General features: G+C 58.2%; 3 protein-coding genes across 8 annotated transcripts in view; all 3 read right to left on the bottom strand.

Moving 5' to 3' along the window:
- Positions 1 to 20921: 20921 nt before the first annotated feature.
- Positions 20922 to 43797, bottom strand: LOC311158018 (Krueppel-like factor 5; the record flags this gene model as incomplete). The annotated part of the gene is made up of 5 exons (XM_084213119.1): positions 20922 to 21100; positions 24752 to 24811; positions 27495 to 28398; positions 32422 to 32469; positions 43654 to 43797. 5 exons carry the CDS (start codon positions 43795 to 43797, stop codon positions 20922 to 20924), a joined length of 1335 nt encoding a protein of 444 aa, XP_084069245.1.
- A 7371-nt stretch (positions 43798 to 51168) lies between these two features.
- Positions 51169 to 56629, bottom strand: KLF8 (KLF transcription factor 8). 6 transcript variants are annotated; one of them, XM_084213296.1, is made up of 5 exons: positions 56550 to 56629; positions 53098 to 53644; positions 52375 to 52501; positions 52135 to 52268; positions 51169 to 51974 (listed from the first exon to the last, which is right to left on the bottom strand). In XM_084213296.1, exons 1-5 carry the CDS (start codon positions 56574 to 56576, stop codon positions 51793 to 51795), a joined length of 1017 nt encoding a protein of 338 aa, XP_084069422.1. In that variant the 5' UTR covers positions 56577 to 56629; the 3' UTR covers positions 51169 to 51792. The 6 variants fall into 6 exon arrangements, with proteins under 6 accessions (XP_084069422.1, XP_084069421.1, XP_084069423.1 ...); XM_084213295.1 differs by having other exon boundaries at positions 52135 to 52271; XM_084213297.1 differs by lacking the exon at positions 56550 to 56629 and adding an exon at positions 54487 to 54563 and having other exon boundaries at positions 52135 to 52271.
- A 3290-nt stretch (positions 56630 to 59919) lies between these two features.
- The window catches only part of LOC311158122 (ras-related GTP-binding protein A), an 11024-nt gene continuing 2361 nt past the window's right edge, over positions 59920 to 68582 (bottom strand). The window contains exons 3-10 of the mRNA XM_084213285.1: positions 68044 to 68143; positions 66929 to 66995; positions 66093 to 66315; positions 65572 to 65667; positions 64710 to 64832; positions 62414 to 62505; positions 61483 to 61598; positions 59920 to 60395 (exon numbers count right to left, since the gene is read on the bottom strand). Coding sequence (XP_084069411.1) covers positions 60298 to 60395; positions 61483 to 61598; positions 62414 to 62505; positions 64710 to 64832; positions 65572 to 65667; positions 66093 to 66315; positions 66929 to 66995; positions 68044 to 68143 — 915 coding nt within the window. The 3' untranslated portion in view covers positions 59920 to 60297. The remainder of the gene's footprint in view (positions 60396 to 61482; positions 61599 to 62413; positions 62506 to 64709; positions 64833 to 65571; positions 65668 to 66092; positions 66316 to 66928; positions 66996 to 68043; positions 68144 to 68582) is intronic.

The raw sequence follows: 68582 nt of genomic DNA on the forward strand, positions 1-68582 counted from the left end.
GCTGGAATAAAACCCAATTTCTCCTTCTTTTTTTGACATTTCGGGACAAAACCTCCCTGCAAGCAGCACATTTGCAGCCTCTCCGCTCACGGCAGCGCTGGGAGAGGGGACAGGAATCCCTGGGCTCTGGCAGCTCTCGGCCACAGGATCCCGGGATGCTCCAGGGAGGTTCCAGGGATCCCGGGATGCTCCAGGGACGTTCCAGGGATCCCGGGATGCTCCAGGGAGGTTCCAGGGATCCCGGGATGCTCCCGCCCGGCCCGGCAGGGGTTAAATCCCTGGGGATGCTCTGCCAGCCAAGCGCGATAATGACCGTGCTCAGGGAGCCCTGATGGCCGGCAGCGGGGATTGGAAATGGATTAGATTTTATTTTAAACCGGCAGGAAAGGCTGGAGCAGCCCCAGGGAGGGGGGGACACGGGCGCGTGGAACAGGAAAAGGAATTCTGATCTTCCCGGGGATCCCCCTGGATAAAGATCTCTGTTTCCAAACAGCTCCACCGGAGCCAAACCTCAGCCTGCCCCTTATCTCTTATCTCTGTTTTAGGGCTGCCTGGGGAGTCCTGTCTCTTCTCCAGGCTCCAGGAATCTCCGGCTGCCAGCAGGAAAATCCATCCCTCGAAAGGAAAAGTTGGGGCTGGGGCTCAGGGGGAGCAATTTTGGGTTCGGGGCATTTTATCCCCCTCAAGGATGTTCCTCCCTGGCTCCTGGAATCAGCCCAAGGCTGCAGGGCGGGAAGGGGATGGAGGTGACAGAGGAAAAATTGGGGTTGTTTGGGTCCTTCTCTGCTCTGGAGCCAGGCTGGGAGAGCTGGGGTGCTCACCTGGAGAGGAGAAGCTCCAGGGAGAGCTCAGAGCCCTGCCAGGGCCTGAAGGGGCTACAGGAGAGCTGCAGAGGGACTGGGGACAAGGATGGAGGGACAGGACACAGGGAATGGCTCCCACTGCCAGAGGGCAGGGCTGGATGGGAGATTGGGAATTGGGAATTGTTCCTGGGAGGGTGGGGAGAGGCTGGGATGGAATTCCCAGAGCAGCTGTGGCTGCCCCTGGATCCCTGGCAGTGCCCAAGGCCAGGCTGGACACTGGGACACCCTGGGACAGTGGGAGGTGTCCCTGCCAGGGCAGGGGAGGGATGGGATGAAGTTTAAGATCCCTTTCCACCCAAAGCATTCCAGGATCCCTGTCCACGGTGCCACCTGAGCCACAGCTAGGGCAGGAACGGCTTGGGAGGGAACCCCTGGAATGTTCCAGCACCTTGGAACTGTTCATTCTCATGTCCAAAGAGAGATCAGACTCGTTGCTGGGGCAGCCAGGAGGAGGAAAGGATCCCTGCTCTGCTGTAACACGTGCGGGGATTTCATCGATCCCAATGTTCTCCCAGAGGGAGCCTGCAGCCTGAGCTACAGCAAACAAAGCCATTTTTAACTCCTCTGCAATTAGTTTGATTTATGTCTCTTTTCCAATTACTGGGAGATGAACATCAGGGTCAATGGATTTTCTGGGAACTCTAAATCAGGGCAGAACTTTGTGGTGAAGGGAAAAACCTGGATGTGATCCAGATGGGCAGGAAAAGGCTCCGAGGTGGGGAAGGAGAACCCGCTGAGCCCAAACTGTGACCATGGAAATGGACAGGGAGCAGAAATTTCCAGAATATTCCCAAGTTCTCAGCAGCACCTGCAGGCAGGGGGGGAAGCCCAGCAGGGGCAGGGTCCCCGTGGCTCCAGCAGCTCTGGGAATGATGGATGGAGCTCATCAGGAAAGGGGAGAGAGGGATTTGTTGTGTGCATGGAAGGGACCGGATCACTTCATTCCTGCTTTATTAACACCCAGAAACTCCACTGGGACTTTGCCTACGTAAGGAAAACTTATTATGGGTTATAATGAACCCCCATCAGCTCCCTGCTGAAATCTGCAGGGAAATGAAACTGTTCTGGTAGCTTTCCCAAGGTTTTTCAGTAGTGCTCAGCAGCCCTGTTTTCCTGGGATTTGCCTCACCAGGCCAAGGCCAAAGCTTCCCTCTGCTTCTCCAGAGGGTTTCCTGCTCTTCCCTCATTCCTGCTGTCCCCATTTCCCTGTGGAAAAGGCCTCACTGGGGCACCAGACCTTGGAGCCCCCTCCCAAAGCTGCTCCTCAGGGGTTTCCCTGCTGGAAAATCCCTGCAGAGGGAAGAGGAGCTGAGGAGGGACAGATCCCCCAGATCCTGGTGGCACCTGATCATTTTCCTCCTTCATGCTGCATAATCCTGCAGCAATTCCACATCTCCCACAGGAAAAAAACCCAGGAAAATCAGGATGAGGAGGTGCAGAGGGATCTGGCTGCCATTAAAATGCAGGAACAGCCCCACTGCAGAGTAATTAAATAACGCTTGCTCAGAAGATGAGGAAGCATTTCTGGAGCAGCCGTGGAAAACTTGCCAGGAAGTTTTCAGCACCAGAAATCAGCTCAGGGGGAAGCTCCCAAGGAGGAAACTCCTCCCACGAGCCAAAGAAATCAAAATCCAGGCAGAAGTGATAAAGAACTCTCTGTTTGGCAGCAAAACTGGGACCAGGAGTCTGGAGCAGCTCCCAAAAAAATCCCATCAATCTCTGGATTATCCCTGAAACCACGGGACTCAAAGATGAAGAAAAGATGGAATTTCAGTCTCCTGGGAAATGAAAATCATTTTTATTGAGGTTTTTTTGTTTTGGTTTTTTTTGGTTGTTTTTTGTTTGTTTAGTTGGGGTTTTTTTTGTTTGGTTGGGTTTTTTTAAAGATAAAAGAGGAAATCTCCCAACACTTTGCAAAACAAACCCAGGAGGAAAATGTAGGAACAGGGAATGTCTGAGCTGGGGTGCTGAAGGAGGAGCCCTGAGTGTGCCAGGGAAGGATCCAGAGCCAAGATCCAGCGGGAAGCTGCCCTGGCAAGGGCACGGAGCAGATGGTGGGAGCAGGAACAGGAGAGAAGCCCCATGGAGAATCCTCTGGGCAGGAGGGAAAAGGCACAGAGGGGATTTTAAGGGGAAAAAAAAGGTTGGGGTTTATTTCAGGAGTGACCCAGACAGGGACAAAGCTGATATTCCAGAGATTGGGATGAACCTGGCAGATGGAACCACAGACTCTCAGCCCCTGGGGAGCACAGCTGGGACACCTGGAGAGGATGGATTTGGGATTGGGGTGTCTGGAGATGTGGGGCAGCCATGGGGCCATGTGGGCCGTGCCACCATGCAGGGCAGTGGGACAGGGCACAAGAATTTGGGATGAAAGAGCCAAAAGTGTCACCCCAAAAGGTCTTTGGGAAAGTCACGGCGTGGGAAGGACACAAGGAATTGCCAGAACACTGAGCCCAGCTGGGAGCTTTATCAGGAGAGATAAAATTCCTCTATTAAATCCTTTATCAGCTCCATAGGTGCCCTTCAGAGCAGACAAACCTCGGGGACATTCATCATCCATGGAAAGCATTCCCTACAAGGATTCCAGAGCTCTGCTGTGCCCTGCTCTGTCACACTGGGGACAGTGGAAGGATCTGCAGGGAGCACTGGGAATATTTGGGCTCCAAGAGATGGGATCAATCTCCCCATGGGGCAGAGGTGGAATGTCATGGGGTCATGGAGTGGTTTGGGCTGGGAGGGGCTCTGGAGCTCGTCCCCTGCCATGGCAGGGACACCTCCCACTGTCCCAGGGTGTCCCAGTGTCCAGCCTGGCCTTGGGCACTGCCAGGGATCCAGGGGCAGCCACAGCTGTGCCAGGGCCTGCCCACCCCGCCAGGAACAATTCCCAATTCCCAATCTCCCATCCATCCCTGCCCTCAGCAGTGGGAGCCATTCCCTCTGTCCTGTCCCTCCATCCTTGTCCCCAGTCCCTCTGCAGCTCTCCTGGAGCCCCTTCAGGCCCTGGCAGGGCTCTGGGGTGTCCTGTGGAGACAGGATGAGAGTGCTGAGATTGTTCAGCCTGGAGAAGAGGAGGATCCATGGACCTCCAGGAAATACCCACAACAGCCAGGGAAAAACCTCCCGTGGCTGCTGCTCTGCATCCTTGTTCGTAAGGAGGGCTTGAGCAGGGCAGGTGTCACATTCACATTCTCTGAAAAAATTCCTTTGCCCAGGATTTTCTCCTGGGAAGCTGAGGAGCCTCAGAGGAAAAGGAAAACAATTCTTATCTCATTTGCTTCTCCTGTGTTGTGCTCATGTGGGATGTGTTTGGAGATTGTTCACCCACAGGTGATTGTTCCATTGCATTCTGCTGGGAGCTGTTTTCACTCTTTGCCCACTCAGGGCCAAGCTGTGTCAGGGCTCTGGAGAGAGTCAGGAGTTTTCATTATTATCTTTTTAGCATTCAGTCTGTATCCTTTCTGTATTCTTTAGTACAGTTTAGTATAGCATTCTTTAATATAATATAGTATCATAAAGTAATAAATTAGCCTTCTGAGCACATGGAGTCAGATTCATCATGGGACAGGGACAGCCCAGGGCACCTCTTTGGGACAGCAGGGACAGAGGGACAGCTGGGATGGAGCTGGGAAGGGAAGGGAAGGGAAGGGAAGGGAAGGGAAGGGAAGGGAAGGGAAGGGAAGGGAAGGGAAGGGAAGGGAAGGGAAGGGAAGGGAAGGGAAGGGAAGGGAAGGGAAGGGAAGGGAAGGGAAGGGAAGGGAAGGGAAGGGAAGGGAAGGGAAGGGAAGGGAAGGGAAGGGAAGGGGGAAGGTCGTTCCCTCCTGCTGCTCCCTGTCGAGCTGCCGTCTCAGATTTCACGCTCCCCGAAGCCGCAGACAAGCAGCTCCCGGCAGCGGCTGGGGACAGGAGCTGCACATCCCCGAGCTCCTGAGCAGCATTCCCGGCTCCGTGCTGGCTGAGGAGGGCAGCAGGGGTGGCACAGAGAGACCCAAGTGCTGAAGGAGGGGGAGATGTGGGAGAGGATCCGTGGGTGACGCCTCTGCACCCCCTGAGCAGGGGAATGGGGAAGGTGTGGGACCAGCCTGGAATCTCTCCCTTTCCCAGTAAACACGAGTTAGGGATGAGGTGTTGACACAATCCCACATCCCAGAGATCCTGTCCCTGCTTCCCAGCACCGACAGCTGTGCCCGAGGCAGAATTCCCCTTCCAGCCGCGGGAGGAGGCTCTGGCTGTGCTCAGGAATAACTCAGCTGTCCCCAGGCTGCCCCAAACCCTCCCTTTCCATCCCCTGCTCCCACAAACCCTGAGAGGAGCCCTGAGGGAGCTGGGGGTGCCCAGCCTGGAGAAAAGGAGACTCAGGGCTGCCCTCATCACTCTCACAGCTCCTGAAAGGTGCCTGTGCTCAGCTGGGCTGGGCTCTGTCTGCAGGCACTGACAGAACCAGAGCACACAGCCTGAGCTGCACCGAGGGAAACACAGGCTGGAGAGCAGGAGAAAGTTTTTTACAGAAAGGTGATAAAGTTCTGGAATGTTCTGCCCGGGGAGGTGGTGGAGTGCCCATCCCTGGGTGTGTTTAACAAAGCCTGGATGTGGCACTGGGGGCCAGGGCTTGGGTGAGGGGTTGGGGCTGGGCTGGACTCAATGACCTTGGAGGTCTCTTCCAACCTGGTCATTCTGGGAATTCTGTGAGGGCCCAGAGAGTGCTGGCAGCAGGACAGGGCTCCCTGGAGGGGCTCCCTGGGGGATGTGTCCAGCTGGACCAGCACATTTTCCACATCATCCTGGTGGAAGAAGAGGTCAGACACCTGGAACAGTTTGTGTGTGAGCAGGGAGGGATTTCCCAGCGCCTCTGGAACTGTCTGAGAGCAGCTCCATGCTCCTCAGCTTTCCCCAGGAGGACGGAGCGTGTTCCTGTGGAATCCTGCTCTTCTTGTCCAGCCCCTGTGATTGCTGTTCCCAAATTAACAGATCCAGATCCATCATTTTCCCTCCCTTTTTTGGGCATTGAGCCATCAGTCCTGGGAAGATTTTGCACGAGGAGCAGTTCTGGGTGGAGAGGAGCTTCCCAAGGAGAGCAAAGCCCGGATAGCGGCTCCTGCCCTGATGGATGGCCTCTGCCTGCCCAGGGAATGCATTATCCCGGGCTGGGAACAATTCCTGACCTTCTTTGGGATCATGGAAAAGGAAAAGTCCTTTCTGGGGGCTGTGCCAAGTGTCAGTGAGCAAAGGAGTTCAGGCACAGGGATTTCCATCACCCTGCTCAGAGCCAGCCCCGCTGATTCCAGGTGGGATCAGGGACATTCTGCTCTTCCCCATCTCCTTCCAGACCGGGATTTGTCTCCATTTTCCCAGACCCAGCTCCCTGCACAGCCTGGGAGTGAGCATGGAATGAGCTCGGCTGCTCCTGCAGGGTGGAGCCCAATTTTGGGGAGGTGTGGCCTCCTGCACATCCCAAATTCCAGGATGAAATTCCCACAGCTGGGCAGCAAAGAGGCTTTTGGTGTTGTGGCTGTCTCCAGGCAGGAGCCATCCCAGGATTGCACAGGATGATGTGTTCCCTGCTGCTCTGGGAGGGAGCAGACACTGATTTTCCAGGCAGGAACGCTCCTCTGGTGGCACTGAAAGATTGATGGGATGGATTCAATCATTTGCTCCGTTGGACACTGTGGGATCCACGTTCAAATCCATCCTGGAGCTGCTCCTCCTCACACTCCAGCACCCCCCAGCCCATCCATAAAGCAGCAGCTCATCCAAAATGCACCTGGGGCCGGGATCAGGGGCGTCCCTGACTGCCAGAGCTGCATTTTACCCTTCCCAATGTTCTCCTGTCTGCTGCTCCTCTCTTTCCCTGGGAGGGGACTGTGCTCCAAGGAATGCACTGGGAGCCCCAAAATGATGGATTTGTGTGTGGGGAGCACTCCCTGTGCCCAGACATCCACAAAACAGTAAAACCTCCCTGTTCTGGAGCCCAAAAATCCAATTTCTGCCATGGAAATGTCAGCAGACTTTCCCTCTGTCTGGCTCTGAGGATCTTTTTGGGGGATGGTAAACTGGGGTGGGTTTGTTGAAGGATGAGGCTGAGCTTCTGCAGGAATTGGCTCAGGCTGCCCTGTCCCTTCAGCCTGGGACACCCACGGCCCCTGGTGATCCCAGAATCCCAGAATCCCGGAATGGTGAGGGCTGGGAGAGCCCTTAGAGCCCATCCCCCCAGGGGCAGGGACCTTCCCCTTCCACAGCCACAGTCAGGGATGGCTCCAGCCTGAGGGGGAATCTGGGCAGGGCTGCTTTAAACCAGAGGGAAAACTCTGGGATTTCTCAGTCCACAAACACCTGACACATCCTGTCCCCTAAAAATGGGAAGCTCTAATCACAGCCCAGCACCCAACAGGGATTTTTGTGGATTTAATAACTCCAGGAAACACCAATTAAGCCCAGGCTGTGCCCACACCTCTCCTGGATTTCTGACAGCTTTGGGAACGTTCCAAGCCTTTCCCTCAACAAATATTGTCTCATTTATCCTGGGATCACCTTTCCTACAGCCAATATTCCTCCAATTCATCATCCTATCTCCCACATCCTGCTCAAATCAGCGCTGTTCCCAGCAGAGCTGGTTGGGAATTCCCAGATTCCCCTCGGGAGCCATCTGCAGGGATGAAGGCACAGCCAGGGGTGTGGTGGTGTCTGAGGGTCCCCAGGACGAGGTGAGAGATGAGAATCTTGACTCCATGTTTCAGAAGGCTGATTTATTATTATATCTTATTATGTGATGTTATGTGATGTTATGTTTTATTATATTATGTTATAATTTATTATATTATAACATATCATATTATATTTAAATGAGATAGTAAAACTACACTAAAGATATAGAAAGGCTAGCAAAGAAAGGAATGAATTATAAAATCCTGTGGCTGCTCACAGCCTCGACACAGCTGGACCACGATTGGTCATCAAGTGAAAACAATCCACATGAGACCAACCAAAGTTGCACCTGTCAGTAAACCATCCCCAGACCAATTCCACAGCCATCAGGCAGTTATTGCTTACGTTTCTTTTCTGAGGCTTCTCTGCTCCTCAGGAGAAAAATCCTGGCACAAGGAATTTCATTAAATATCACAGTGACACAGGGGCACTTCCCAAAGGAGAACGGCAGCGTCGGGATCAGCAGCAGGGCTGGGAGTGGGAGGGATCTGCAGTGATGGATGGATGGATGGATGGATGGATGGATGGATGGATGGATGGATGGATGGATGGATGGATGGATGGATGGATGGATGGATGGATGGATGGATGGATGGAGGGATGGATGGATGGATGGATGGATGGATGGATGGATGGATGGATGGATGGATGGATGGAGGGATGGATGATGGATGGATGATGGATGGATGGATGGATGATGGATGGATGGATGGATGGATGGATGGATGGATGGATGGATGGATGGATGGATGGATGGATGGATGGAGGGATGGATGGATGGATGGATGGATGAGGCTGCCCCTCCTCGGGCAGCTCCCTCTGCTCACTGCAGCACAGCCGGGAAGGTGCTGCCAGGGCTGCCCCCAGCTTGGGATGGCACTGTCACTGCTCCTTGGGATGGCACTGTCACTGCTCCTTGGGATGGCACTGTCCCCTCTCCCACTGGCCTGGGATCCCACAGCATCTCGAGTGCTGTGTCCAGTTCTGGCCCCTCAGTTTCGGAAGGACATTGAGATGCTTGAGCACGTCCAGAGGAGACAACAAGGCTGGAGAGGGGGTGGGAACACAAACCCTGTGAGGAATGTTTGAAGGAGCTGGGGCTGTTTAGCCTGGAGAAGAGGAGGCTCAGAGGTGCCCTTGTTGCTCCCCACACCTTCCTGAGGGAGGCTGCAGACAGCTGGGGTCGATCTCTTCCACTGGGCAGCACTGACAGAACCAGAGGACTCAGTCTGCAGCTGAGGCACTGAAGGTACAGGTTGAATATTAGGAAAAAAAAATCACTGAAAGAATAATAAAGCCCTGGAATGCTCTTCCCAGGGAGGTGGTGGAATCACCATCTCTGGATGTGTTTATAAAAAGCCTGGACATGGCACTGGTGCTATGGTCTGGTTGAGGTGTGAGGGCATGGGTTGGACTCGATGATCTCAGAGGTCTCTTCCAACCTCAACCTCATCATTCTGTGACTCTGTGATCTGGGATGGCACTGCCATCATTCCCACTGCTTTGGGAGTGCAGTGTCAGCTCTCCCACCGGTTTGGGAAGGCACTGTCCTTGTTCCCACCAGCTTGGAATGGCACTGTCACCACTCCTACTAGATTTGGGATGGCACTGTCACCCCTCCCACCCGCTTGGGATGGCATTGTCACTGCTCCCACCGGTTTGGGAAGCCACTGCCATTGTCCCCACCCCTTGGGAAGGCACTGTCACCTCTCCCAGCGGCTCCATCCCCATCATCCTCGGCTGGCTCCTCCCTGCTCCCCGGCCCCATCCCATGTCCCGGACACAGGGACAGGGCTCCGGGATGGCAGAGCCACCCCAGCGGGTGCCAGCCGGACCCTGTCCCCTCCCAGCCCCAGTGAGAGTGAGCCCCGACTGCCGCGCGATCCAATCATTTGTTAATTAATGCCACCGGCAGCATCCCGGACCGCACAAACAAGGCAGCTCCGTTGGGGACCCAAACCCTGCTCGGATGGGGCTGGAGCGCTCTGCTTACACAGAAACCTCCTCTCGCTGAGGCTGAGTGCTGCCTCCTCCTGGGCAGTTAATTAGCGCTGGTTAATTGGGCTGCTCGGGGCGGTTTCTGGCGGGATGCCCGCGGAGCTGCAGATGGGCACAGAGCCCCGCCCGGGCTGCAGAGGCTCTGCTCCCGCGTCCCCCCAGCCAGCACGGACGGGATTTTCCCGTTTTTTCCCCGTATTTTCTGCGCACTCTGCAGGTTCTGGGTGATAAATTCCCGGGGAGCGGCAGCGGCTGGGACTCGGTGTCGGGAGGGGGAAGGTTCCAGCTGCTCTGGGGAGCTGCACCAGTGCTGGGGTGGCGCCAGGAGCCTCTGAGGCCGGATCCTGGAATGGTTTGGGTGGGAAGGGAAGGAAAGCTCATCCCATCCCACCCCTGCCATGGCAGGGACACCTCCCACTGTCCCAGGGTGTCCCAGTGTCCAGCCTGGCCTGGGGCACTGCCAGGGATCCAGGGGCAGCCCCAGCTGCTCTGGGAATTCCATCCCAGCCCCTCCCCACCCTGCCAGGGAACAATTCCCAATTCCCAATCTCCCATCCAGCCCTGCCCTCTGGCAGTGGGAGCCATTCCCTGTGTCCTGTCCCTCCATCCCTTGTCCCCAGTCCCTCTCCAGCTCTCCTGGAGCCCCTTCAGGCCCTGTCAGGGCTCTGAGCTCTCCCTGGAGCTTCTCCTCTCCAGGTGAGCACCCCCAGCTCTCCCAGCCCTGCAGCAGCTCCGTGGCCTCCCCTGGATTTACTCCAGCAGCTCCATGGAATTTTTATGTTTTATCCCAGGCTGGTTTGGGTTGGAAGGGACCTTAAAGCTCATCCAGTCCCACCCCCTTCCATGGGCAGATTCACCCTCCACTGTCCCAGGCTGCTCCAAGCCCCATCCAAGCTGGTCTTGGGCACTCCCAGGGGTGTGGATCCCTCTCCCTCTCCATCTGGAGCAGAGCTCCAGGGAGCAGGGCTCCCACTCAGCCAGCCCAGGGGTGTCTGGGATCAGCAGGACAAGAGGAAGGAAGCAGTGGCTCTGACCCCACAGCTCCTGTTCCTGGGGCAGGGAGTGATGGATGGCCTGGAGAGGGGGAAGCAGGAGGAGCAGGAAGGATGGAGCTGATTTCCATCCCCCTGTGGAGCTGGCAGGAGCTGGGATGCTGGAGGTGGGAGGTGATTTATTGATTGATTGATGTGTTTGTTTATTTATTTATTCATTTATTGCTCTCTGCCTCTGCACAAATCCAAAAATAAATCAAAACCAAGCCAAGAGTGGGAGCAGATCAAGGCTGGGGGAGCAGCAGGAGCCAGGGAAGGTTGGGATGGAAACCCTCCTGTGGGGTAGGGACAGGGAAAATTGGGATGGAAATCCTCCTGTGGGGTAGGGACAGGGAAAATTGGGATGGAAACCCTCCTGTGGGGCTGGCACAGGAAGGTTGGGATGGAAACCTTCCTGTGGGGCTGGCACAGGAAGGTTGGGATGCCATCCCTGCTGTGGGGCTGGCATTTCCCAGCCCAGGATGCAAAGGTCACCACAGCTGCTGCTGCCCCTCCTGCTGGGATGAAGGGTTGGGAAGGCTTTGATCTCCAACCCTGCAGCCTCCAGTGCCTCCTCTCCCCAGTGCCAACCTCTCAGGGAGAAGCTGGAGCTGCTCAGTGCCTCTAAGGGACCTCATAAAACCATGGCATTATTGAAGCTGGAAAAGGCCTCTGGGATCATCGAGTTCAGCCTCTCCTCCAGCACTGCCAAGGCCACCCTGTCCCCAAGTGCCACATCCATGCTGATTAAGTTCCCAGGATCCTGCCAATTCTGGGAACAGGACAGCTCTGTCCCTACACTGAGAAAAACTTACTGTGCTGGGGAGGCTGGAAATTCCAGTTCTACACCCCAAAAAAACCCAACCCCAAAACACCCTGGGGGGCTGCAGAGGGTGTGCAGGCAGCAGTGTGAATCCTGGGAAGAGGCAGCCTCTATTCCAGCTGCTGGAGCTGCCCCTGGAGGCAGGAAAGGAGAGGCACAGGGGGTGATGCCTCTGGAATCTGGGGGTGGAGATCCAGAGTGGAGGATATTTTAGCTTGGTGCTGATGGAAGATTTTCTGGCAGTCAGGAGGAGCTTGGAGCAGTCCCAGCCCCTTCCCAGGAATGCTGAGAGCTCCTCCAGGGTCGGGGCTGGAGCTCTGCCCCTCTCTGGTTGTGCTAATTAATGTCAGCAAGGAGGGAGAACACAGATATTAGCACTTAATGGTGATTAATGGGGCTAATAGGATTCTGTCAGGTTTGTTTGTCGCTGGGGCTTCCCGAGCCTGACAAATCCAATAAAAATTCCCAAATAAAAACCAGATTGCTTTAATATTTCAGTGTTAGTGAAAACCAGCAGGGGAGAGTTCCTGCCACTGGGAATTTGTTGGAGCTCATCCCCTGCACTCCAGGGATTGGGGTTTTTCATCCATCCAAGATTCCGTGGGTGGGAGCAGAGTTTGTGTCCCTGGGGTGGGAAGGACAAGGGGCACCTGTCTCCAAAATTTCCTCCTTCCTTAAAATCTGGGAAGGTCAGAGATTGGTTTGGGATGGGAGGGATTAAGGATCATCCCGTTCCACCCCCCTGCTCTGAATTTGGGATTGTGGGATGGAGGTGATGGTTACAACCCCCTCCCCACCCCGGAGCTCTTCTCCAAGGAAAATCGGGAATCGGGCTCCATTCCCCTGCCAGCGCAGTGTGAAAGGTCCGAGAGCCGCAGCAGCTGGGCCGGATTATCCCGGGGTCAGTGGCCGAGCTCTGCGGCCGAGGGCGGGGCTGCCTACAGCGGGGACACCCCGAGGAGCAGCGCCACGGAATGGTGCATCCCGAGGAATCCTGTCCCCGCTCCGCACGGATCGGGGCAGTCACAGCAGGGCCAGCCAGGGGAAGGCTCCTCCCAGCGCTGAGCGAGGTCACAAATCCTCCTGGCCCAAAAATCCCGGAGCCGCGAGCACCGCGAAGAGCCACAGCGGCCACACGCGGTCCTGGCACGGCAGCTCCGGGATGTTCGGCACTGCGGGGAAACAGGGACATCCCCCGGGGCTCTGGGACAGACAAACTCCTGATAACGGCGTGGGAGAGGCCAAAATTCTGCTGAGCCTGGGCGGGTAAAGCTCAGCCTGGGCAGGACGCGGCTCCGGCCGAGCGCGGGCTCTGCTGCCCCGAGAGATGCAGGAGAGACGGGATGGGGCTGGGAGAGATGGAGCTGGGAGAAACACGGGGTGGAGCCAGAGGAGTTCCAGGACAGCAAAGGATCCGGGATGAAGGTCTGGCTCACCCCCTGCGCTGGGTGGAGGTGTGGGAAGGAGGAATTGTCCCCCTCGGATGCTTCGGCTCCTCCCGAGCCGCCAGAGAGTCGCCGAATCGCTTTTAGGAGAAAATAAATTGTAGAATCCCGGATTTTTGGGGGTTAGAAGCGACCTCAAAAAGGCCATGGGCAAGGACACCTCCCACTAGACCGGGCTGCTCAGAGCCTCTGTCCTGGGTGAGGGAGGTGACATCCCCCAGGAACAAGGCGTGCTCCCAGAGCTCACGGCCCTGGAGCGGGGATGTCCCTGGATCGGGATGTCCCCGGATCAGGGATGTCCCCGCATTCCCGGTGTCCCCAGCCGCGCTCCGGGCGGGCAGGACGATTCCCGGGGGCTGGGGCCCGGAGCAGCGGGAGGGACCGGCACGGACCCGGATCGGCGGCGCCGCTGGAAAAATCCCATTGATCCCCCGAGCCGTGAGTGGCGAGGTCCCAGCCGAACTGGGGGGCACTGGGAGGCGATGGGAGCCTCCACAGACACCCCTGAGGGTGCTCGGGCGGGGCTGAAGCGCCCCGCAGCCCTGAGCTCTGCTCCAGGAGATCCTCCAGGGAGCAGGGAGGATGCTCCCGGCGGGAATTCAGCCCTTCTCACAGAAACCCTTCGCTCTCCCCACCCTTGCCACTCACGGTGTGCTCAGAAGGTGACCAGGGTGACACGAGTGGTTGGACTGTCCCCTGCTGGCCCCGCAGGGACCCTCGGCGACCATCCAGGTCTCCACGTGCCCCTCCCGGTGTTTGTAGGAACACCAACACCCCCCACCCCCGTGTCCTGCGCCTCCTGATCCCCCCAGCTCGGGATCTGTCCCCATCTTTGTGGGGCCTGGGACAGATTGGAGCTTCACTGGGACAATTCTCCATCTGGCTTAGAGCCTCACGCTCTCCCTGCTGCCAGAAAGGGAATTTTTCACGGAAATTTTACCCACTTTGCTTGTGCCCATCCCTGTGTCTCTCCAGCCCACCCACGGTGGGCTCGGGGCAGAGCAGCCACACCCCGGTGTCCCCCCAGCAGCAGTTTGGGGTCCCCATTGTCTCCAAGGGGGTCATGGGGACACCAGGACACCCCCGTGGGTGGGGGTGCTCAGGGAGGCAGGGGTGGATAAATCCCAGGGGCCCCCCGATGCCTGAGCTGGGGGGACTGGGGTGGCAATGTGGCAAGGAGAGAGCACACAGGAGCACCGGGATGAGCCAAAAAGGGCCCTGGGATGAGCCAGAAAGGGACTGGCAGGGCAGAGAGCCAGCTCTCCCTCCGCGGGGCCCCTGCTCGCACGGGCCAGGTAAGGCCGGGTCTCCTTGGTGACGGATTAGGGGATTAGAGGGCTCAGGTGAGGCTCAGGTGAGCCCTCCGCACGCGATCCGGGACTGCGGGAACGGCCCCGGGCACGATTCCCGCCCGGCCCGCTCCGGGAAGGCTCCGAACCCAGGAGTAACCGGGCCCCACCGGGAGGAGGAAGGGTTTGTCCCAGTGCTGGGGACACATTTGGGGCCAGATCCTGGCGCTTTGGGGCATCCCTGCGTTTCTCCGCCTCCAGGGAGAGGAAAGAAATTCTGGGAGTGGGAAAAAAGGAGTTTTACCCTGGGACAGTGGCTGGTCTGGAGGAGGGCTGGGATTTGGGATCCTCAGCTCTGCAGCTGCAGGTGGGGGAGGCCCCTCCAGGAGCCAGGGAAGGGTCTGGATGTGGAGATTCCCTGTCCTGGCTCCCACGGCTGCCTCTGCAGGTGGAGCTGGAACAGAACAGAGTGGGGATACAGAAGGGTTGGAGATACAGAGTGGAAAAGTCATGGGGAAAAGGAGGATTCTCCCCAGAGGTGACAAAAAAAAACCAAAAAAAAACCCAGGGAAAGCTTGAATAGACCATTGGCAGGAGACAAAGGACAAAGCCCTGCAAGGGGTGGGGACACCGAAAACCCCCATGGGGGTGGCGGGGGGTCTGCTCTTGGGCTGGGAATGCCGGGTGTGTCCCCAAGGGATGGGAATGCCGGGTGTCCCCATGGAATGGGAATGCCGGGTGTCCCCAGGGAATGGGAATGCCAGGTGTCCCCATGGGCTGGGAATGCCGGGTGTGTCCCCAGGGAATGGGAATGCCGGGTGTCCCCATGGGATGGGAATGCCAGGTGTCCCCAGGGAATGGGAATGCCGGGTGTCCCCAAGGGCTGGGAATGCCGGGTGTCCCTAAGGGATGGGAATGCCGGGTGTCCCCGTGGAATGGGAATGCCAGGTGTCCCCAAGGGCTGGGAATGCCGGGTGTCCCCATGGGCTGGGAATGCCGGGTGTCCCCATGGGCTGGGAATGCCGGGTGTGTCCCCATGGGCTGGGAATGCCGGGTGTGTCCCCAGGGAATGGGAATGCCGGGTGTCCCCAAGGAATGGGAATGCCGGGTGTCCCCAAGGAATGGGAATGCCGGGTGTGTCCCCAAGGAATGGGAATGCCGGGTGTGTCCCCGTGGAATGGGAATGCCGGGTGTCCCCAAGGGCTGGGAATGCCGGGTGTCCCCAGGGAATGGGAATGCCGGGTGTCCCCATGGGATGGGAATGCCAGGTGTCCCCAGGGAATGGGAATGCCGGGTGTCCCCAAGGGCTGGGAATGCCGGGTGTCCCTAAGGGATGGGAATGCCGGGTGTCCCCGTGGAATGGGAATGCCGGGTGTCCCCAAGGGCTGGGAATGCCGGGTGTCCCCATGGGCTGGGAATGCCGGGTGTCCCCATGGGCTGGGAATGCCGGGTGTGTCCCCATGGGCTGGGAATGCCGGGTGTGTCCCCATGGGCTGGGAATGCCGGGTGTGTCCCCAGGGAATGGGAATGCCGGGTGTCCCCAAGGAATGGGAATGCCGGGTGTCCCCAAGGAATGGGAATGCCGGGTGTCCCTAAGGAATGGGAATGCCGGGTGTCCCCAAGGGCTGGGAATGCCGGGTGTGTCCCCAAGGAATGGGAATGCCGGGTGTGTCCCCATGGAATGGGAATGACGGGTGTCCCCATGGAATGGGAATGCGGGGTGTCCCCATGGGCTGGGAATGCGGGGTGTCCCCAAGGGATGGGAATGCCGGGTGTGTCCCCAAGGGATGGGAATGCCGGGTGTGTCCCCAAGGGATGGGAATGCCGGGTGTCCCGGTGGCCGGAGCTCTCCCGGCCGCGCTGTTTGCCGTGTGTTATTTGAGCATTCATCTTGTTCAAGCACCACTTTAGCGCCGCAGGACTGGCCGTATCTCGCAAAAAAGAACCGAGAGCCTTCCTCCCCCCGCCCCTCACTTTCCCCGGGGCTAGATTACCCCAAATAAACACTCGCTTCGGGTAATCGTTAACTTTAATGGCTCGGCTGCAGCGGGAGGCTCGAGGGGTTGATGGCCCTCGGGATACGGGAGATAAGGGCAGGGTTTGAAGGGCAGCGCTCGTGGCCGCTGTCACGGGAACATTCTGTGCCACCTTCCCCAAAATCCACCCTGCTGGAGCTCTCCCCGGTGTTTTCCGGCGGGTGTTGGGAGCCAGGATTTGTCCCGCAGGCGGCAGCCCGGGGGTGGCTTTGCCGCAGCCACACGCGTGTCCCGATGCCACCATCCTCTGCCGAGCTCCGGGACAGCCGCAGAACCCGCCCGGCCGCTCCTTCCCGCTGTAATTGTGTTTTCCCGAGCCAATAAATAACTTTACAGTCCGGGCCGTGGGCACATCAAACAGAACAGCCCACAGCTGCCGGGGGAGACGTCGGGACAGCAAAGTTCAAAATTAAAGCCACCCTCAAAGTCACTGCCAGGCTGGAGGGGCATCTTCTCCAGGGCCCTTCCAGATCCCCAGGGAAACTGAGCTGGGTTTTGTCCCCCCACGTCCCAGCGGACCTTGGGCACAGGGTGACACTGAGCAGGACCCTCACTGTCCCGTGGGACCTTCCAGCTTCTCACTCTGCAATCACCCGGGGAGCAGAGGAAGGACAGAGCCTCCCCCAGGGGGTTTCCCATCCCCACCCTCCTTCCTTGTGTTTTCCTGGACACGGTGTGGTGCCATCAGCATCCCTTCCTTCTGAAGTGCAAGAAGAAAGACGGGACGAGTCTCCCATCGGTGCTGTCACCTCCCGGCCGTGCCCTGTGAGACCGAGTGCCTCCTCCAGGCTTCCCGCAGGATTTTACCCCTCCCTCTCCCTCCTGCTCCCCTTCCTGTCCTTGACCAGCGGGATCTTGGCATTCCCGGAGCTTTAACAGCCCGGCAGGAACAGTCTGTGCACCGGCCCGGCTTTTACAGCCCTCGCTTCACCATCACACAAACAAGGCGGGGAAGGGGACGGTGACAGGGGGACACTGCAGGGAGGGACAGCCATGGAGTGGGAAAGGGAGCAGGGCTGTTTAAAAGGGATCCTGCTCTGCTGAGACCCTGCTGAGGGGTGAGCCTGAACTTCCATCTGAGCCCTGTCCCAGCTTTGGCACTGCTCAAAGAGGAGGTTCCAGGGAGGAGCTGGCCCAGAGGGACCTCAGCCAGGTGTGACACCTCTGCAGTGGGGCCCTCTCTGGGGTTTTCCCACTTTGGGAGGACACTTCAGGCTCTCAAGCATTCAGCCACCCTCTAAACCTCCCTGACATCCCCGTTATTCACTGTCCTGGTGACTTCTCCAGGAACAGCCCAGTGGCACAGCAGTGTCCCCAAGAACAGGTCACAGAATGTTCAGGTGCCTTGTCCCTGGCTTGTCCCTGGCTTGTCCCTCTCCCCCTCCTAGTTCTGCTCCAGCTCCTTCCAGGATCTGTGGATGCCCCATTTTCCTCCTCAGGATAAAGAATGGGAGCACATAAAGGTGAGGGGATCAAAAACAAGGGTTGTGTCCCCCCTGTCCCTTCTCACGGCACTGGGACAGGGACAACTCCAGGCTCACACCCTCCATGGACCCTTCCCTGCCTGGACATCCATTTCCCCAACAAAAAAAGCTTTATTCCCCCTTTCCTTATGCCTGGAAAGGCAGGGGGTGAAGGCAAGAAAAGCTCTTGGAGCAGGAAGGACCAGAAGCCAGACCAGGTCTGCAGGTGATAAAATTTTATTACAAAATAGGAGATGGATCAATATTCCTGGGGGAGTTTGGTGGGGGAGAGGGGTGCTGTAACCAACACAGCATCCCAGGAAAAGAAATTTTCTCCCCCCCACCATTTTCCAGGTCCCAATTTCTTCCCCATTGTGTTCATCTTGGATAATGAAGGATCACCTGGGAGAACCCACGAAGTCACACAGCACTTTCGGCCTATTTACAGCAATTTTCTCCCTGTTACCAAACAGAGATGAGGCAGCCACATTCCAGCGTTTGATCCACTCCTTCCAAAGTGGTGGACATTTCCAAAATGGCCCAGGGGACTGGGGATGGAGGGACCTTCATTTGTCACGAATGTCACATGGCCCCAGCCACGTGGCTCCACCACTCCCCTTTCCCCAGCTTCCTCCCCAAAAACAGCTGCCCTTAGCCACTAATACAAACCCAGAGCTGTCCACTCTGTCCACAGAAAAATGCAGGAACAAAAGCTGAGGATTTGCTGTGGTTTTCATTTTTAAAAACAAAAAATCGTTGCATAGAGAAGCATTTGCATGTGAGTTTGCATACAGAGCAGTGCGTGGGTGCCAAAAACTTCTGCCCCTCATCAGATAGAAAAAATAATATATATATATTTATATATTTACACACACAGAGTCCAGGGGAGGACAAATAGAGGCTGTAGGGAAAAATATTCCCAAGATTAGCAGGAAAATTATGTCCAATTCCCCTCGGATTTTAAGCTGCCTGTTGGTGGGTTTGGCTTTGTACTGGGTTTTAGCAAACTGGTTTTGGGCTCCATCAGCATCACAGGGTGGGGAAGGAGGGGAATTAGGGATGGGAAGAGGAGGTTTCCTTCTCCAAAGGCAGAGGGGGTACACAGACCCCTCTGAGAGGGCCACGGGTGGGGCTGATGGTGACACATGTGGGGACCTGTGCCTTGAGGTCTGGCTCCTGCCCTGGGGAGGTCCAACCACAAGAGATGCCCCAAAAAACCATCTTGGAGCGTGGAGGTTGGTACTGAGTGCTGGAAAACTGTTGCCCCTGTTGGGAAAGCCATCCAGCAATTCCATGGCCTTTCCCCCCTGCATTCCCACCCTCCCTGCTGGCACAGGAGGCTCCTGGCTGAGGAGCCACAGGGAAGCGTCGCCACAGAGCTGGAGCAGCATCCGTCCCAAAGCCAACACACACCACGGACCCCGAATCCTTCCTGCCCTCCTCTGCTGTCAAACAGACCCATGGGATTGGTTTTGTTTATCCAAGGAAAAGGCCAAGCAGGAACCCAGCAGTGGCTCTGGCAGCAGCAGAGAGGAGTGGCCTCCAAATTCCAACTGACCATGCCATGGCCCAGCCTGGTCCCTCATCTCACACATCAATCAGGAGTCACCCGAATTTATCCATGGAGAAACAAGAGAGGAGGAGGGTGGGGAACAATCAATGTTCTCCTGGACACAGCAGACCCATTATTTGGTCCTCATTTATTTACAACACTCACAGCTGGTCTTGGAACTGGCTCTTGTTGTGCCCAAATTTAACCCCTGGAAGGCTTTGGAGAACAGGGATGTGCATCCCACGGGATGGGGGAAGGAACTTAGGGAGCCAGAGGAGGTGAACCTGTGAGGTAGTCATGTGATTCCACTCTGAACAGCAGGATTTATTGGAATTTGTTTCCAAGATGCTTTTTTCCCTGGGTTTTTTTTCTTCCCCATCTGCTGGAATGGCAACAGCACAGGCCTGGTGGGACCAGCAGCCACCGAGTCCTTGTGGGATTCTGGAGAAGGGCAACACTGGTGGATTCTGGGACACCAGACCTTCAGCAGTGGCTCTTCTGCTGTCCCCCAGGTGGCTTCAAACCCACGCTGGTCCTCCCAGAGACACCTGGAGTTTAAATTCCTCTTGGAAGCAGAAATGCTAAGGACACAACCATAAAAACCTGGCCAGGCAGGGCAGGTGCTCACAGTCCCAAGCTGGCTGCCAGGAATGGGCTCAGTGGGACACAGGTGACACTTCTGTCACCTGGTTTTGTGCTGCCCCTTGTTTGAAAGGTGAGTTTGTCACAGGTCTGTTCTTCTGTGCCCCCACAGAGACTGGGATTGTCACCGCCAACAGTCCTGGGCACGGCTCCTGTTCTGGCACGGCACTGGTGTCACAGCCATGGTGACATGGTCACACCATGGGGAACAGCATCACACCCATGGTCACACCATGGGGAAGAGTGGCACATCCATGGTCACACCATGGGGGACAGCGTCACATCCATGGTCACACCATGGGGGACAGTGCCACATCCATGGTCACACCATGGGGGACAGTGTCACATCCGTGGTCACACCATGGGGGACAGTGTCACGTCCATGGTCACACGCTGGCACTGGTGCCACATCCATGGTCATACCACAGAGGACAGTGCCACATCCATGGTCACACCATGGGGGACAGTGCCACATCCATGGTCACACCATGGGGGACAGGTGCCATATCCATGGTCACACCATGGGAAAAGTGTCACATCCACAGCTATGCCATGGGACAGGTGCCACATCCGTGACCACACCACGGCACCAGTGCCACACCCATGGTCACACCATGGGACATGGTGCCACATCTATGGTCACACAGTGTCCCATCCATGGCTATGCCATGGGACTGTCCTAGAGAGTCCAAGTGAGAGCTGTCACAGCCAAGCTGTCACATCCTCCTGGGCCTCACCGAAGGGGCAAAACCCATCCCAAAGGGCCTTGAGACACGAAGTCACTCCTGAGTGATGAATAAATAGCAGGATTGCCAGAAGAAAGCCCTTGGGCATCCAGGCTCCAGCACCCCAGTGCCACCAGGAGCCTCATCAGGAGCTCAGTCTGCAGTCAGGGCTGGTTTGAGGTGAGCTGGGGGGTTCCAGTCTGGTAAAACCAGACAGCGTCGGGGCCGGGCTGGCAGGGCTCTCCTGCCGCCTCGGCGACGGTGGCGCGGGGCTGTTCCTATGTACAGGTCCTTCCCTGGGAGAAGGGAAGAGCTCGAGCTGCTCTCGGAGAAGCGGGAAGGGAGGCAGCTCCTAATTCTGGTGCCTCTTCATGTGCAGGGCCAGGTGGTCGGAGCGGGAGAAGCAGCGGCCGCACGCCAGGCACTTGAAGGGCTTGGCCCCCGTGTGCTTGCGGTAGTGCCGCGTCAGCTCGTCCGAGCGGGCGAAGCGCCAGTCGCAGCCTTCCCACGTGCACTTGTAGGGCTTCTCACCTGCCCGGGGACAGCACAGGTCACACGTGTGCCCAGACCCCAAAAGCCCCCCTGGCCTCTGGAGATCCCCCCGTCAGCGGCACTGCCAGGGCTCCCCAGCGTGCACAGCCCGGGGCCGCTGAGGGAGCGCGGGCTGAGCTGCACCACACGGGTCTTGTCCCTCTTCACCCCCTGCCCAGCCTCCCAAAAACACCCCCGAGCCTCTGGGAGACACCCAATTTCCTTGGCACTGCCGGGGCTGCACACAGCCCAGCGCCACCGAGGCACTGAGCTGCACCAACCAGGTCCTGCCCTTCTTCACCCCCTCCCACTTTGCCTTCTGGTGCTCTTCAAATTCCCGCTGGATTTTGGAGCATTTCTGGCAAAAAACAACTTGTGAATTAGGTTGGTTTTTTTTAAATAAAAAGCCAGAAATTCCTAAGGAAGCTGTGAGTGGTGGGAGGCACCAGGAGGAAGACAGGGCTCTAAATCTAAATCTCAATCCAAAAAAATCTAAACTTTTTTGAAACCGCCATCCAATGTTGGTGGCTGCCCAATCCCTGGAAGTGCTCAAGGCCAGGTCGGATGAGGTTTGGAGCAACCTGGTCTAGTGGAAGACGTCCCCTAAAGGATCAGACAGCCTTCAAAGACCTCTCCCAAAGCCAAACCATTCCAGGATTCCATGACCTAATGCTCCACACCTCCAAGTTCCCCTGCCAGCAGCTCTGTACACAACCTATTGTGTTTCCCTCAGTGCATTCAGGTGATGTCATCCCCGTGCCCTCTCCCCCTCCCTCCCAAACACACCCATTCCCAACCGAAATCCATTCAAGCACGCACCTTCCCAGCCAGCTGGGAACTGGGCTGGAAAAGCCGGCGGCCTCTTCCAGCCGGGCCACGGGGCTGAGCCCTGGCTGCAGCCCTGTCCCCACGCAGGGCGTGGTGCTCTCAAATATTAGTGCTGCTCTTAACAGCCTGAACAGGCAGGCAGAGTTCAGGGAATGTGCTGACATTCCCGACCTCAAATATTTACCCTTCCCGGGGCCAACTGCCGGGCGCAGCGGCGCGGCGGGAGCGCACGTCCGCACGCAGCACGCGTGCATGGGCATGTGTGCCCTGCCCTGCCGTGCTTCCAGGGATTCCTTCCTCCCCAGGCTTCCAGGGAGACCTTCCCATGCTTCCAGGGAGCCCTTCCTCCCACAGGCTGCTCCATGGAACCAGGGAATCCTGGAACAGCTCAGCTTGGAAAGGATCGTAAAGCCCTTTGTGTTCCACCCTGCCCAGAGCAGGTTCCAGGGATTTCTTCAGCAGCTTCTAGGGATTCCTTCCTCTCCATGCTCCCAGGGAGCCCATCCTCCCACAGGCTGCTCCACAGAGCCAGGGAATCCTGGAATGCCTTGTCTCGGAAAGGACCTCAAAGCCCATCTTCCCCAGCCCAGGTTCCACTAGACCACGTTCCATCTTTCACTAGATCCAAGTCCTATCCAACCTGGCCTTGAACAATTCCAGGGAATGCCACGTTTGGCCAGGGAAGTGAAATCAGCCACAGCAAGGTCTCCAGTGCCTTGCCTGCAGTGGATAAAACACAAAAACATGGATACATGGACCTGGAGGAGGCAGAGCAGCACGAGCACATCCTGCTCCTCCAAAAACCCCTGGACGCTGCTCCATGGGAAAGGGAGAGGGATTTTTATGGCTCAGGTAAACACAGCACTTGCAGAGGATTTACAAGGAGTTGGTGGGGGTTTTATGGGACTTGGGACATGCCAAGACAAAGGCAAGATTTTCCCAAAGGCAGGATTTGCCCAAAGGCAGTATTTTCCCAAAGGTAAGATTTTCCCAAAGGCAGGATTTGCCCCTTGCAGCCCAGACCTTGTCCCCTCCAGGTCACCCGGCTGGGTCAGGCCCAGTGAGGCCCTTTGCTTTCAAACAATGCCAGGTGGATGTCCAGGACAGGAACCCAAGGTTTCCCATTGTCCCGGGAGCTGGCTGCCTCTCCCTGGACAGCACGGCAGGGCGGGCTCAAACAAAGGATCCGAGGTGGCATTCCCGCCCCGGGGGTTTATGTTTAACCTCACAATGGCACCCAGGAAATGAATGGTGGCTCCAGCAGAGGAAAACAGCCGGCCATGGCAACGGAAACCACAAGGAAAGAGCTCCCAGAACAGCGACTTCTCAGGCAGGGAACGGGAGAAGGGACATTTTTAATCGTTTGGGTGGTGGAGCTGAGGCAGGACTAGCTCTTGCAGCTCTGGTGAGGACCTCAGCAAGGATCAGAGCAAAACATGAGGCTTAAAAACATTGGATGCAGAGATCCTGGGCCGAGACTGTAGGATGGTTCAGGATTGGATTCCCTGCTTTTTCTCATCCCACATCACCATCAGTGGTCCTGAGTCCTCAGCTCACACCCTCCCTCACCTCTCCACTCTTCCCTCTAGCAGCAGGGGAAGGGAAGGAGGCAAAGCCACCTGGATTTCCTGCATAATTACTGGGAAACCTGGAGAAACCACTGAGTTTTCCTGGATTTCAAACCCACCCAGGTTTTCCTGGGTACATCTTTATATGTGACAGGTAAGGAGGTGCCAGTTCATGGATCCTGTCCTGGGCACAGAGCTCCCAACAGAAGGAACAAGAGCTATTTAATTTAATTTCATTTTAAAGCCCTGATTCCAGACTGTGATAAACCCCTACCAGCACCCAGCTCTGGGACAACATCCTTCCTGGTCCTTTTTTTCCAGCCCTTCTGTGCTGTTTTCCAGCCCCTCGTGCCCAGCCCCTGAACCACCGTGGCTCAGGCACAAGATGAAATTCTTTGTTTGAAGGGCTGATAAGGGGAGGGAGGAACCAAGAGCAAGAGCCAAGAGCAAGAAGCAATTCCCAGCCACAGAACGGGCTTTGGTCGTTGTTCATAAAAACCAGAAGTGAACTCTGGGCCTGGCTTAATTGCTCTCAGTAAAGATCAGCCCTCCTATAAAAGAGATTTATGAGGGCACTGATGGTTCCTGGACTACCTGGGGATCTGATAATGTTTCAGGTATAATAAATGCCTTAATGAGGGCGCCAGGGCTTGAATGCAGAGTGTCACGGAGCTGGGCTCAGCCCAGGGGAGCTGTGCTGGGAGCTGCTCCCAGCTGGGCTCCCTGTGGCACCCTCAGCCCATCCCTTCATGGACTGGGGGCCCTTCCCTGGCTGGGTGCAGAGGCAGTGGAACTCAGGGAGACACGAGGAGTTCCTCCCTCTCCCTGGGAGCCCTGGGGTGGGGGTTTGACACAGAAGAGATGCCCTGGTGTCCTCAGAGATCCTAAAGGTGCAGCACAGGCCTTTTGCAGCCTTCCTGTAGGATCAGCAGGTAGGATTTGGGACATCTCAAGGGAAGAGCTCATAGTGACAAAAAATTAAAGAATCAAAAGAACAAATCAGGTTGGGAGGGACCTTAAAGCCCATCTTGCACCACGGTAACTTCCACTGTCCCAGGCTGCTCCCAGCCCCAGTGTCCAACCTGGCCTGGGACACTGCCAGGGATCCAGGGGCAGCCCCAGCTGCTCTGGGCACCCTGTGCCAGGACCTCACCACGCTCCCAGACAGGAATTCCTCCCCAATATCCCACCTAACCTTGCTGTTTTGGGGGGCTTTGGGACTGAGGCGGGCAGCATTTCCTGGAGCTGCTCTTACCTGTGTGAGTCCTCTGATGTGCCTTCAGGTGGGAGCTCTTGGTGTAAACCTTTGAGCAACCTGCAAGGACAGAAAAAAGCACAATTTCCCTGTGAGAAAGAGGCCCTTGCTCAAACAAACTCTGATATTTGAGGGGAGAGACAGAGCTGGGCCATGCAAATAAGCCTGGCTTGGGCTCAGCACTAACTAAGGAGTGCTTGCTCTTAGGCAGAGAGACTTTAACACCTTCTCCTGCCACCCATGGGAATTGTGCTGGGAATTAGGGGGGCAGACAAGCACAGAGGTCCAAATCCCCCTTCCAGCACAGGATGAAAAGACCTGATTCCCCCATATTTCTGGCTCTGTGCTGCCCTGTCTCTCTGGGCTCCACTCATAGCTGATGTGACTTGGCAAGGCCAGGTTTTGTAACAGTCCTGGCTCAGCAGATGTGGTACCAATGTTCCAGGAAGGAGGAAACAGCCAGGGACAGTCACAACTTGGCTTCCAGATCCCAGAGCAGAGCCAGGTTTTCACAAGACCAGCATGAACAGGTTTCATCAAGACAGTGTTTAACAGAAACACCATGACTGGGGAACAGTTCCAACAGCAGGTATCTCAAAAGGAGTCAGTTTAACTCCTCTCAAGTTTAAGTTGGATAAAGCTTAAGGAAGCCTCTGCTGCCCTTTCTGGCCCTGCTGCTTTCTGTTTTGATGAGGACATTCAAATATGAATTTGCATTTTTATGACCTGCACAAGAAGCACAGGGATATTTTTCATCCCAGTGTTTCCACCCAGCCCAGAGGAGCTTCCTGCTCAGGGTCAGCCCTTGGTCCTGTCCTGCTCAGGTGAGGCAGGAGCTGCTTTCCTCCTCTTTGGCAGGAGGGACAAGGGGCGGTGACCCCATTCAGTTTTGCTTCTGAGGCTCTGAAGCTTTGGCAGCTCCTCACATTTGGGAGAGAGATCATGGAATGAAGGAATGGCTTGCGTTGGAAGGGAGCTCCAAGCTTTTCCCATTCCATGGGCAAGGCCTTGGGCACTGCCAGGGATCCAGGGGCAGCCACAGCTGCTCTGGGCACCCTGTGCCAGGGCCTGCCCACCCTGCCAGGAACAATTCCTCATTCCCAATCTCCCATCCATCCCTGCCCTCTGGCAGTGGGAGCCATTCCCTGTGTCCTGTCCCTCCATCCTTGTCCCCAGTCCCTCTCCAGCTCTCCTGGAGCCCCTTCAGGCCCTGGAAGGTTCTGGATGGGGGCTTTACCAACACTCTCCCACGTTCATCTAGTTCCAGGTTTGAAGTCTCCAAGCCCCCCTCACTTCCTCAGAGACCAGGCTGGTGAGAATCCCCCACCATTACTCCTGACTGGAGTCACCTCCAGCTGAACCTTTCAGGGAGGGATCACATGGACCCCTGCTCCATCTCTGCATGTACAGACCCAGCTAAAAGCAGCTTTGCCTTGGTGCAAATCCTGTAGGATGAGCCCCTGACACAAGGAATGTGTCAGACACGAGGAGTGTGTCTCAGATCTAATTCCACCCTTCATGTCCTCACCATAACCAGCAGAAGATAAAATATTCAGCACAAACCATCAACCACTGGCAGCTTGTGGCTCAGAAAGTGCCTGACCACAGGATGCCAGAGAGTGGGGAGGTGTAAACACTGGAAAATCTCTCTCAACCTCTCCTGTTCTTATGCAGCTCCTGGCATCATGGCCGGAGACAGGATCTGGAGCAGGCAGAGCCTCTGGGCCGGCCTCAGCCACTCCCACGCCAGGGAAAGGGTCAGGAAATCTCCCTGAGGCAGTTAGGAAGTGACTCTCCCCATTCACACACCCCCACGGGAAAGCTGTTTGCTAATCCACAGCTGCTCAGCCCTGGGGATCAGCCCAGGAAGCGGGAGGTGTGTCCTGGCCCGGGAGTGGCTCTCACTGCCATCTCTCACTGGGATTTGCTTCCCTGCTGTGTGCCATGGAATCCCAGACTGGTTTGGGTTGGAATGAAAGCTCATCCAAGTTCCACCCCCTGCCAAGGGCAGGGACACCTCCCACTAGCCCAGGGTGCTCCAAGACCTGTCCAGCCTGGCCTTGGACACTTCCAGGGATCCAGGGGCAGCCATAGCTGCTCTGGGCTGATCCCCAGCTTGAGGGTTTGGAGCAAACTGGGACAGGAGGATGTCCCTGTGCATGGCAGGAGGTGGGATGACGTGGCCTTTAACCATCCCTTCCAACCCAAAGCACTCCATGAATGCCCTTGCACAGCTCCTGCTGCAGCACGTGGAGCCATGGAAGCATGGCACAGGGATGTTCAGTTCATTGCCTCTTTGGAAGAGCAGAACTCTCAGAGAGAGTCCAGCAGGGCTCCTGGTGGGAATTCCTTGCTGGTTTTCCACCCACTGTGAGAGAGAGGGAAAGGAAGGGAGAATGGGAATGGCAGAGTGGCTTCAGTGGCTGCTCAGGATTGGGAAGGACCAGAGCAAAGCAACAGCTCAGGAGCAGATTCCCAGGAGCAGATTCCCAAGTGCAGATTCCCAGGAGCAGATTCCCAGGAGCATCCCTGGCTTAGGAGCTGTGCTGAGTCGCATTTGCCAGAGAGGGAAGGGGACAAAACAGGAACCACACTGTGCTGATGGGATCAACCTCTTCTACTCCCTCCCACTTCCCCAGGGCTCCATCCACACTTCACCCCAAAAGGATCTCAGCTTATCCTCCCTGGAGGCTCCTACCCAACCTAGGGGTGCCAAGAGATCCCCAAAGGCCCCTGAGCACACCTGGGTAGTCACAGTGGTGGATCCTCCTCTTCTCCAGCTCGGGGTTGTTGCGCCGGTTGTACTTGGGGGGCTGCATCACAACGTGGCCCTGGGAGAGGCCCCCGACGCCGTTGGGCCCTGGGGGCATCTGGGACGACTGCACCAGCTTCAGTCCAAACGTGGCTTCGTAGGAGGGCGGGGGAGAGATGGTGTTGATGAGCTCGGGCTGGTTCTCGGGGCTGCCGGGCTGCGAGTTGGGGGGCGAGGGGGGCAGAGTCACCCCCGGGGCGGGGTAGAACTGCCCGGAGATGTTGCCAAAGCTCCCCTGTCCCTGGGCCACGTGTGGGTACTGCTTGAGGGGCCCCGCTGGCTGCACGGGTCTGTGCGCCACGCTGGCCACGGAGCCCGTGGACATGGTGACCCCGCTGAGGCAGCTGATGGCCGTGGTGCTGCCGGAGGAGGACGCCAGGGTGGGAATGTCGGCGCCGGCAGCGCCCAGGGGCAGCTGGAAGAGCTGGGATTGCTGCGGGTGGGCGGAGAGCGGGATCTCTGCGGGCATCTCCTGCTTGATGAAGATGTTGTTGACCGCCACCGACTGGGGCATGCTGAACACGCTGGTGAAGTCGGGCAGGGTCTGCGTGGGGCCCGAGGAGGACGAGCAGGGCTGGGAGAAGCCGGCGCCGGGCTCGGATTTGATCTGGGGGAAGGGGGCCACGGGCTTGGGGGGCCGGTAGAGCCCCGTGCGCAGGTGGGTGGTGTCGGGCAGGATGACGTTGATGTTGACGCTGTAGGGCGCCGAGCTGGGCTTCTCCGTGGAGAAGAACTCGTCCACCACCGAGGCGCTCTCCCGGCGGTACTTCTTGTCCGGGAGCATGGGCACGGGCGGCACCTCGCTGGACAGGTACTTGTCCATCTCCGAGCGTGCCTGCGGCAAAAACACGGACACGGGGCTGGGGAAGCTGACCCTGACAGCCAGCGGGGGATGCCAACGTCCCGCAGGGGTTTGAGCCAGCAGGAAATGGAGGGAGCGGTGGTGACGGCCCAGGAACCCGAGCCGAGGTGATTTAGCTCCGGGTCTGACTCAGCCGGCCTCCCCAGGGCTGAATCAGCGTCCTCTGCCCCACTTCCCCCCTCCCTATCTCCCTGATAACACCGGGCAGCCAGGAGAGGATGGAGGTAGGACAGAAATCAAACCTGATAAAGGGAAGCAAGCTTTGGGTACAAAGCTTTGGCCACGCAAGCAGCAGGAGTGAGCACTAGGAATGGGATGGATCCAGCCAGGATCACACCTCAGGCCCGTTGGATCTGCAGCCCACCCTGGACATGCTGGCTCTGGTCTCCTTTAAACTCAGCAGCCTGAGGAGTGTTTTATTTTTGGACAGTCTCTTTAATGAACTGAGGAATTCTAGGACAATATCTTTAATTAATTTGGTATAATTGAGGCATAGAAATCTAAGTGGTGTTGCCACTAATTCAGTATGTTCTGAGCCTGAAATGGGAACAGTTCCTGCCTTCCTGCCTCACCTGGGCAGTGACTCAGCCCTGGCCTAACCTTTGGGTTAGTTCTGGTTTTACAGAGCTGTTTTTACAAGACTGGCTCCTCCAAGCTGCCAGAACCTCTGGGCTCCTTTTCCTCCTGGTTCCTGCCTGCTGGGGCGTCCCACTGGATCCAGGCCCAACAATCCGGCACCCTGATGGAGCAATCCTTCAGGAAATCCATCCTCTGGCACTGGGTGACTCAGGTTCTGCTCGCTGTGGCTGCAGATCCCAGCACTAAAGCTCTTTTGAGAGCTCCAGCCCTTCACTGCGTGGTTCCCCAAGTGTCAAAGCCCTCATTCCCATGGAGAGCAGCTGGAAAAGGACCAGGTTTCCCTGGCAGAGCCCGGAGCGCACTCCAGGAGCAGGAGCTGAGCTCAGCCCACGCCCTGAGCCGAGGGTTCCAGCCCTGAACTGTGTCACCACAGTGCCATGGGCCAAAGTCAGCCCTGCTGCCACCTCAGGGCTCTTAACAAAGCTGGGTGGGAGCCAAGAGATTTCCTCGCCCTTTCCAGGGAAAGGATCACGGAGCTTGCAGCTCATTCAGAGCCTTTGCACCTCTGGGAGCCGTGCTGGCAACACATGGCTGAGCTGGCTGTCACCCAGGCACGGGGACAGCCACAAATCCACCCTGGGCCACTCAGGAAGGAGCTCAGGGAGGCCGGGCTGGGCAGGGCCGGGGCTGCTGTGTGTACACAGCCTGCTGGGAACCCTGCAGAACCAGGGAATTGTCACGGGGGGAAGAGACCTCTAAGGGCATCAACCATGGCACAGCTGTCCTTGTCAAACGTGGAGGGGCTGCAAGTTCCTGTCCTGCTTAAAGGAAGCTCAAAAGCCCCTCTGGAGAAGGAACCCTGGCTCAGGTAGAGCCTAAAGCTGCTTGTGGACACATGGGATATCCAAGTTGGAAGGGATCCACAAGGATCATCCAGTCCAGCCCCTGATCCTGCACAGGGCACCCCAACAACCTCATCCTGACTGACCAAACATTCCTGGAGGTGCATTCCCTGGGGAGCCTGCTCAGTGTCCAGCACCCTCTGGATAAGGAACCTTTCCCCATTCTCCACCCTGGCACAGCTCTAGCCATTCCCTGGTGCCTGCCCTCCCTCTTTACCCTGAAAAAAGGGAAGGGAAGGGAAGGGAAGGGAAGGGAAGGGAAGGGAAGGGAAGGGAAGGGAAGGGAAGGGAAGGGAAGGGAAGGGAAGGGAAGGGAAGGGAAGGGAAGGGAAGGGAAGGGAAGGGAAGGGAAGGGAAGGGAAGGGAAGGGAAGGGAAGGGAAGGGAAGGGAAGGGAAGGGAAGGGAAGGGAAGGGAAGGGAAGGGAAGGGAAGGGAAGGGAAGGGAAGGGAAGGGAAGGGAAGGGAAGGGAAGGGAAGGGAAGGGAAGGGAAGGGAAGGGAAGGGAAGGGACTGGGAGAGCTGCAGCTCCACTCCATCCCCATGGAGAGCTCCAACCCCTCCCTGCTCCCTGCAGGGCGGTTCCTCCCTCGGGAAAACCTCGGCACAGCCTTGGAGCCCAGCCCTGGGCACTCCTGGCACCCGGGCTGGCACGGGCCAGGTTCCCTTGGGAATCAGCTCGCCCCGGGCAGCTCGGGATGCCACACATTCCTGAGCCATGAACGGCCCCACTTGGCAGGAGCAGGGGCAGGGCAGTGCTGGTTGCCATTTCCTTCACACTTCCCTTATCTCTGGCATTTATTTCACTTTCTCACCTCTAGTTCCCAAGGGAAGGTCCTTCTGCCCAGGGGACCAGGCAGGAGAGAAATGGGGAAAGGTGTGGAGTTCAAAGGGCCTTTCCAAACTTAAGGATTCCATGGAGGACGCAAATTTCTATGGAGGGTGATGCCTCATGTTTCAGCTTTTCTGTTTTTCAGGTTCTGTGCTGCTTTAGTGTGTGGGTCTGGGCTTCACATTATGGGATGGTGAGCTCTCTGCACAGAGCAGGGAGACAAAACAATTCCTGCTCTAGCTGGGCACCAAGGACAAATGATCCAAATCTCAGGCCAAGAGCACAAACCCCGTGGGCTGGAGAGAGAACAAGCAGGGTGGGACTGCAGGGGCTGGGGCTGGAATGGGACAATGAACTCCAAGATGCAAATGGAGCAGAACTGATAAAAGTGAGAGACCCCGTGAGCAGTCAGGGATTTTGTGACCATTTTGGTTCATCTTGGGTGCAGCCCTGGCTGGGCTCTTGTGCTGCCCAAGGTGCATCCATTGAGGTCTCCTAATAAATCCCTGCTTTGTTCTTTAGCTCTGTCCAGCCTCTGTTCTAGGACAGCCTCCACAAGGCATCAAGGGCCCAAATTTCCATGGAGTGTTGTTGTTTGGCATCACCCAACCTCCTGTCCTCCAGAACCACCCCTCCCTGCAGAGCACTGTCTTTTCCTGGTTCTTTCCATTTAAAAAACCACAGTCATTCCCCTCCAGGCTCCTGGAGAAAGGTGTGGTAAGGGACAGCAGTGGCTGTCAGCAGGCAGGGGGACACCATCCCTGCCCCACTGCTCTGTGTGTGTGCAGGACCTGAACAGCAACAATCCCACTCCATGGAACGCCCCACCGTGCCACAGCTCTGCAGGAACCCCAAGCACCAGCGCCCCTCCCACAGGGACAGATGGGAACCTTTTGTTTGTGGCTCAGAATCACCTGGAAAACTCTGCCCGGCCGGGTGCTGGCACCTCCCACCCCAAAGCACTTCCCAGGCAGTGGGAAAGCACTTCAGGGCAGAGGCTGAGGGAGCTGGGCAGGGGCTGAGCCTGGAGAGGGAGCTGGGCAGGGGCTGAGCCTGGAGAGGGAGCTGGGCAGGGGCTCAGCCTGGAGCAGAGGAGACTCAGGGGGCCCTTGTGGCTCTGCACAGCTCCTGCCAGGAGGGGACAGCTGGGGGATCGGGCTGTGCTCCAGGGAACAGGGACAGGAGCAGAGGGAATGACCCCAGGCTGGGCCAGGGGAGGTCAGGGTGGATAGTGCAAAAATCTTCCCCATAAAGGGTTTTCCAGCTCTGGCTGGGGTCCCCATTGCTAGAGGGATTTAACAGCCATGTGGATGTGACACTTGGGGACATGGGTCAGCAGTGGCCTTGGCAGTGCTGGGGAATGGTTGGACCTGATGGTCTGAGAGGGCTTCTCCAAATTAAACAATTCCGTGATCCTACAAAGTCCTCAGCTCAGACCAGCACAACTGAGGTGACCAAGTGCCACTCAAGCACTCAGGTACTGCTGGCTGTCACTCCTGTCACAGCCCGTGGAGACACACAGGCCATGGAGGTGACAGTGACACACACAGGGCACGGGCAGAGAGGCAGGGACAAGGGAATGGGGAGTGGGGAATGTCCCAGCTTGGTCTCTTGGGGACTCCTGTGTTTCCTCTTCCCAACAGGAGCAGGAGGATGCAGGGGAAGGAAAGAGGGAAGGTGCTCACCTCCAGGATGAGCGGTGGCATCCGCTGGTCCATCCTCATGGGGTGCAGCTGTGGGAGGCAGGGCTGGGTTAGTGGGGTGTCCTCCTTGCCTTGGCCACCCCAAAGACCCCCCAGATTCCCCTGGCCAAGAAGGGCAGCACCCCCAGAGTCTCCCACAGCCTCCCAGGGTCTTCAGGTGTCCCCCATGCCAATGGTGTCTCCTCCCACCCCACACCATGGAAGCAGCTGGTGGTTGCCCACCACGGGTTGATGGTTGCCCACCACGGGTTGATGGTTGCCCACCCTGGTTGGAGCCTGTCCAAGGAGGAACAGGGAAGCCTCTTTGGAAAGAAGAGACAAATGGGAAGTACCAATCTCTCCTGAGGAGGCACAGCACCTTAAATCCCTTTATCATCCCCACACAGATGACAGTGAGCTCACAAATGTCCTGCATCTCTCCTTTCTCCTGCCTCTGCCTCTCCCAGATTCCCACAGAGGGCTGAGGGCTCTTCCCAGATCCCTCAGACCCAGATCCTTTCTCCAAGGCCAGTCTGCCAAACAGGCCACAGTCCTCCAGCACCAAGAAGAGGGGAAGAGATCTGGGATTCCTCCAAATCCCAAACCAGTATTTGGTTGTGGGCTCCTTCTCATCCCACATGGTTCTCCTGCTCACTGCTGGGAGAGTTTCAGATCTGAGCTGGAGAGCCCACATCCTCTGCCTGTCCCCCTCCCAGGGGACAGCAGTGACCTGGGATGCTCAGTATGTCCCCCGTTCCAGGAAAGAGGCATTTCCTGGCTCCTTTTGGGCAGGATTGAATTTATCCCACACACAGGGTGCTCGGCTCATCCCACCAGTGCATGAGATGTGGGCTCATGGGGAAAGGCCTCAGAGCCTTGCAGATGAAGAGCCAGCAGGTTTTCAGTGGGGTCACGGGCCGTTTCCCTCGCAGTCATGGCCAGGCCATCCCTGCCATCCCTGGGGACCAGGATGAGGGCAGGAGACACCAGACAACCCTGACTGCATGGCCACAGCTCCAGCAGCCACCACAGAGTCAGGGATCAGCAGTTCAGGGAAAGCAAAAACACCAACAAGCCTTCTGGGAGGCCAGAGGGACTGGGATCCTTCACAGAGTCCCACAGTGGTTTGAGCTGGAAGGGATCTCAGAGCTCATCCCTTTCCACTGTCCCAGGCTGCTCCAAGCCCTGTCCAGCCTGGCCTTGGACACTTCCAGGGATTCAGGGCCTGCCCACCCTCCCAGCCAGGAATTCCTTCCTAAAATCCCACCTAAACCCACCCTCTTTGGTTTGCAGCCTTCTTTACATTCCCAGGAAGGGAAAGACAACAAGAAACTCTTCTCACAACCAAAGCACTGAATTCTGGGGGGATTTTCCCCCCAAAGTCACCCAAGTTTGACCCTGGAGAAGCATCTCCTCAACTTGGCAGAGAAAGAAAACCAAATTAAAAATGAGAAGGCACAAAGCAGCACTTTGTCCACTCCAGAAAGGTCACAGGACACCAGTGTGTGTCTCTGGACCTGCAGTGTTACACTCAGCACACCTGAACCTGGTGACCAAAATTCCCTGGAGGATGGGATAACCTCAGGAGCAGCCTCTGGGAGAGCTGGAGTGTGTGAATCCCCCAGCCCCAGTAAAACCAGTGGCTCAGTGAAGACAGCAATGCCATCCCACCTCTCCAGAGGGGATTTTCCAGGAGCAGGATTTTCCAGTGGTTCACAGGGGTGGACATGAGCCCCTCCAGCCCTGGCAGTTCCCATAAATCCTGCAGGAGCCTGGGATTTATCCCTGGATCAGATGTTCCAGCCTGGGGGAGCTGTTATCAGCACAGAGATCGATTCAAGCAGAGTCCAACACAAACATTTCTTGGCAGGCCCCAGATAAACCCGGATTAACCAGGAGCATGGAGAGCTGGGCTGGGGCTGGGGTGGGACTGGCTGTCCCCTGATTAAACACCTCCTAATCTGCAGGTGATAAATGACAAACGGCCCCAGGAGGAACATCAGGTGTCGTCACCTCCCGGGCAGCGCCAGGGGACCAGGAGGGAAATCGGTGTTTGCTACACAGGCCCCAGCTCTGAGGGTGGCACAGGGGGGCTGGGGGGATGTGGGGGTCAGGACACCAGTCCTCTGCCCACTCCTGCCTGGCCAGAGCTCCCAGCCCATCTCCCAGGTGGGAGATTCCCTCTCAGCTGGATCCAGGCTCCTGCTCACACCCAGCCCCCAGCATGGGGGGCTGCAAAGAACTTTGGGGACAGAGGGCAAGAAAAATGTCACCTGTATCCATGCTGGGCAGGCAAGAGCAGCCAGCCCTGAGGCTCAGCATCAGAGGGATGTGGAACTGCTGAACTAAATCCAGAGGAGGCCACAGAGCTGCTCCAGGGCTGGAGCCAGGCTGGGAGGAGAGAAGCTGGAGAGGAGAAGCTCCAGGGAGAGCTCAGAGCCCTGCCAGAGCCTGAAGGGGCTCCAGGAGAGCTGCAGAGGGACTGGGGACAAGGATGGAGGGACAGGACACAGGGAATGGCTCCCAGTGCCAGAGGGCAGGGATGGATGGGATAATGGGAATGAGGAATTGTTCCCTGGCAGGGTGGGCAGGCCCTGGCACAGGGTGCCCAGAGCAGCTGGGGCTGCCCCTGGATCCCTGGCAGTGCCCAAGGCCAGGCTGGACACGGGCTGGGAGCAGCCTGGGGTAAGGAAAGGTGTCAGGCTGGGTGAGCTCTAATGTCCCCGCAGCACAAAGCAGTCCCTGACTGGATGATTCTCTGACCTGGGGGTTCAAGGAATGGGGGAGCAGCAGGAGGTGGCTGCAGCAGGAAGGGGGGGCCTGTCCCAGGATGAGGGACCCGGGGCACAGGTGTGGCACAACGGCCGCGCCACAACCCAGCCCGGGCTCCTTCTCCTCGGTGCACCTGCACGAAACTCCAGCCTCCAAGGGAATCAGCAAACAATGGGCAGGATAATCATCAATCAACCCCCCTGGCACGGCCCTGGCAGTGCCCCTTTGCAGGCTCACTTTATAAATAGCCTGTATTTATATCCAGATTTGGTTCAATATCAGCATTTATTGTCTCCTGGTTAAATATTGACCTGGGTAAATATTTGATCCTCTGATCATTTGGGTTTGATACCGACCTGGATCGACGTTATTTTCTGTTTGTTCCTCACGTCTCCTGGAACTCTCTGTAAAACGGGATTAGCAAAGAAAGCCCCGGGACTCTTCCTTTCAAGTGCCCAACTGCTGTAAACAACAAAGCCTGTCCCAGATGGAATCCGTGGGAATGTGCTGGGCCCAGGGAGGCCCTGGATGGGCTCTTAGCAGCTCCAGGGTGAGGTTGCCCTCGAGGCATTCGTGGATTATTTGGGTTGAAAAACACCTCCAAGGTGACCAAGCCCAAGGTTGACATCATCCACCCCAGACATTTCCCCTTTTCCTGCCCCAGTTCCCTGCCAGACAAAGGATGTCAGACCCCATCCTGCCCAAAGCTGGGTGTTCGGAGCACTCCAGGATGAGGTGCTGCTCCCACATCATTCATGGAATTTCATTCATTCTTCAGGTTTGTGCCCATGGCTGGCCCAGGAGATGGGGAGGGTTATCCCAGTGCTCTTTCCTGCCCTTGTGTTGGAACTCCCTGAGCAGATGATGAGTTCCCAGGAACCAGGGAAGCTGGGAATCTCCATCCAAGCAGCCCCACTCCCAGACCTGCTGGCTGTGTTTGCAGTTCCTTCCCTCCAGCAGCTGATAAAGGCTCCCTCAAAGGCAATCCAGCTCAGGAATTTATCACCGGGATCATGCCACAATCCCAAAGGCCAAGGGAGCTAGGGAAAACAGCCTCATCCAACGCCAAGGTCAAGGGGCTGCAAGAGGAGCAGCTGGGAACAGCCAGGCTCCAGCAGCAAGCAGAAACCTTTCCAAAAACAAAGCCATAAATGGAGTGAAAAATAACAAAACCTTGGAGACACGGAGCGGGAAGGGAATGACACAGGAGCATCTCCAGATGTGAGGGTGGAGGGGGTCCCATGGTGACTTTGGGGTTGATCCACATTTTTGGATAGATCCCACTTCTGCAGAACCACCAAGAGCCACCTCAGCCCTGGATGGAGCTGGAGGGAGGTGGGAATCAGGGAAGGCCTCTCATCTCTCCCACTGCTCCACCCGGTGTGAGGACAACTCTCAAAGCATGGGAAGGGAGGGCATGAGGGTTTAAGGGAGCTGGACCTCCACAGCTTTCAGGATATTCCCATTCCATGATTTCTGAGCTGCTCCTGCTTAGCAAAGGCTGAGGTGAAGCCCCTGAAGGCAATGGAGGTTTTCCTTCAAAGCTCCTCAAGGTCGATCTGGGCTGATTCCTGGCAGGACCTGCTACAGCCCCTTGGAGGGGTTTTTGGGAAAAATTATTTCAAAATCATTTCAACTCCTGGAAGATCAAGAGGCTTGGAGCTGCTCCAGTCTCAGCCAAAACACTCGAGGAACACTGGGTTGCACAGGCACAAATCAGCTCTGGATTTGGAATTAGCCAGGAGCAGAGGCCCCCTGCAGCTCCACTGCTCCTTCTGGACTCTGCTCCAGCCCAGCTCCCTGCCTCTCCCTCACTCCTGGATGCCACAGCTCCCAGGATTACCTGGACAAATTTATACACCTGTCCCTGCCCACAGGACACTGGGGCTGTCTTTGACTTTCCAGTTCCCCCAGTTCCATGTCCCTGCCCCAGGTCCTGAAGATGTTGTGAGAGAGGTTTGGAGCTCCCAGGGATCATCCCCAGCTGGGGGGATTCACTCTGCCTCCCCCACCCCTGTGGCAGCTCACTCTCCTGTCCAAGGCAGTTCCCAGGGGCTGACAATGGAATGAGTCACTGGCTGCTTGCTGGGGCTTGTGGAGCCCTCCTGGCATCCAGATCCCATCAAAGAGGCCACAAATCCTGTTCTTCCCGGGAAACCACAGGACAGACCCCGGGCAAGGTCAGGTTTCACGTGCAGACAGCAAATCCCCCCATCCTTGCAGCCCCAACTTCCTCCCAGAGCAGTTGGGAAAACAAAACAAAGCCCAAGGCAGCCTTGGGTTGGGCCAACCCTTCTTCCAAGCCTGAACATCCCCAGGCCAAGGAGCTCTGCCAAACCAGGGACTGAGGGGGACACTGGAGCACATCCACTCCTGCCACGTGCCCTGTGCTGAGCCTTTCATGGAATCCTGGAACGGTTTTGGTTGGAAGGGACCTCAACCATCGCCTCATTCCACCCCCTGCCACTAACAGAGACCTCTGAGCTTTCTGGTGTGGTGCTGCGAGCAGAAATCTGGATTTCAGTTTCCACTCAGATTTCAAACCCTCCCTTTCCATGCTTTCCCTGCGTATAAAGGAATCCCCAGTTGCTGTTTATTGAGGGAAGCTGATTATGGCACAGGTCAATAACAGCTCCCAGGGGAAGGCTCTGAGCCCTGGAGAAGCTCCAGGGGGAGCATTTGGGAGCCTGGGCATTGCCAGCCCGGGGAAACACAAGGACTGGGACACTCCTGGCACCCCCAAGGGGATGGCAAACCCCAAATTAATGGAGTTGAGCTCCTCCCACACCACAGAACCACAAAAACCCCAAATATTGGAAGCTGCCCAGAACTAAACATTAAGAAATGTTTTGGATGAGGAGTTGGGGAGATGCCCTGATTTTCCCAACAAATTTGGGGCTTTTCCACAGCTTAGAGAACATCAAACCTGCCCATTGTGAGAAACTGCAATATAACCAGCCTTTCCTGGGTTTAGCTCCCTGAAATATCCCTGAAGAGCAGAAAAATTATGATTTTGTAGAGACAACATTAAAATATTTGGAGTAAATAAATACACAACAAAAAAAACCCCATGGTTGGATGGGCTGGAGAGCATCCACATCCTCTGGCCTCTCCACGATGGGTTCAGATCCATGAGATAAATCACCTCAGGTGTGAGGGATCTGATAAGGGATGGATAATACCCTGCTTTTTGGGATAAACCTGTGTTTTCAGAGCAGCTACACTGTGATGAATTCCTTGCCGTTCCCTTCTCCTGCTTGCACTGAAAATCCTACAAAGAGCGAGGTCCTGAAATGCATTTTAATACTCACAAATCCTGCGCTGGGTGGGAACTCGAAGGTTCCTCCCCATCACGCTGAGAAAACAATAATTTTCCAAGAATTCTCGCAGCATTTCTGAACTCAATGAAAGATTCTTTGTTTGAGTTTCAAGCCGAGCTTGAACGGGGCTGAAGCTCTTTGATGTGGTAAACAGCCCACGGGGGTTTTTTTGGAGGGTTTTCATGCTAGCTCAAGTTCTGAGAACATCTGAATTGCAAACACGAGTTCTCCAATCCCCGGAGCCCGGCCGGACCCTGTGACTGCGGGAATTCGCCAATGGAGCACGAGCAAAGCAAACACTGTAATCGAGCTCACAAGACGCTCGTAAGTGCGATTATTTGCAGTGGATGGGTTGGATAAAAGAACTCACTGGAGCAGGGAAGGAGAACAAAACAGCGCCGGGAGGTGACCGAACAGGTTTGAGAGGGGGGAAACTCCCGGGCGGTGATGCACGGGCCAGAAATGCATTCCCCAAAGCCCGGGGAGCGAGTTCAGGTGACGGGCTTTGCCTCCCACACAGCGCTCAGGAGGAGCTGGAGGGAAATCCGGAGCTCCCCGTTCGTTCCCTCCTTTGCAGCTTTCCAAAAAGGAAAAAACACCAACCCAGCAGGCGCCTTTCCAGCTAATCCAAGCGGATGGCAGGTCGCAGGGAGGAGGACGAGCACGGCACACCTGGAATCTTCGTCCCCTTCCCTCGCTCCCTCCTTCCCGAGCAGAACAATCAGCCTTTGTCCCAGCGGGACAGAGCCGCAGCTCCGCGGCTCAAAGTTCGGCTGAGCTGCTCCATGGAGCTGCTCCCTCCATCCTGCTCCTCCTTCCATCCTGCTGCTCCTTCCATCCAGCTGCTCCTTCCATCCTGCTGCCCCCTCCATCCAGCTCCTCCTTCCATCCTGCTGCCCCTTCTATCCAGCTCCTCCTTCCATCCTGCTGCTCCTTCCATCCTGCTGCTCCTTCCATCCTGCTGCCCCCTCCATCCAGCTCCTCCTTCCATCCTGCTGCCCCTTCTATCCAACTCCTCCTTCCATCCTGCTCCCTCCATCCTGCTGCTCCTTCCATCCTGCTCCCCACTCCCTCCTGCCCCTGCCCAGGGAGCTCAGAGGGGTTTTGAGCCTCCAGAAAAATCCAGTAATGAACACTGGGGATGAAGGCCCCACACGTGCCAGGTTTTGGCTCACTGGTTCTACCCAGAGCTTCCTGCAGGCTCTGGAGCTGCTCTGCTGTGGGAACAACCCCTGGCACATCCCTGGGCTGGGGATTCTCCTGAGGTTCTTCCAGCAAAATTAGAGGGATAAATGGATCCTTTGTGGGAATCTGTCCCAGCTCCCCGTGGCCCTGCAGACACCTGCCAGGCACAAAGCCCATCAGACTTGCAAATCCACGGGCTGGTCCCCAAAACATTGGGATCAGCTGATCCCAAAGCAAAACAGAGGGAAGGATCCCTCCCTCTGGAGATCCCTCATGCAAGGCTCCACCAGCTCCCAATCCCATCCTCGTGCCAGAGGGATCAGGTGTTTCCATTTCTCCTTGGCAAGATTTAACTTCCCATCTCTCCCATCCCATTCCTGCACTCCCTGGAGCCAGCACCCTTTGGAAATGGATTTTGCATGGAATTTCTGAACTCTTCTCCAAAGCCAGGAGGATCCCCAAGGGAGGGAATTCTCCCCAAGCATCTCATTCCAGATCCACAGCAAAATTCCAAAGCAGCCATCTCCCCTTTCCCTGCAGAAAAGCCAAATTTATTCCCTGCCTGCAGCTCCTGAGATTCCAAGGAAATGAATCATCCCCTGGGAGCCGTGCTGAGCACTCCAACATCTCTCCTAAAAAGTAAAGGAGCTTTATTTATGAAGGCAGGACTCTCCTGGCACTGACCAGGACCCATCACCCTGGCTCCAAGGCACTGGAGCACCAAGAATCAAGGAAAGCCATCCCTGCTCCAAGGGACAGCCACCCTCAAGCCACCACAGCCACAATCATTACAAGGATGTGCCAAAGGAGGTGCAGGACGTGGCACAGGGACAGGGCAGGACAGAAACAGCTCCTGAAAGCTGGAATATTCCTAAAAAGGCTGGATCCAGCTCTCCTGTGATCCAGGAGCAAAATCCCTGCCAAGATGAAGTCAGAGGAGCACCACAGCACTTGCACCCTGTTCCACAACTCTTCCAGGCTGCTGGAAGGTCTGGCAGTGAGTGCCATTCCCAGCACTGAGGAGGTGAAGTGCCCAGAAAAGCTCTGGAACAGCACTTTCCTCATCCCATCTCATGTGTCCAAGCACCCCCCAGATGCTGGAGATGTTTTATTCCTCCAGAGCCCCCCCCAGCCCAGAGAGAGCCAAGGACAGGGTGGGGAAGTGCCTGTGGGGCAGGAACTGGGATCAGGGACACAAAGGGAGCCCTTTGCTGCTGTTCCTCAGCCTGCAGCCAAGGAAAATCCCTTTCCACACTCATCAGCATCTTTCTTGTTTCCCACCACAGCCTCAGCCCCACCAGGAGCTCACCAGCCCCACCACAACTGCCCTGGGCCTGGCACAGGCAGGAAGGGGTTAAACCGAGGGACAGGGACAGGGATTTGTCCTTCTGTCTCTTCCCTCTCTCATCAGCTCTGGAGCCTCCAACACCAGAATTCCCAGCTGGAGACACGGCCACAGGGATTGCCTTCCCAAACCCTCAAGGACAGTGGGTGGCAGAGCCACCTCCTACAGCCACAGGGGAGGGGAGCCTGGAGGAGCCAATTCCTGCCCTGTCCCTCCAGGCCCCGGCTGGTTCCAGGAGGCTTCTGCAGCCCCAGGGGCCCAGGAATGCTGTGGCAGCCAGGTGGGAGCAAGGCTAAATCCCCCAGGCCCCTCACTCATCCAGGGAACCCGACAGCCACACCAAGGGATCAGCTCCTCCTCTCCCGAAATGTTCCCTGGACATTACTTTTCTTTTACTACTACTACTACTACTACTACTACTACTACTACTACTACTACTATTATTATTATTATTATTATTATTATTATTATTATTATTATTATTATTATTCTTTTCTCCAGCATCAGATGCTGGAGATTTAAGGAAGAAAATGCTTTTTCTGACTGATCTGACTCAAATCAGGAATTAAAAGTTCTTTTCTCTCACAAGCCCTTTTCCCTCCTCTTTTCTCTTGTTTTCTTTTTTTTTTTTTGTTTGTTTGTTTTTTTGGGTTTTTTGGTTGGAAAAGACAAGGAAAGGGAAAATTTGATTGGAAATTCCACCAAGGATCTGTTTCCACCTGAGCCAAATCCAATAAAATTTTTGACAGCAAAGAGCTCCCACCTGAAAAGCAATTTGAGGTGGATATATGGCAGTGGGACTTTGAAATCACAGGGATGATTTGCTCCTGCCTCTTCCCAGGCTGGGGCAGCCAGAGCAGCGGGAACTGCCCCGAGCTGGAGCCTGACAGGTCACAGCCTTTGGCACCTGCCTTGTCAAGCTGATAAAAACCCTCTGGAGCAAAGGCTCCCCAGCCCTGCAGCTTCCAGCTCCTCCAGCCTCCAGGCAGGGCTCTGACAGCGCCACAGCCTCTGAACCTATGGGGGGAAAGGGGCCAGCCCATGGAAACTCCTGCCCGGGGGCTGTGGGCTCCAGCCCAGGGGCTGTGGGGTGTCCCAGCACAGCCCTGCTCCCTGTGTGGCTTTGGGGATCCATGGGATCCATGGGACCTGCTCAGCTCCACAGCTGCTGTGCCAGGATCCCACTGCCCAGAAGGGACACAGGAGGGTCAGTGGCAAAGGGTGACACCTCCAAGGCCACCCCTCAGCTGCCACCACTCCAGAGCAAAGTGGGACCAAACTGGGAGGAGAAACTGCCTTTCCCCTGGGAGGGCAGCAGGGATGGGGTGGGGTGAAGGTGTCCCCAGCCATGGGTGTCCCCATGAGGGGGACAGGAGTTGGCTCAGGGCCAGCCATGGCCACACTGCCTCATCCCACCTGGACAGAAAAAGGCAAGAAGCCAAGCTCAGCCTCCCCCAGCCCGTTTTGGGGGGGTTTGGAGGGAGCTGACAGCTTTTCCCCCCAGGACAGGCCCTGGGGACAATCCCCAGCTTTCCAAGAGCCACCACCCAGCTCTGATCCCGGTGATCCCCAAACCCCACAGGGAGGGAGGAATGGCTGCCCTGTTTGACCCCACAGCCATGAGCACCACTGGCAGCCCCTTGGATCCCAGAGCTCCGGGAAATCCAGGGATGGAGCCACAGCCCTCACTTCCCTCTGCGGGACACAGCCCCAAAATGGCCCTGGGCACTCCGGTGACGTGGGGACCAGAGCAGGGGCACCGGGGCCGTGGCCCCGAGCCTGGCTGGTGCCACCCTCACTGGGGTGGCCTCCCAGGGGTCTCTGGAGGAGCAGCAGCAGCAGGGCGGGGGTCCCGGCGTGGCCCTGGTGCCGGGCCTGGAGCGCTCCCGCCCCGATCAAAATGGCGCTGGGGCCGTGGGGCTGGGGTTAATCATTACCCCGGGCACCCCGCGCCCCACGGAGCGGGAAAAGGGGAAACCTCGGCTCCAGGGTGGGGCCCGGCCTGCCTCACCCTCCTTGCAGCAGGAAGAGTGGCCGGAGGCCCTGGGCGGCCCACGGAGCCTGGTCCCCCACATGGGGTGGGCAGCAAGGCCCAGGACAGGGTGGGCCCGCAGGAACATCCCAAAGCCTTATCCCGGCCTTTATCTGGGGGGAATGCTGCCAGGGAATCTCAAGGAGCATTCCTTCCCCACGGCGGTGGTGGAAAAGTACAGAGAAACAAATAAAATAAAAAATGAGGCGCCGTGTCCCGTCCAGCAGACGCAGGCACAGCAATCCCGATCCCCAAACCTTTCCCGCTGGGAGAGCCCCTGGGCAGCCCGGGCCTGCCGAGCCCAGGGGACGGGGCCGAACCCTGGAGCGGGAGCAAAGCCCACACGGACGCCGGGGAGTTTTGAAGGCAGACAGGAGGCAAAAAACCCCAAACCAAAATTCCCAAACGAAACCCAACACGCCCAGGAGAAAAGGCAGCGGAGGGGGAAGCGGGAGCCCACAGAGCCACGGAGGTGTCGCAGCAAGGACGGGAGGAACGAAGCAGAACCGAGCCCGAACCCAGAGGCTGAGGGGAGGCTCCGGCAGCTGAGCGGGCGGGAGCGGCCCCTGCCCAAGGCGTACCTGCGCCAGCTCGGGAGCGGTCTCCAGGGGCCGCGAGGGGGCTTTGATGTCCTCGAAGACCGGGGTGTCCTCGCTGGGCTCCCCGGACATGCTGACGGGTTTGAGCGGTGCCAACACCGCGGCGTCCACCAGCCCGCTGCTCATCCCCCCGCGCCCCGCACGGGGATAGGGAAACAGGCCCGGCACACGGGGAAAAGGGGAAAAAAGGGGGAGAAACAAGGGAGGGGAAGGAAGAAAACCCCTGAGGCGAGCCGGAGCGAGCGGCGCTGGTGGGAGGCCGGTGGCGGTCGGGAAGGCTGTACCTGGCCGCGGGAAGGCTCTACCTGGCCGCGGGAGGAGGAAGCGGCACCGGGAAGCGGCGCGGTGATGCGGAGCCAATCAGGCTCCCGGCGCCGGCCCCGCCGGGACACCCGCTCATAAAAGGGCGAGAGGAGCCGGGCAGGGAGCCCGGCGAGCTGCAGCACCCCAAACACAGCCCGGGAGCTCTGGCACCGGTGTGCTCCGACAGGCAGCTCAGGAAGATCCCACACCCCGGGATTCAATCCCAATCCCAACCCTGAGCAGGTGGCCGGGAGCTCTGTCACCAGCCGTGACCCCACAACGTGCCTGGGAAGCCCCAGCACCCCAGGACTCAAATATCGACCCCAAGCTCTGTCAGCAGTCATGCTCCAACAGGGAGCTCAGGATGATCCCACACCCCAGGATTCAATCCCAATCCCAGCCCCGAGCAGGTAGCCAGGAGCTCTGTCACCAGCCGTGCTCCACACGGAGCTCGGGACGATCCCAAGCCCAAACTCTGGCACCAGCTGTGATCCCACACGGAGCTCAGGACGATCCCACACCCCAGGATCTGAACCCCAATCCCAACCCCAAACTCTGTCACCAGCCCTCCTCCCACACAAAGCCCAGGAAGTTCCAACACTCCAGGATTCGATCCCCAATCCCAACCCCAAACTGTCACCAGCCATGCTCCAACAGAGTGCTCAGGAAACCCCAGGATTTAACCCCAATCCCAACCCCAAGTGGGTGGCCAGGAGCTCTATCACCAGCCATGCCCCCACACGGAGCTCAGGACAATCCCACACCCCAGGATTTGATCCCCAACCCCGAACTCTGTCACCAGCTGTGCTTCCACAGAGAGCCCAGGAAGTTCCAGCACTCCAGGATTCAATCCCAATCCCAATCCCTGAGCCCTCCCAGGAGCCTCATCAGCCACCGGGCCCAGCCAGCTCCAGCACCACCAGCATGGAGGGGTCAGTCCCCAACCCTGAGGCCTGAACACCCCCCAGCTGGGCCATTGTCCCAGGGGAACAAGGGGGACATCCCAGGTTTTTACAGACATGGGTACTTTTCAATAAGAAAATGCCATTTTCCCATGAATGGGTCAATTTTGCATCAAAACTAATTTTGAGAGGAAATTCCTGTTTGCTCACACTTCTCATTCCCAGGGAGAAAAAGTGAAGGATCAAAAATAAAAGGGAAGGATCATAAATAAAAAGGACAAACCCTAAAGGAAAAGAAAAGCAATAGTTGAAAAAGCACAGACAGGTAGGACGGCACAGGGTTCTATGGAGACACCAGGCAACTGTGTTTGGGTTGGGTTTCACTTCTGGAAAGGATGGAGTGTAAAGATCCAGAGATAAAGGGAATAAAAATTACCTTTCTGGAAAAAAAAAAAAAAGAAGCCATTCTGCTCCAGATTAATCCAGCCCTGATGGTCCCCAGCCCCTCCCCAAGGAAGAGCCTGGATCTTCCCCCTCTCTGTGTTCATCCATCCCACATCAGCCCCAGGTTCCCCACTTCCCTGTGTGTCCCAGGCAGGATCCCACACAGGCAGGGATGCTGCTGTCACCACCTTGGGGACATCTCAGCAGCTCCAGGGGACCACAGGAGCAGGGGAAGGCAGTGGGGGGTGGGGCCGAGGTTGCTCTACCCCCCTGGCCAAAGGGAGGGCAGCTGCAGTGCTGCCAGGGCAGGGCAATGCCTGTTCCATGGCATTTCTGCCACTCCAGGGCCTTCACATGGGACCTGTGACCACTCAGAGCAGCAGCCACAGCAGAGGTTTGGTGTCACAGCTGCCACCCCACACCAGGGACCAAAACCATCAGCTGGGGGGCTGAGCATCCCAGAGAGCAGAGCTTGTGAGCCCTTGGGACAGCAAGCACAGGAACAGCTCAGGCCTTGCAGGGTTTTGTTTTCCAGGGAAGCTCTGCTGCTGCTGGAAGTCTCACCAGGGCTCCCAAGGGGTGCCAGGGACAGGGGGATGTGTCACCAGCCCTGCAGGACCACATGGGGAAAGGAGGAAATTTGTAGTGAGGGTGCCCAGAGCAGCTGTGGCTGCCCCTGGATCCCCGGCAGTGCCCAAGGCCAGGCTGGACGTTGGGGTTTGGAGCAGCCTGGGACAGTGGAAGGCATCCCTGCCATGGCAGGGCTGAGATGGGATGGCCTTTAAGGTCCTTTCAGCCCAAACCATTCCATGATTCCATTATAAAAGCCAAAAGTGTCCCCTTTCTCTCCATCCCATGCACAGCCGAGTGAATCCCAGGAGCAGGGCTCACTGCAGGCTGCTCCTGGTCCATCCCTGCGAGGCGGAGCTGCCCCTCCTTGCAGGGATGGGCCAAACCCAGGCAGGGCCCTTATCTGCCCCGGGAGAACGGCCTTGGGTCCCTCTCTGCCACCGGCACTTTGCCCGGGGGGCGCCGCCGGTCCCGTTGTGTCCCCACGTGTCACCCGCGATGGCGCAGAGATAAGGGCGGCTCCCCGTGACCCGGCCACCAACGCGCTCCCCTGCCGACCTTCCTCACGTTTTCCTCCCTCCTCGCACGCAGAATTCCCTTCTGAAAAGCCGACACCGAGAGGCTGGAGGGGGTTTGGGAAGGGAGCTCCTGTGCAGGGAGGGCTGGAGGGGCCACACGGAGCTGAAAGGGGGTCCCAACCCAGGGGCTGGGGCTGCTGGGGGTCACTGGGGGAGAACTGGGGAGCCAGCCCCGGATCCTGGGTCCTGGCACTCCAGGCCCATAGGAATGGAGAGGAAGGACAGCCAGGTCCTCCTCTCACAAGGGAGCAGGAGGCAGGTGAAGCCCCGGATTACAGAGACTTGAGCTAAGAGGCAAGAAAGGCACCGAATTTTGAGGAAACCTGGATCAGGCTGGGAAGCAACCCTCAGCTCCCACTCCCCAAATGACCCCGGGCACAGGCTGAGGCAGCCCCAGCCTGCCCCCAGCATCCCCACAGCCATCCTCACACCTCACCACTGGGCTGACTCCCCAAGGGACCCCCAAGAGCCCCCCCTCAGGTCCCAGCCAGGAGGGGGGGCCGGGGAAGGGCTCAGGCCCTGCCTGGGGGTCCCTGGCCCTGTTTGCCTCCTGCAGCAGCTCTTCCCTCCCTGCTGCCCCCCCGAACCCCCCAGGCACCCCGGAGCACTCACCTCTCTCGGGGCCGTGGTGGACATCCCCAGCCCGCTCTGGCTCTGCCTCCCTGGGCCGAGGCCACCCCGGGCTTGTGCCGGGAGCTGCTCGGGCTCCTGTGGCCCGGCCCCGCTCGCCTGTCCCCACGCCCGGCACACAAAGGTCTGCAAAGCTGCCGGAGCAGCCCCGCGCCTCCCCCGCTCCCCCACCGAAACCCAAAACCACCTATTTTTGTCTTTTCCTTTCTCCTCCTCGGGAGGTTTCCAGCCATCAAATGCTTCCCGGGAGCCCTTCAAAGGAAAAGCGGCCGCCCCGTCCCATCCACTTGCTAAACCAGTCTGAGCAGTGCCGGGCGGGAGGGCGGAGAGGCCCCGGCACCCCCGACAGGGACAGGTACAGGGAACCGCGGGGATCCCAGAGCCAGGGCACCGCCACCCCACTGCCCCCGGGACACGGGGGGGCCACCAGCCGGCAGGACCCCCCAGAGGGCTGCAGGACCCCTCCCAGTCACTGCTCCTTCAGCAGGGAAGCAGTTTGGGGATTGCTAAATTCTTCTGCCAGCCGTGGAGAAGTGCAGGCAGGTGATGAGGAAAGAGCCCAGAGGAGATGGGGAGGCGCCCAGTACCCCCAGTCAGGCAGTGGGGGAGCACTGGGAGGCAGTGAGATGGACCAGCAGCTCCAGGCGTTCCTGGGAGAGGAGGAGGGAGGTGAGGAAGCAGAAGGGCCTGAGGCTGAGCTGAGTTTCCAGGACAAAAATTCAGGGTTGGAGGAAGGGGGTGGTATTGGCCTTTTTTTTCCCCCCAAAACCCAGCCTTGGACCTTTGCCAAGCCTGCAAAACAACCGGGAGGGTTTTCTGGGCTCCCACCAAGCACAACCCCAGGCACTAGAGAATTCCCAGGGCACGTGGAGCTGGATGTGCCCCTCATGCCACAGGCTCTGGCAGCCACTGCCACAGGGGTTTTGCTGAAGCTCAGGGACCACCTGTGCCCAGAACGGGGGGGGCACAGCCCTCCCTGGGGATCACCCTGCCCTTGGCACGTGCTGCAGGACTGACCCAGGTGACAGGGATGGGGCAGGTCAAGGTGAGAGCCGGGGGGACCGTGGCTGCGGAAAGGGCTCAGACAGCTCCAGAACAGCACAGGGAGCAGCTGGTGGCCCCAGGCTGAGCTTAAGTGGGCCCGGGGACGTGGGTGGGGATCTCAAGCCGGGCTGCTCAGAGCAATTAAAAGCCCTCAGGGCCTCACCCAGGAGAGGCGGCTGGGAGGAAGCGCAGCCTGGACCCCCGGGATGGCAGGGCCAGCTCCTGGGGAGGGGCTGGCACCGGCTCCTGTGTGGCAGGACCTCGGCATCTTCTCCAGCCGCAGGCGATGCCCACACACCGCTGTCCCTTTGTCACGGGCGTTTGGCCCGTGTGTGACCCCCAGACCCGTGCAGCATCTCCCGAGACCTGGGGGCCGTCCCCCCATTCCCCCTGCCCAGCCCAGCTGTGCCAGCAGTCCCTGCCCAGGCACTCGAGCGGAGGAGCTGCAGTCCGAGCAGCGGAAGGGTTTGATGCCCCCGTGCTTGCAGAACTCCGAGGTGCAGCCTTCCCACGGGCTTTGTTACGGCTCCTCACCCGTGCCGCGGAAGCACCGGGGGATCAGCGGTGCCACGGCGGCCCCCACGCGCTCGGGGAAGCTCCCGCAGAACGGGAATCCCTCGGCTCCTCCTCCGGCCGGCGCTCAGCGCGGGCCGCTGGCGCCACCGGGTGCCCGAGCGCCGGCACCGGGTCCCAGCAGCGGGCCCGGCCGGGTTTGGGGTGCGAGCAGCGCCCACCGGGACCCGCCCCAGCAGCCCCCAGGCACTGCCGGGGTCCCAGCCGCACACACGGACTGCGGGGCGCTGGGGGTGCTCAGGAGGGGGGGCGCCCCATGCCCAACCTGGGCAATGAAGGACAGGAGGGTCCCCCGAGCATGGCTTTGCCTGGCAGCACCCCAAAAAGGGGAAGCACAGAGCCTAAGTGCCCCAAAGTGCCACCCTGAACCTAACATAGGGTGACAGCACCGCCAAAGAGCGCCCTGTCCGCATAAAGGGCATCTCCCGAAGGCCCCTCTGTGCCCCCAAGGGAAACCCTGACACACACTGCCAGCACCCTGTGCCCCCCAAGGGACCTCCAGTCTCTGGCTGGGGGTGCCAGCACCCCCAGGGACACCCCCGAGGGTGCCCACAGGTAGGTGCAGGGGAGCCCCGGGGCTCCCGGGGCAGTGCCGGGGCTGACGAGGAGCCGGTTCGGGCAGGGGGTCGCCGTGGCAGCCTCACGCCGGGAGCCCCACGCGTGTCCCGGGACCCAGCGCGGGGTGCGGTGGGGTTGGGGGTCCCTCTTGTCCCTCAGTTGTCCCTCGGTCCCGCTGGCCGTGCCGCGGGTGGGGCCGGGCTGGGCCCTTTAAGAAGCTCCACCCTCGGCCGAGCCCAGGCGGCGCCACGGGGCTCTTCAAAAGGTGACAGAATTCCCAAATCCTCTAAAAGTAGGATTTTTTTCATTTCTGTAAGAAGTACTTTTATCTATTCTTTGTAATTTTTCTCTCTAGAATAGGACATCTTTCATGCAAAATCCCCAAAAAGCTTCAATTGAAGAATTTAGAGATTTTTTCCCTTAGTATTCCTTAGAGTCCTACATCTGGCTTGTTCATCAGGATGATGAAGAGAACTGGGATGGGGCTGGAGCCCTGTGGCACCCCAGTAATGACAGGTGCCAGGCTGGTGTCACCCCACTCTGTCATCTCTGTCATCCTCTGTGCCCAACCCAGGAGCCAGCTGCTCCCCATCCCATGTGTTTATCCAGCTGCAGCCTGGACATTTTGTCCAGAAGGACCCTGGCAGAGACAGGATCAAAAGCTTTGCTGGAGTCCAAACAGATTCCATCTCCTGACTTTCCTTGATCAGCCAGGTGGGATAGATACCCTGTTGTGGAAGGAAATCAGGCTGGACAAGCAGGATTTTCCCCTCGTGGAGCTATGACCAATGACTGTGTTGTTCTCCAGGGGTCTTCCAATACTTCCCAGAATCATCTTTTCCATGATTTTACTGGGCATTGAAGTGAGACTGACAGGCCTGTCAGTCCTCCTTCCTGCCCCTCTGGAAAATCAGGACAACAGTCTCCAGTTTCCAGCCAGCTGGGAACTCCTGGAGTCCCAAGACCATTCAAAATCATCAAGAGAGGCTTTGTGATGGAATCAGCAACTCTTGGAGGATTCTCAGATGAATCCCACCAGGTCCCAAAGGGATTTGGAGAGATCCAGCTGGAGCAGGAGATCCTGCACAAGTTCATTCAAGATCATTCCTGCAGTCCTGCTCGTCCAGCTCAGGGCACTGGGACCCCCTGGGTCCATCCTCTGGACACAGAATGCCTTGAAGAGCTCTGCCTTGTCCCTGTCCCCTGTGGGAGGTGACATCCTCACCACAACCAGGCCAATCCATGGTATTCCTACAGTGCCTCTTGCCATTAATAGGTTTGAACAAACATTCCCCACCTGGCAGCTTTCCAGCCACTCTGCCCAGGCCTGCAGGGTGGGATGGCTGTGGTCAGGGGCAGTGGGTCTGTGCCCAGCCAGACTCTCCCTCAGGCCGTGGGGGTCAGGGACCACCTCAGGCCAGGGACAAGCTCTGCCCATGGCACACCCTGGCTGGTGGATGGGAAGCTAAGGAAAAGCACTTTCCCAAGCAGCTGTGAGTTGTTTTCAGGGGCCACAGGTCCCTGAAGTGCCCCCCCAGCCCCCTCCTCACACCAGTTCCCCCATCTCCACACAGCCAGGGCAAAAGCACCAGTTCAGAGGGAGTCTAGGAACTCTCTGCAGGAACTGCCCTGAGCATGGGAGGTGTCATGGTCCCTAACACCCTTCCCACCACCCAACAGCTCAGAGCATCCAACCCCAAATCCTGACACACTCCCAGCAACCAGGGGGGTTGGCTGGGGGGATGAAGAAACACTCCTCCAAAACCATTATTAAAAAGCAAAGCGTGTGGCCACAGCCGCTGGTTTAACTTAGAAACACTTCAAGTGGCCCAGAGTCTTCCAAAAAACCCGAGAGCTGCTGGCCCTCATCCCCCCCACCCTGTCCCACCCCCTCATAGAATTCCATAAAAGAAAAGTTCCACATTCCACAAAGTTTCCCTTTGTGTGGTGGTGATGGTCTTGTTTGTGGGTCACTGTTGGGTTGTTTCCCCCTTTCTTGATTCTTCTTTTCCTCCTGGCTCTCTGCACACCCAGCACATCCCATGAAGCCCAGCATGTGCTGAGGGACACACAGAGAGGTGATGTCCCTTCTGCTGCTGGGACAGTCTGGGGATGGAGCAGGAATGGCCAACAGCTCCTCCACGGAACCCATCACCCCCTGCGCCCTGTCCTTGCCACGGCTCCCAGGCACTGGGAGGGACAGGGAGCACACGGGGGACAGCACCAGCCGGAGGCTGAAGAGCTGGAGGCAACTGCTGAGTGAATTCCAGGTGAGGAGTCAAGGAGCCTCCAGGCGAGGACAAACCCAGGAATAAAAACAGCTGGGGACAAGAGAGCAGGGGCAGCAGTCCAGAATCCATTGTTTGCCGTCCCGTGCCGTGCCGGCGGGGCTCCTGCAGCGGGCACGGCTCGGCCCCGGCGCTTCCGCAGTCCCCGCCCCGCCCCGCAGGAGCCGCGGGGTGTGGATGGATGGATGGAGGGAGGGAGGCGCTGCCGGCTCCCAGCGCGGCGGGCACCGCTCACATCATGACGTGCCGCCGGCGGTGCAGGGCCAGGTGGTCGGAGCGGGAGAAGCTGCGGTCGCAGTCCGAGCAGCGGAAGGGTTTGATGCCCGTGTGCTTGCGGAAGTGCCGGGTGAGCTCGTCCGAGCGGGCGAATTTCCAGGTGCAGCCTTCCCACGTGCATTTGTAGGGCTTCTCGCCTGTGCAGGGGAGCACAGAAGGGTCAGCGCCGCCACAACGGGCCCCCAAAGCCCTCACAGAAATTCCCAACGGGGAATCCCTCAGCACCTCCACCCAGCACTCCCAAAGGGCCACAGCACCATCCCACGGGGAATCCAGGGACACCAATCCCACCCCTACCTGTGTGTATCCTCCGGTGGGCTTTGAGGTGGGAGCTTTTGGTGTAGACCTTATTGCAGCCCTCGAAGTCGCACTGGTGGATGCGCCGCTTCTTCAGGTCCGGGGAATCGGCCCTGGACCCCCGCGCCGCCGGCCTGCTGGGAGCGGGGAGAGCTGGAGCCACGGCCCTGGAGCCCACGGAGCCCACGGGGGGGCTCAGGGGGATAAAGGGTGGGGAGGCACAGGCAGGAGGACACTCACTCTCTCTGCAGGTCCTGGAAAGGCGCTGGGCCGCTCTCAGAGGCGCTGTCCTCGCTGTCGCTGTTCATGTCCATGGGGTACACAGAGCCAGGGTCCATTTTCACTGGAGGTGTCCGGGAAAGGAAAGCTTTAGGGCACAAAGAGACAAGGGGTGAGCACAGAACAGAGACATCCCCAAAACACCTACCCCACATCAGTGTTCAGCCTTCCCCCTGCTCCTGCAGTGCTCCTGGCACTGCCTGTCCCTACAGAGAATCAAATCCAAGTGGGTAGATGGAGAACCCGCAAAGGGAGAAAACAACTTGGGGGCACCACTTTTGGCTGCCTGCTCCTGCCCAGAGCAGGGCAGATCCAGGTCCCCCACCCCGGATAAGGTGGGAAGCTGGGAATGTCCTGGGAAAGGGGATTGTGGGGGGCACAGGGAGCAGCTGAGCTGAAACCAGAGCTGCTGGCAGCAGGCAGCCAGTTGGAAGGGCAGGGCAGGCTGCCAGCAGCAGGATGGGTGGAGAACAGGCAGTGCCATGCCCTGTGTGTCCCTGCCCTCCCCATGTCCCCTGCGGGGCACAGGCTGGGGGCTGAGGAGCTTTGTATGAGAGTGGCACATGGTGGTGGCAGGGACACACCACAGTGAAAAATGAGATCCCCCTCGAGCGTTCACCTCCACGAGGCAGGACAGACACCCTCCACCCCCCAGATTCCAGCGTTCCCCCCAGGTGCCCTTACCAGAGCCAGCGTTCTTGCCGTCGCCCCCGATGAGGGGCACGGTAATGGCGGTGACGCCGTCCGTGGGCACGGTGGTGTAGACGACGGGAAGGGACTGCACCACCACGGGGATGGTCTGCAGGTTGCCCATCTTGCTGGGCAGGTTGACCGAGGGGATGGTGTGGATGACGTGCAGGATCTGCTGCCCGCCGCTGCCCTGCGTGGAGGCTAGGATGGAGCCGGGTGAGAGGACAGCCGGGATGGCCGAGGTGGAGCTGAGACCGGAGGGCGGGATGGACACGGTGCTGGAAGCGGGAAGCGGGGGAGCCACGAGCATGGGGGAAGACTGGACCGAGGTGGGAGGCGGTGGCGGCGGGGCCGAGGCCGGAGCCACCTTGGATTTATTGAGGGAGAGATCGACGGGCTCGGCCTGGGGCTGGCTGCAGTCGCTGGCTAGCAGCTCCTCGGGGGGCTCTGTCTTGATGTCGGCCAGCAGCACCGGGGGGTCGAGGGGGCCCTCAGCCAGCAGCGCCGACGAGCTCATGGCGGGCGTCGCCTTCCCCTGGCCCTGCAAGAGACCCGCAGTCCGTGAGGAGCCAGGGAAACTGAGGCACGGGGCGGGGGCGAAGGGGTTTTTTTAACGGGCTCTCACCAACCAACCGACCGGGGCGGCGCCTCGGGGCGGCTCCGGCGGGGCGTGGGGCCACCCGGGGGTCGCCGGGCCGGGCATGGCGGGGCCCGCCCGTGCCCTGAGGCGGGGCCGGGCCCGCCCGTCCCTCACGGACCCGCCCGGCCCCTCACGGCGGCGGCCGCGCGCGCCGAGGGCGGGAACCGCAGGCCCCGCCCCCCCGCCCGCGCCTTTGTGCCGACCCGGCCCCGCCCCCCGAAGGCGGGGCGTGGCGGGGGCGTGTCCCGCGCGCGGGGCGGTGGCGGCCCCGCCCCGCTCCTTCCCCCCTCGCCTTAAAGGGGCCGCGCCCCCCCGGGCCGCGCGCCCCCGCCCGGGGTCACTCACGCACTGACCCGCGGGGCTCCCACGCGTGTCCGCCGCGCTCGCAGCCTTCCCCCTCCGCCCGCAGCACCATCTCCCGGGCCGCGCCGGCCGAGGTGCGAACGGCCCCGCGGCTCCACCTGGGCTCGGCCGCGGGTGGAGCTTCTTAAAGGGCCCGGCCCGGCCCCCGCGGGAGGCACCGGGCACGGCCCCACCCGCGGCACGGCCGGCGCTGCGCCCCCGCGGGACCGCGACACGACCGAGGGAGGAGCGGGACCCCCAGCCCCACCGCACCCCGCGCTGGGTCCCGGGGCACGCGTGGGGACAAGCGGTTCGGTGGAACCCCCGGCCCAACGAGCTCCTGGTCACCCCCCGCGCTGCCCCGGGACCCTCCGGCGCTGCCCCGAGCCCCCCGCACGTACCTGCCCACGCAGGGACCGTCCCCGCCCGCGGAGCCCCCACGCACCGGCCTCGCGCGGCGGCCCCGCCCCGCCACACCCAGCGCCGCGCCCCGCGCACACGGCCCGGCCCCGCCCGGGGGGGGCGGCGGCTACAGCGCACCCCCGGCACCGGCACCGAGCCCAGACACCGGCACCGAGCCCCCCCGGCCCCGGCACAGGGTCCTCGGCACCGGCACCGAACCCTCCCGATACCGGCGCCGAGCCCCCGGCACCGAACCCTCCCGATACCGGCACCGAGCTCCCGGCGCCGGCACGGAGCCCCCGCTCACACACGGAGCCCCGAATTCACCGGCCCCATAAAACCGGGTCCCCCAAAGCACCTCCACACTCAGGGCTGGGATCCCCCGCGAACCCCCCACCCAGCCAGGGACCCCCAAACAGACGCACAGAGCCACGGAACCCCCAAATAAAGCCCCCCTCGAATCACCCCCGGATACAGCCAGGAGCCCCCCAGCACACCCCAAAAACAGCCAGAGACATCCCCTCCCCCCCCCTCCAGAACCCACCTGTTCACCTGGGGACCCCCCCCCCCAACGCACACAGCCCCCTCCAAACACACGGTACACCCCCAAATACCCCCAAAGAGAGACAGACCCCCCCAGTACCCCCATATTGGGGCGAACCCTCCAACACAAACACTCAGCCACGGACCCCACCAAACACCCCATAACCAGCCAAGGACCCCCAAAACACCCCCCTTGCATGCTCACAAACTACCAGCACCCCCAAAAAAACCTCCACTCTCAGGTAGGGACCCCACAGATCCCCCCAAATTCAGGGACCCCCAAAACATCCCCCAACAAGGAGAGACACCCGTCAACCACCCCACGCTCAGTCAGGGACCCCCTCCAACACATCCCCAGCTCCTCAAAGCACCCCCTCCAGCCAGACCCCCCCAAAAACACACCAGGGGACACCCCCAGACAGACACCAACTGCCCCCCGCACCTGGGGACCTCAGTGTCCCCCCAGAGCCCCCCAGGGCCGGCCCCTCGCACCCGGCGGGTCCCCACAAACAGGTTCAGTGAGGGGGGGTGCAAAAGAGACACCCTGGGGGACCCTCCCTTACCCAAATTTGGGGGTCCATTGCACCCCAAAGCCCCGCAGGTGTAGGGGGTGCGGGACGGGGCAGCTAAGGGGGCGGGGGTGCTCGTTGCCCCCCAAATTCCAACACTGCTGCACCCCCCCCCCCCTTTATGGGTGAACTGAATTCCTCCGTCCTCAGCCCGGTGCACCCCAAACCCAGCCAGGGCTGTGGGGCGGGGGCTCGAGGGGCCCCCCCTCAAACCCACATATCTGGGGGTGCTGTGCACCCCTCCCAACACTTTTATGTCCTCCACAGCCCGGCAATAATTAATGCTCCCCGTTTTTAGCCCTAAAGAGCTTAAGGAGGCATTTCGGGTGACCTTGGGCGGGGGGGGGAGCGTGGGAAAACGCCTTGCACAGCCCCCCCCCACCGCTTTGTCCCCTTCGTGTCCCCACCCCCTCCCCCCGCCGCGTGTCCCCCACCCGTGGGCGTGGGGGGGTCACACCCCGCCGCCGCCGCCGCCACACCCCCCCGTGGAATTTCCTCCGCGCTCCACCCTCCGCCGGCGGCCGCCGGGGACACGGCGGGGGGGCACGGAGGGAACACAGAGGGGGGACCCCGTGGGGGGGGGGGGGGCGGGGGGCACGGGGGGGCTGGAGCGCAAACGCGGCCTGGCCCTTTAAGAGCAAAGGGCGTGGGAGGGGGAGGGAAGGGCGGGGCCGCCGCCCGGTGTGACCTCCCAGCCGCGGGGGGGCGCCCTGCCCGGAAGCGCGCGCCGTGCATGGGGGGGGGGACACCCCACGCGCGACCCCCGCGTGAGGGGGCGAGGGGGGAGGGGAGGTCTGGGGGGCGCGGGGGGCGGGGCCCTCCCCCTCCATCCCTCCCTTCCCTCCTTCCCTCCCCTCTCCCCCCTTCCCCCGCCCGACCCCGCGCTCCCATCCCCCCCCCGGCCCCCTCAGGCCCCCACGCGCGCCCCCCGCGCCCCCGGCCCCACGCACCGCACCCCGCGCCTCCTCCGAGCGCATCCCCGGCCGCCGCCGCCGCCGCTGCCCCCGGGGCGGTGCCGGGTGGGGCGGGGTGGGGCCCCCACGGGCGGGGAGGGGCCGCGTGGGGCGGAGCTCCCCTCCCCCACCCTCTTTTTTTTGGGGTGGGGGTGCCCCGCCCTTGAGATGACATCATCGGTAGCCAATGGGCGGCTCCCCTCGCATCCGGCGTTGCCATGGGAACGCGCAGGATTTGGGGGAGGGGGGGTGGACCCCAAGTTGTTCCCACCCCCCCGCACGGAGTGCACCCCAAAATCGGGGGGGGCGGTGCTGGAGGGCTCAGCACGGGGGAGCTCGTGGCAGCGATGAGGGGGAGCAGAGACCCCCTCCCACCCCGGGGGTCCTGGGGATCTCCTGCACCTCCAAACACAGGCGTTGGGAGCACCCCGCAATCCGAGCACCCACGGGTGCCCGGGGGGCACTGCCTGCACTGCCCCCAGTCCCTGCCTCCCGAGCGCCCCCACCACACAGGTGAGCCCCCCAGGTATGTGGGGTACCCCCTCAGCACCCCAGGGCGGCAGGGTCCTGGCAGAGCTGGGGGAGCCTCTCCAGGGGGCTGCAGCCGTGGGGGGGTCTGGGGGCCCCCTGGCCCCTTCCTGGGGGGGGTCTGGGGGTCTCGGGGAGCCCCTGGCCTGGGGTGGAACTGCCAGTGGGAATCCACCCCCACTCTCCCTGAACCCCACTGGTTTTCCAGCCCTCGACCCAAGGGACCTGGCTTCCCCAGCGCTGTGTCCCCAGCGGCCTCGGGTGTCCCCAACCTTGGGATGTCCCCAGATCCCCACCCTGCCCTGAGTTTGCCACGGACAGGCCCAGGCTGGGTTAGTCACTCCATGGCCCCCAAATGCAGGACCCCCACCCCCAGCCCTCACCCAGCTCATCCCCAGGGATGGGAAATCCTGCGGATGGGGACTCAGCCAGGTGTCCCCTACCGTCGATGTCCCTGCCAGGGGTGGCTCCAGGAGTAGGTCATGGCCACCAAGGCGGTGACCTTGGCACACACAGAGCTCATCCAGGGTGAGGAGGGGACCCCCGTGACCCCCACTCCTGCCAAGCCACCGCACCATACACAGCCAGCACCGAACTGACTCGTTTTTGCAAACCCCTTTCCCTCCTCAGGAAGCACCAGGGAGGCCGAGGACAGGCTCAGGTAGGGACCCTCCCTCGGCCAATCTCCCCTGGGGAGCTTTTGGGGGCCTGCACCCAAAGCACCCCCACCCCAATGTCACCGAGCTGAAGGACCAGCAGCAGGCACAGGGGACCTCCCAAAAAGCGCAGAAGAAAGGGGAGAGCAGGGCAGGGGTTCCCCTCTCCTGCTCCCCAAGGATGGATTTGGGCAGGAGGGGCTGGAGCCCAGGCAGGGAACGGGGCAGAGGCTCCTCACGAGGTGCCCACAATGCACAATTCAGCAGTGACAGCTCAGGGTGACTTTGGACAATCTGTGGATGGGTTGGAGGCGCTGGTTACAGCTGGAGAGCGGAGTGTGGCCACCACAGCCCCATGTCCACCCCCCCCAGCAGTTCCTGGGGACAATTCTGTGCCACCAAGGAGGAAAAACAAGTGGAAGCATTCCCAGGGAGACCCTCAGGAATTGTTGACCCTACACAGCTCACCCTGGGGGAAACAGCGTGGGGCTGACCCCACTGGAGACACCCATGCTCCAAAGCAAGAAAGAAATGGTCAAAAAATCTGGAAGTAGCTCCAGGATAGCCCCAGGGAGCACAGCCTGTCCCAGGGAACTCACCCCGGGCCCCAGAGCAGCTCCCAGGGAAAGGAACTGGGCCAAGGGGGGATTTATTCAGGATCTCAGTGACACATGGCATCAAGTTTCTCCTCATTACAAGGTCAAGTGCTGAAGGAAAAGGCTGGATCACCGCCACCTCATCCAGGTTTGGGATGTTTGTGTGAGAAACATCTGGAACAGGCATCAATTTTTTGTTTTTTTCCTGAGTGCAGGAGCTGCCAGAGAAAGTGGGAAGAGTTTTCCCACCAAAAGGTGGGATGAGGGTGATGAGCCTGATCTCCCAATCTCCCTGCTTGGATTGGAAGGAGCCAGAGCAGCTAACAACCCCTGGCTCCCAAAAAGGCCTGGGATCTGCTTTGGGAAGGGACAAAGGACACACCTCAGTGCCACGGGAGCGGGCAGGGCAGCTGCCCTGACACAGCCACCCGTGTTTGTCACAGGCTGGCACTCGATGAGCACAGTGGCACCTCAGCCACAGCAAAAGGACCAGGCTGATTCCCACAGAGTCCCCAGATCCGTGCACTTCAGGAAAAGGGATTTGAAGTGGGAGAACAGCAGAACTTTACTCCAACCCCACTGGGTCACACTCCCAGGAGCTCCAGCCCGGCCAGGATTTGGCTCCTGACAGCTCTGGCCCCTTGTCCCTCACAGCTCTTTGTCACCTGCCCCCCACTCCACACTCCCCTTTGACATCATCCCACTTCCATGTGCTGCTGTGGTTCATTCCCTAAGGAAACCCAGCGGCAACTCCTGTCACCATGGCAATGAGCAGCATTCCCACCGTCCCTCCTTCCCGGCACAGCAGCTCCCAGCAGGGGCCCAAAGCTCCTGGAACCGCGGCCTCTCCTGCTCTCCTGAAGCCCTTCCCAGGAGGATGGGATATTCCAGAGGCTCCAACACCCGCATCATCCTCTCGCTCCGGGACAAGAGGGTGTGGGGCGTGGGAAGCTGTGACATTCCCAGCAGGGTCTGATCCCAGGCACGGGGCAGCTCCATGGGGGAACAGCGACTCTGTTGGGGCTGTTCCACGATTCCCACTCCAGGTATTCCACACCTGCAGCCCGGGGAACACAGCCTCTGCCACGGGCCCGGCCCATTCACAGCTCTCCGGGGGCTCCCTTGGAGCAGCTCCTCTCCCACGGGGACGATTCCCACGGAACTCCCCCAGCCCGAGGCACGGCAGCTGCCGGGTGGGCGGTGCGAGACGCGGGTGTGGAATTCCAGGAGGATGGAACGGGGCTGGGAGCTCTTGTGCGGAGCCCCCAGGCTCTCCGGCCCTTTTAGCTCCTCGTTCCCACTCCCGGACTCGCCCCGGTGGATTTCTCCCCTCCCAGCGGGTGTGTGGGCAGGGATACAGGGAAGAGCCAGGCACGGAGGCACCACACCCTTTTTTACACAGTAATTTGATGCAGCGAGAGAGAATAAAGGGAGGGAGATGCCGCCAAGCGATTCCCAGTGAAACTCTGGAATGGCTTTCAGCCAAATCCCCCCAAAACCACGAAGGGAGCCACCCAGCCCCTACAGCTCCTGCTTCCCAAAGCTGCCCCGGGATTTCGGAGAAAGCAAACCCACTTTACAAACCTCTCAGATCTGAAATCCCTGGTAGCAAAAATTTATTTCCATGACCAAAGATGAGGAGAAATTTATAAACTTATTCTAGCAACCATCCAAGGAAACAGGAAACATCCCATCAGCCGGCAGCCACGCATCCAGGAGGGCTCTGCCACACCCCCTGCGGGCACATCACCCGTCCTGCCTCCTTCCCCACCCTCCCGTGCCAGGGAACTCCGGGAAGGTCCGCGGCGGATCCAGCCTCCGGCTCTAGTGTCCAACGTGATGAGGAGAAAAAACAAGCAGCACACTCATTTCAAAGCCCAACAAAGACATGGACAGTGTTAGATTCTCCTATAAAGAAGTAGTCCCGATCTGTTTTTTCTCCCCCCAAAGCCCCGGTGCCTGGGATCAGCGCATGAGCAGGCTGTGCTTTGGTCCATCCACCCTCTCCAGCTTCTCAAAGTGTTTCCTGGCGTTCCGGATGTTGATCAGCGTGGCCGCGGAAGCTGCGACGGAAAAGGGACAGGGGAGATAAACAGAAGTTAAAAAGGGTGAGAGTCACCACGGCCTCAGGGCTGCCTGGCTCCACAGCTCTGCCTGCAGGGGCTGGGTGCAGCCTGCTGCTCCCAAGCCAGGCAAAATCCACAGTGGGATTTTGGGCAGGGTGAAATTAATGTGAGATGGTCTGGACAAGGTTTAAGGTGGGATGGTCTGGGAAAATTCAGTGGGGGAAGATCTGGGCAAAATTTGATGCGGGATGGCCTGGGCAAAGTTGAATGTGGGAAGGTCTGGGCAAAATTTCATGTGCAGAATTTCATGTGGGATGGGTAAAAATTAGGCATGGGAAGGTCTGGGCAAAATTCAGCATGGAATGGTCTGAGCAAAATTAAATATGGGAAGGTCTGGGCAAAGTTTAGTGTGGGATGGTCAGGGCTGTTGGCTGATCTCAGAAGAACATGAAAAGCCTCTCCCAGGGAGTGTTGCTCATCCCAGAGCTGCTCTCCAGCCCAGCAATGCCCATCTGGTGCCTCACTGCCAGGGATCCCACAGTGTCCCTAATTCCCCAGGTGAGGAGGGCAGGGAAAGCACAGCAGCAGGCCTGAGGAGTGCTGGGCAGTGTCCCTGGAGCCCCTGAGCTCCCAGCAGGAGCTCCAAGAGCTGTGTAAACAGGGATCTGCTCCCAGGGGCTGCGGGCTGGCACTGCTGCAGCTCCTCCTTGGGATAAATAGAGGCTGCTAAAATTAGAGCCTGTCCACCCGAGACAGCCCAGCAACACCCAAACATGAGCCAGCTCTGCTTCCTCCCCAAAAATCACTGGGGCTGCCAGCTCCCAGCTGCCCAAAATAGGCTTTGGGCATGACCTGCTCAGCCAGGTCTGGTTTGGTGGCTCCCTGTGACAGCAGCAGCAGCAGCTCAGCTGTGCCACCACCTCTGCAGGGTCCTGCTCACACTCAATCCCTCTCTCCTAATCAGTTCTGTAATTAAAAACTGATTTTCCAAGAGAAACACAGTTTAAACTGGATTAATTCCACCTTTTTTGAGGTTTTTCTGTTTTTTTTTTCCCCAAGCAGGTTTCTCTTGGCTCTGACTTACGTATGGAGGGGTCTGACATGACCACCATCACGTAGGTGTTGGATGTGAAGATGTCAATGAAAGCAGCAAAGTTGGAGTTCCTGACCTCCATGCTCTGGAAAGAAGCTGCCAGCTTACTGAAAAACAAGGAAATAAAGGGGAAAAAAGAGTGAATGAAGAGCTTTTGTGCCCACATGGCCAAAATCCCTGATCTGAGCTGTTGGGAACAAGGAGGAGCTGGAATTCCCACTTGGCAAGGTGTGGTTACAGCAGGGCTTTGGCTGGGCTTGCTTTTAAAGGCAAATTCCTCAGTTTGGGGCCAAATGAGAACAATATCAGCTGCTTGTGCTCTGAATGAAGGAAATTCCAGACACAACCCCCCTGACCAGGCCTGCTCCCCATGGATACCAGGGCTCAGCCATTCCCAGCTGGACACTCTGCATGAGCAGCAGAAATAAGCATAAAATGGGAATATCTGGAGACATATGAACATCCGTAAATCCCCCCAGAAACTTCTCTATTCTATCCAGCTCCACACACCCTCAGAATTAACCTGGCAGTGGAGCCTGAGGGCTGTGCAAAGCCAAGCCTCCCACTTTTCCACTGAAAACAGGGATAAACAGTGCCTGCAAGCCCCATCCTCCCCAGGCAGCCCTGTGGGCCTGGGCTGGAGCAGAGCTCTCCAGCTGCCATTCCCAGTTTCCAAGAGAAACACTTCTGATCACTTCAGGCCTGGAATTCCTCTGCCTTGATCCAGGAGAAGGAGGCATAGAATAAAACAGCACCAAAGCTCTCCCACCATAAGCAAAGGAGGAGTTAAATTAACATTTAAATTATTTGTGTTCCAGCAATATTTCACCCTGGCATTCCAGCTGCTGAGGAGACAAACTGGGATTCTCTGGAAAAAGCTGGAATAGCTCTGATGTCCCCAGTGCTGATGGGAGCAGCTCACCTGCAGCTCAGCTTGAACTGTTTGATGATGTTGCTGATCTTCTCAAACCTGTGCACATCCCGCTGCTCCTTGCACTGATAGTGGGAGATCACCTGGAGAGGGGGCACAGCCAGTCAGGGATTCCAGCCCAGCCCTCCCACAGCAGGTCTGGGAGTGCCAGGGGAGCAGGGAGGATCCCCTTTGCCTTTGGCTGACTGGATCTTGGGAGTGTTTACAGAAATTCTTTGGACACAAAGGATGGCACAGATCTGCCAGGTGACACCACTGTCCCCTGAGGGCTTCACCTCAGCAGCAATTTACATCTTGATCCAAAAATAGGTGGAAACAGAGTAAAAATTGTGTCCATCTCCTCAGGAATGGGCTAAATACTGTGATGGATTTTCCCCCTCATCCTGCACAGGCAGTGATCCCAAAGCCAAATCAAGATGCTCCTCCCCAAGAAAAGCAGCTCAAAGGCAGCTGGTTCCTTGGGAATTCCTTCTCCAAGACTCCAGGCAGAGCAGAGGGAGCAGCCCTGAGTGCCTGGATGCCAACACCCACAGGGTCTGAAGGGCTTTAGGAACCCTTGAAAACACCTCCATCAACATTCCCACCGAGCTGGTGGCCCCAGCCCTTTATTGCTCAGCCACATGGAGTGAGAGCTGCATTTCCTGCCCAAACAGCTCCATCCCCACAGCAAACCTGACAGGAATCTCTTCAAAACCTTAGGCCAGCTGCTTTGAACTCTTCACAATTCCAAAATCAGCTCTCACTGGACATGTCAGGAGCCCTTGCACAGGGATCTGAAACTGCTCTATTCAGGGAGTCACATTTAACAGGGTTTTAGGGGGTTTTTCCTCTTTTTTTCCCTTAACCACCTTAAAGCCATGACTTTTTAAACTTGCCCAATTATTCCCACAAGCACAGTTTCAGCCATATTCAAGAATTGCAGTTGCCAGTGTTCAATTTCCTTCCTAAACTTCCCAGATGAGATTTTTTCACTTCACTACAGTTTAAACAAAATTTCAGAATAAGATTTCCCAAAGAGATTTTCACAGGAAGATTTTCCTTCAAGAGAAGAGAGTCCTGGCAATGTTTAAGTATACGAAAAAAGGGAGGAGTTTTTTAAGAAGTCACCATTGCACTTAAATTAAGCGCACAATTTCTGAAGCAAAGATAATTTCTTCCAGTTAAAAATGTCCTTGTAACAATCACACTGTCACACACCCCAAGGTGGAACTGTTCTTTATCTCCAAAAGGTCAAAAAGCAGAACTTGCCAGGCATGGCAAGTGTTTGTTTCTGATAGTTTAAGGAGGGAAAAAAGTCATGGCTCTTTTCCCAAATTCCCTTCATCATTTCCAAACCAGGAGTGTAAGGAAAACACTCCAAATAATTCAAGTATTTCCTTCAGCTCAGCAACAGTTTGGTGCAAAGTGTAAAGAGCCCAGCCCAGCAATCAGGAATATGGACAAGCACCAAGAGTGGTTTTATCCAGCACCTTTGCAGAGGGACTGGGAGCACAGGGACCTGGAAAAGCATCACAATCCCATGGCTGACCCCTCATCCATGCTCTGGATTTGCAGAACATCAAAAACCGAAAGAAATCAGGTCCAGCTCAATGCCCCAGAAGGAGGAAGTGAAAAGGTTTGGTTGTGAAGCTACAGAAGGTTCCTGCCCTGTGCAGAGGGGGATTCTCAGAGCAGTCCCACCACAATGGAGACATGAAACACCCCCAGAGCCTGCAAGAGGAAACCCCAACCAAACCTCAGCTCAGCTGCTGCAAGGGGGAATTCTGGGATGGTCCCACAGGCCACAGGGTACCAGCAGCTGCTTTCAGGATCCCAAGGCCTGGATCAGGCCATTCTGCACTGGGGCTGGCACCTCCCAACTCCCATGGAATCCCAAATGGCTTGGCTTGGAAGGACCTCAAAGCTCATCCAGATCCAACCTGACACCTCCCACTGTCCCAGGTGCTCCAGCCCCAGTGTCCAGCCTGGCCTTGGGCACTGCCAGGGATCCAGGGCAGCCCCAGCTGCTCTGGGAATTCCATCCCAGCCCCTCCCCACCCTGCCAGGGAACAATTCCCAATTCCCAATCTCCCATCCATCCCTGCCCTCTGGCAGTGGGAGCCATTCCCTGTGTCCTGTCCCTCCATCCTTGTCCCCAGTCCCTCTCCAGCTCTCCTGGAGCCCCTTCAGGCCCTGGCAGGGCTCTGAGCTCTCCCTGGAGCTTCTCCTCTCCAGGTGAGCACCCCCAGCTCTCCCAGCCTGGCTCCAGAGAAGAGGGGAGGGAAAGGGAGCCCATGCAGGAACTCACCAGGAACGTGGCTCTCTCAAACAGCAGCACCTCATCTGCCTCGATGATCTGAGCAAAGTTCCTCAGGTTCATCTCCAGCTGCTGCACATTGGGGATCAGCTGATAGACAATGCTGGACCAGGCCTGGACAGGGAGACACAGAAAGGTCCCACCAGCTCCTCTCCTCAGCCCTTCATCAGAAATGTGCTCCCAGAGGGATTTTTGGCACTTCTGGGTGCTGACAGCCTGAGAAGCTTCTCCACCCATGCCAAGGTCCCAGAGGGAGCCCAGACCTGAGGAGACCCTCCCCTGGCTCCAGTTCTTTTCCAGCAAGCAGAGAAACTACAGTGCTGCTGAACAGACTTAAAACATCCCTGCTTTAAGTTGGGAATGCTTCTGTCTCCTTCTCCCACTCAAGTTCACAGAGATTTTTATTCCTGAGCAAGGTCAGCACGTAGATGGACACTTGACAGCTCATCCCTGACCCAAACAAAGTTCCACCTTATCCCAACAGGCCAGGAACAAGCCCAGGAGGGGCTGGGGGATGTTGGGATCAACATCTGTGCTCATCCACATTTGGATTTTCCAAGCTCAGCCCCCACCCCTGCCCAGCTGCTGACCCAGGTGTGGGGCAGTGGCAAACTCACCCTTCCCAGAGAAAGAGGGATATCTGGGATGCCTGTCTGCCAAGTTCCTGATATTTACCACATGCTCCTGACTTTTTAAAATTAATTAATTAAACCCAGGATTAATTTGGGTTTCACTGACACCACTGACACTGCTGCTGATGCAGCAGCTGCAGAGCTGAACACACCAGCAGCAGCTCCAGGGATCCTGCTCCTGCTCTGCTCCCAGTGGGATGTGGAGAGGAAGCTGCACCAACCTTGTAAAGTGTCTCATCCCAGATGGAAGTTCTGAAACAAACACATTCCAAGGGCCGGGAAAGGCGCTTCAAGTCTTCCTCACGCTCCTTAAAAATCTGGGGAGCAAAGAGAGTTGAGGGGTTGAGTGAAGTGTTCCTGCCTGTGCTGTGGTTGCTGTATGGATTTAAGGGATGAGTTTCACATGGATCTCTAGGATACTGCAGGGGAGAGTGGCCAGGAACCCTCCCAGGGAGCAGCAGGGCCAGGGATGTCTTGCTGCAGAATCCCAAAATCGTTTGGGTTGGAAGGAGCCAAGGTGCGCTGGGAGCTCTGGAACCAGGCAGGAAAGGCTTTTCCTGTCCCTAAAAATCAGCACTGCTGTTCTCCACTGGATTCTAGGATGACACACTTTAAAAGAAGGCAGAAAAAGCTCTGAGGACATCTGAGAAAGCCTTTGAGGAACAGCCCCGAGGGGCTGCCTTTGAGGTGTGACCCACATGGCACAAGGGATGCATTTCCATGGCAACTGCCAGCTCCTCACCAGATCCCGCTGGTCCTCCTGCACCAAGTCCATCTTGTGCACCAGGCAGAAGATCTTGGCATCGGGGGAGTTCTGCAGAATGGCCTCCAGGCAGGACTGGTAGTAGTGCATGTCCTTCTCCAGCTCCCTGCTCTCCACGTCGAACACGTAGATCAGCACCTCCACGTTGCGGAAGATGTTGTCCCTCTGGCTGGTGAAGTAGTTCTCCATGAAGGTGTCCTGGCTGGGGGAGCAGAGCAGGACACTCCTTTTAGAGCAGCTCCTGCCTGGCAGGCTGGGTTTGTGGGAAGCTCCTCCTGCCAGGAGGGCAAGGCTGGAATTTGGAGCTGCAGCCCCCACTTGGGAGGCCAGGCTGGAGCTGCATGCCCTGGGCATTCCCAAGGAAAGTTGGATGCTCCTGGAGAGCATCAGCCCTCCAGTCCCACAGCAAGCCAAAGCTTCCCTCCTGTCCTGCTGCTTCTGACCCCAGGCTGGCGTTAAGGAGCTATTTGTGAAAGCCCACAGCAGCAGGAACAGGTGAAACGTGACCCAAAGCATCAGTTCAGCCTTAAATCCCAGGATTTAAATCTCCTTTAACTCTGGCTGAACATGACTGAGATGTTGCAGAGGCCATGGAGCTGAGGAGGGGACACATTCCTTGAAAAAAGCTGCTTCCAGGAGCCACAGGATCAACCTCCAGCATGGCCTCTCTGCACGAATCCCACCTGGATGGAGCTGGAGTGAGCAATTCCACCTCATCCCAGGGGGAGGAGAATCCACTCTGCTCCATCCCTGATTCCCCAGAGCCTTCCCCAGAGCCTCCCCCAAAGGCTGGGCCAGGAATTATCAGTACCTACCCTCCACAGTCCCACAGGTTCAACACCAGGTTTCCCAGGAATCTGACGTGGGAATGCTCCACATCAACTGCAAAGAGACAGCAGGAGCTCACTGACTGCACCACACCCAGGGCAGAGCTTGGGCAGCCAAAACTCATGGAAATCAGCACCAAAACATGGAATGGTCGGGCTGGAAGGGATTAAAGCCCTCATTCCAGCCCCTGCCACCTTCCACTATCCCAGGCTGCTCCAAGCCCCATCCAGCCTGGCCCTGGACACTTCCAGGGATGGGCATTCCTCACAAAGCAGCCCCAGTTTGTAAAATCCCACCAAAACCCCATTTCCCAGAGGAATTCAGGCCTCCCTGCCCACTGCTCTCCTGAGAAGTGCACTAAGTGTTCCCCTTCTCTCACACATTCCCTGATCCCTGGGATACTGTAGGAATGACTGTGCAGGGCTTTTAGCCATCCCTAACAAAATAAACCAAGAACACACGGAATGTAAACTTCAGAAAGAGGCCAAATTCATGGCAAAGAGGAAATTTACACCAATCCCTGACATTAAATCCACACAGGCCCCTCCCAGTGAGAAGCACCAGATCCCAACAACTCATCCACCTCCCCCAGAGGAACCACTTCTTGCTCTTTCCCAACAAAGGCTTTGGAAAGAGAAGAAGGAAAGGCATTCATTAAGCCCAGTGCATCATCCTGCCAAAACCACGGGGGCCTTGAAGGATCCCTGTGCTGGAGATCCTTGCAGGAGCAGGAACATTCCACCAACACAGAGTAGACTGACAGGAGTAGCTGCGCCAAAGGCTGCTTCCTGATCCCAAAAATAAAGAGTTAAGGATAAAAGTTGAACAATAAAGCAGCAAAGGCTGCTTCCTGATCCCAAAAAAGGGAGTTAAGGATAAAAGTTGAACAATAAAGCAGCAAAGCCGATCCCAGTGCTGCCTTTCCCTGTCCTCCACTTCCTGCCTGTCCCTGGCTGATCCCGAAGCTCCCAGCAGGGTGTGGCAGCTGGGAGGACCTGCAGGGACACAGCCAAGGGACCCGGGATCGCTGCAGGGAGCGGCCCCGCCCCTCTGATGAGGAGCTGGAGCCCTGGCTGCGGGAATGGGGCCGGCAGTTCCTTACTCGTGGCCCCCAGGCGCCGCGTGTCCCGGGCGATGTAGTTGGCAAAGATAATGGATCTCATGCTGGTCTTCCCAGACCCACTTTTACCCATCAGCAGCACCTGCACAGAGGGAATGAAGGAAAAATGAGCTCTCACAGAGCACTGAGTCCCTCCCAGCTCCCTCGAGCTGACATCTTACTGCCAAAGCCACTGAACACAGCACTGGCACAGTCCAGCTGGGAATGCACCAGGAGAGAGGCAGAGAGCAGCACGTGGGGAGCAGGACAGACATCCCAACCAGGCCATGGTCACCAGGCCATGGTCATCCCACCTCCCTGCTGTCCTTGGTCCCTGGGCCATGGCCATCCCACCTCCCTGCTGTCCTTGGTCCCTGGGCCATGGCCATCCCACCTCCCTGCTGGCCATGCTCAGATTGAACACTTTTCTCCAAAAACATGGACAGAACTTGGGAAAAGCCAGAGCTGCCTCTCCATTCCCAGCCCCTCCCACCTGATGGCTTTGGTGCCACAAAAGGACTTTGAAGATGGGGAACAGCTTT

This window comes from Fringilla coelebs (assembly GCF_963513975.1).
Source record: "Fringilla coelebs genome assembly, chromosome: 11".
NCBI lineage: Eukaryota > Metazoa > Chordata > Aves > Passeriformes > Fringillidae > Fringilla > Fringilla coelebs.

Coding starts and splice junctions, on each gene's coding strand:
- KLF8 (XM_084213293.1), bottom strand. CDS start 53,806: ATGCCCGGCCCGGCGACCCCCGGGTGGCCCCACGCCCCGCCGGAGCCG. Junction 53,645..53,728: donor CCGCCCCGGTCGGTTGGTTG/GTGAGAGCCCGT, acceptor GGTCTCTTGCAG/GGCCAGGGGAAGGCGACGCC. Junction 52,502..53,097: donor CGGCAAGAACGCTGGCTCTG/GTAAGGGCACCT, acceptor TGTGCCCTAAAG/CTTTCCTTTCCCGGACACCT.